Raw genomic sequence first — 72,089 nt, 5'->3', positions numbered from 1 at the left:
TGTGCATTGCATTTGAAACCAAAGTTGCATACTTGGTTCTTTGGGCCATCATGCATGGAAATGCGTGATTGGTGGCCCGAGAACCGAGGCACATGTCCCTTTGAGTCATTACAATGATAAGAGACATGTTTGGTGCATACATGCCTTGAATTGTGCTGTCATGCCTTGTTTTGCCCTCTGTTGCTGTGAGTTGCAGGTTCTGCAGGAATACTCTGCCGACCGGCAGTGTAATGTGCCGACCGGCACAATCTTCTCTGCCGACAGGCCCTATTTTGTGCCGATGGCCATACTACACTGCCGGTGGAAGTTTCATTCAGCCGGTGATGATCCCCTCTGTCCAAGGATGCAGTCCTGAGGCTTTGACAGCCTCCAGAGGAGGAAAGGAAGGAAAACAGAGGCAGCTTGCGCATGGTGGCACGCTTCCCGAGGCGTTTTTCTGCTTTAATTAATTAGTTAATTTGTTAATTAGTTAATTTGTAATATTAATTAGCTTGTGTAGTTAATTAATTTGTAATATTTATTTGGTCCCTCCGAGCGAGGGCAAATCTGTAATAAGTGTGCGTGAGTGTGTGTATGTCTTCCAACCTCACGTCTTTCTTCCCTTTTATTTACCTGCTTATGATGGTAGATTAGGGCACATTTATTTTAGCATACCTTATGCTATGCATGCGTGCATTCATGCATTTGTTGACATGCATTAGGCTCGGAACATCATGCTAATTGCATCAGTACTTCAATTCCAAATTGAATATGTGATAATTGTGCATTTTCACATGACATGTCTAGGATTAGCCGAGCCTATCTTAGCAACATTTTGTATGCGATGCATTAGGCACTTCACATGGACTTGGATCATGCATGTTTGCTAACAAGTTCTTTGTTTTGGCACGGAGTACTAGGTAAGTATTTCCGCTTTAGCATATCGCATGAGTGTGAATGTTACCATAACAGCATGCTTAACATGTGGCTAGATGCTTATGTGTTAAACTGCTTTGAATGCCTGTGGGTGAAGGTTGGGTTGTTTGAGTTGGAAAAACTCGTTGAAATCCGTATTTTAGCCTACTTGCGAGTAGCAAATTCCAAAGCATTTTCAAACCAAACGGATATGCAATGTTTATTTCCAAATTAGGCAATCTAGTCTATACTTGTTTGCTGTGCGCATAACATAGTAATTCTAGGCTAATAAATGGAATAAGAACACGTAAAGTTTTCAAAAACGGATATCACGGTTAGTAGAGGCCGGTCTTCGGACCGGGCGAAAGGGGGTGCTCATAGCTGACCTTCCCCGATCGTACCCAAGCTCCCGAGCCGAGACAACTCCGGTGATGACGGACATGTGGCCTTCGGCACCGAGTCAGGGTTTCCTAAATTCTGCCATTAAAAAATATTTAGGTGGCGACTCTGTATCTGGCAAAGCAGTCCATGTTTGGCACTACTTTTTCAAAAATCTGTTTCTCAAAACGATTTGCCAGATTTGGACTCTTTGGTTCAGATTAAGAACCGTGACACAAATCGAGAGTCCGAACTGTAGCACGAGGTCCCACGCGGGCGCTGTTACAGTGTCTTGAGGACGGTAAAAAATAGGGTGTCTACAGTTGCCCCTTTTTGACAGAACTCGAAAGTCATGAAATGACGTAAGTGAATGTCAAAGTCCGGAGACGACCCATTTTTAACAAGGTTGAAGACTTGGACAAACAAACGAGACCACAAAGAAAATGGTTACGCCCGCAGGCTGCCTACGTATCCCTTTGCAAGAAATCAAACCAGCATAGTTCTGGGGCAGTGCAAACGAGATGCAAATGATACAAAATGCAAAGCAGTTTGAAAATTGGACTTACACGCTACACAAAGCCGACTATTTGCCAAAACTCATGATCATGCCAGAATGATGCAAACAGATATAATAAGCAATAACAACATACGAATGGGCAGCTTCAAGTTAAACAATACCACAGGCAATCACGTGAAAGCGTAAGAAGGTAAAACAACCCGCTCAGGGTCATGCGTCACATGCCCTGAAAAAACAAAAGAAACCACTCAGGATTGCGTTCCACGCGCCCCGAGATGAGCTCTACCCACATCAAAAATGTGAGAAGAGGAAACAAAGCCGCGCAAGGTTGTGTTCACGTATCCTGAGATACTCTAATCACACTGAAATCGTGAGAAGAAGAAGAATAAATTCCAAATACACTGAAATTGTGTGATAAAAGGGAACACTCTAATCACGCTGAAATCGTGAGAAGAGGAAGAACAAATTCCAAACACGCTGAAATCGTGTGAAGAAAGGAACACTTTAACCACGCTGAAATCGTGAGAAGAGGTCCTAAGAAAACCGCTGAGGGGCGTGTTCTGCGCATCTTGAAAATAATTCCAAACACGTTGAAATCATGTAAGGAAAGGTACACTCTAACTGTAATGACCCCAACTTGTGATTAGCTAATTAACCATGATTAAAGATGCCTAATGAGTAATTAAAAATGAAATCTTGCATTAATTGCATGTGTGTTGCATTAATTGTGTTTATATCTGTCTATCATAAGAATATCTGTTAGTGTTTCTATTTCTTTTGCGGATTTGAAGGCCCTATCAACATTCGATCATGAAATTGACTTGATATTTGTGCTAATTGAAAATTTTAAAATATGATGGTATGTTTAATTAGAATTTGATTCAGAACAAAATAAATAGAATAATTAATGCTCAGTTAAACTTAATTAATCAATTCCTTAATCTAAGCCTATATAAGGCATATATGACCACTAAGACACACTTACACTCTATTCCATCACTCTTGAGACTCAAAAGCGAGAGTGACAGGGAAGGAGAAGGAAGTTGAGCTCAAGCTAAGGGAAATTCTAGGGAATTGGAGGATTGAATCTAGAGACTCAAGAATTTGACCTTTAAGCCTAAATTGGGAAACCTAGGTAAGAATCTAACCTTTAAACTATATGATTGTGACATTAAGAACTTGAATTCAAGAGAATTGAATTCAACAATGCATAATTTGAGCCTAGGTGATTGAAAATAAGAATTAACCTTGCATGCATGTACATTTCATGGAGTTGATGTTGTTTTCAAAAGAATTCTTCCATGCATATGTCCATCTTATCCTTATTTTGAGAATTCATCTTGTTAGATACCATTTCATATCAATTCATTATGGTTTTGGAAGCTTTGAAGTTAAGATAGAACATGCATGTTTTGTTTCTAACATTTCAAGCTTGAGTTTACACATTTTTGACCTACTCTTGAGCCTTGATTTTGCGAAATGGTTATAAATTCAAGTTGTTTTCCAAGTTATATAAGTTTCCTTTGAGTTTTGGGTTAAAAAAGATGTGTGTTGAAGGGTTGAATTCAAGTTTTGAGCTTGGGAGGTGAATCTGGAAATTCTAGAATTTGACCTCTACGCTCGAGTGGGGGATTTCACGCTCAAGCGTACGCCTTTGTTTTCGCACTTCCGCTCGAGCGACCAAAAGTTAGCTCAAGCGTACAATGCATGTTCCCAGAAGTTTATATGTTTTGCAGTCCACTCGGGCGTCAATATTTGCGCTCGAGCTGATGTTCGAGCGAGGGCTTGAGTCTCACGCTCGAGCGACCGTCGAGCGTGAAAATCGCATAATCAGTACTTTTTCAAAAGTTTACAAACCGCTCAAGCGGGGAAAGCCATGCTTGAGCGTCTTTTCAAGTTTTGACCCATGCTCGAGCGTAAAAAGTTATGCTCGAGTAGAACTCCTGTTTTCGGCAAGTTTTGTAAAATGTTTTAAAGTGCATTGTAGCATCCTCATTGCATCTTAGGCATTCCTAGGGCAAGGTTAAGACACCATAATGAGGATAAGAAGTAGAAACACACCAAGATAAGAAAGAATTAAGTTAATGTTTCTGGGTGAGTAATTCAGTGGGTGTTTGTTTTGTAACTGTGTAGGTCATGCACCACAAGACCTCTGATTTGCCCATTCTGCTTGTTACTCTGAACCCATCTATTAATTGTGAATAATAACTCGGTAAAGTTATGTTCAATTATAAATATTTCTGACTGACATGATACGATTTGTTTAATGCTATTTTATGAAACATGAATGAATGTCCATTTTTCTAAAATGTAATTGTGGCATCCTTAATTCACGTGGCCCTCACCCGGGGGTAACAATACCGAGGCTTTTGTTCATGTGGCCCTGCTCGGGGGTAATAATACCGTGGTTATGTTCATGTGGCCCTTGCCCGGGAGTAACGATACCGATGCCTATGTTCATGTGACCCTTGCCTATGGGTAATAATACCATGGCTACCTGTGCACAAGATATGGACCTAAGTGATCATCTATACTGATTATGTAAATGTGTTACGATCCGATAAATAAATGAATGTGCCACATACAACTGCCTAAATTTCTAATCAAGTATACGTATCTGAAATTATTTCTGACTTGGAGTCTATTATGGGACATTATTCATTAATTCCTTTACCTTATCATTATTCATTGGGCTTCCGCTCATTATTTACATTATGTATGTAGGTGATCAGGCACGTGACCAGACCCAGAGTTGACGGCCTAGGATTCTATTGTCAGTCATCCACTGTGCCTCCCGAGGAGGTTCCTTTTTGTGCAGATCAAGTCAAGACTTTAGTGGATTTTGCTATGTTTATCTGTACATTGGGCTATGCCTCTTTTTGACTGTTTGTTTAATTTGGTGACAGAGACTTATATATTTTTGACGTCACCCATATATGTATATAAGTTATGTTAAAATTTTCTGTCTTATATACTTCAGCACAGCTCTATGGACTATGTCTATTTGTAAATTTACTTCCTCAGCCCCTAATTATATGTTAATTTGTTCAGAGGCCTTTGGTAATCCAAGGATTATTGGCCAATTACGACGTTAAACCAATAGAGGCAGGTTTGGGTCGTGACACTAACCATGCTGAAATCGTGAGAAAAGGAAGAACAAATTCCAAACACGCTGAAAATCGTGTGAGGAAAGGAACACTCTAACCTACGTTGAAATCATGAGAATAAGTCCTAAGAAAACCGTTCTGGGGCGCATTCCGCGCATCTTGAGAAAAATTCTAAACACGCTGAAATCATATGAGGAAAGAAACACTTTAACCACACTGAAATTATGAGAAGAGGTCCAAAGAAAACCGCTCAAGGTCACATTCCATGGCCCTAAGAAAGATTCCAAATATGCTGAAATCATGTGAGAAAAGGAACACTCTAGCCATGCTGAAATCGTGAGAAGAGGTCCAACGAAAACCGCTCAGGGTGCGTTCCACGGCCCTGAGAAAGATTCCAAACACGCTAAAATCGAGTGAGGAAAAGAACAATCGAACCACGCCGAAATCGTGAGAAGAGGTCCAACGAAAACCACTCAGGGTCGCGTTCCACGAGCCCTAAGAAAAATTCCAAACATGCTGAAATCGTGTGAGGAAAAGAACACTCTAACTACGCTGAAATCATGAGAAGAGGGTCCAGACGAAAATTGCTCAGGGTCGCGTTCCACACCCCTGAGAAAAATTCCAAACACATTGAAATCATGTGAGGAAGAGAACACTCTAACCACGTTAAAATCGTGGGAAGAGGTCCAAATAAAAAGCCCTCGGGGGACAACGATCCTAAATGCTGCTCAGCGTAAAAGGATAAATGATAGAAGATAACACAAGATGCAAATAAATTTAATAAGTGTGATGATATGATACATGTTACAATCAATGTAGTGCATGATGTTTAGAGAATGCAATAAACAAATAAAGCGGCGCTTAGAAAGCACCTCATAGGGCGAGTGGCGATGAAACGCTTTACTTTGATGGAGAATCTCCTTCTGGTGTTCTTCGAACTCTTACTTTTAACTCACAGTTCAAAGGTTCTTGAATATTGGCAAGGGGTAACATCTGCATGTAGAAACCATGGATGTTGCTTTTCTTCCTGATCATATTCATAACTTTTCCTTTTCTCCAACGGGGTAACAGATTAGGTTGATTCAGTATCCAGAATTGAGGCGCACACATGCTATCTTAATCTATGGGGCTACCATACAGATTTCAAGCCGAGGATATACCCCTGGGTATTCAAACCAGACTTTAGTCTTGAAAATTCCAAATCTTTGTGTTCTAGGCCTCGGCCATTCGCACTCTAGTTTCCACTGTCGCAGTTGATCTCCTAATAACTCATTGCAAACACAGCCTCTTTTGGCAGGGAGTGGTGTTTAGGGAGAGCGCTTTTAATCACCATTCTAGCTTGAAACAAGCTTGAGCTTGAAGTCGAGGTACACTCATACTTTAGAGAAATGATAAGGCCTGAGAAAGTGCATCCGGCATGCAAACTCGAAAATTGTTGAAGTTGAAACAAACTCAGATGCTTTAATTTTTCTTTTTCTTTTTTTTGCTTTTGCTTTTGTAGTCTGAAACCTATATAGCTTCAGATAGATCCATGTTCTATTACCCTATTTCTTAATCAGGATTGGACCCTGAAGTTTATGAAAGAAAGAATTCTGTTTTGTACATCCCATTGGGAATGGCACGACACTTTGAGCACAAAATGTTTTATTTTTCAAATTGAAATTGAGAATGAGTTCTTAACTGGGTATTGAGCCTACGACTGACCACAGTCAAAACAAATCAACAAAGAAAAAGCAAAGTAACCTGAGCATATCTATTTACACTCAAAACGACTCCAAACAAGAAACAAGACAGAAAAAAACAATAAACACAACACTTGAATGTTTGCCACCAATGAGACACCATACCATTCACGGGGAGCCTGCTTCTCCAGGTCCTGTTTCCCACCATTTCTCATTATGATTCTCACATCACTTTGGTACTCAATCTCTTTTTTTTTTTTTTTTCTAAAAAACCCTTTTCTCACTTTTTCTCTGAGCGCACATCTCTCTATTCTTTAATCTCTCTTATTTTTTATTACTCCCCAGGTGTGGTTGATGGATAAGTTGGAAGTTGTGAGTTTTTATCACAGATGGGTTGTGATGCAACTGGATGTGCAGCAGATCTACAACTGATATTGCTTAGCCATGCCCTTGGCTTAGCTCGACCGAGATGACTTGCAATATGAGGGGATGGAATACCCTGCTCCATTTCCAGTTCGTGCTTCGCACTTGGCTCGGTACCTCACTGCTTGGAGGATGAGAGAGCACTTTTGGCCTTGGCTACTAGCTTTAGTTGTGCCCTTTTTGGCGAGTGCATTAATAATGGGTGAAAGACAGGAAACTTGACTCAACTGTGCCCCTAGTTCATTATTTTAACCATATTTTGGTTTTTGGCTTTTTGCTAAAATTATTTTGACTGACATAAGAGTTAGATTAACATGTTTGTTTGACTTTCTGAATTAAAATCATGTAAGTCAGGTTTTGAGCACTGAAAGTTTTCCTTCTTTGAGTCCAAGAAACGGTTCAATTTTTGAAAAATAGAATAATTTTCGAGAAAATTAGTCAACCTCATTAAAAATCCTCAAAACTGTTTTTACAAATGGCCACTGCTTGACTAACGTGGAATTAACTCTTGAGATGTACAACCTCAGATCTGAATTTGATTGGTCTTGCGGCTGAATCTTCTAGCAGAATAGGACAACCGAATTTGAATGAAGATGAGCCCATTAGACATGGATAGAATAGCCGAGTTGAATAAGCCAATCAACATGGACAAAACAAGCAGGTAGAACATGGTTGGGGCCAGACTTCAGAATGAAGTTGCCTACGTATTCCAAAGATGGGAATCAGGCCTTACGTAATTCCTAGGTTAAGGTGCACTCGGGTATTAACACTCTCCTTTTGTGCTCTAACTTTTGCCAAGGCCGCCCTTTCAGGTTTTCAACCTTGTGAGCTATTTTTTCTTTTTTCCTTGTTCATTTTCCCATCTCTTTTCCATTTTTTCTTTGCTTCCATTTTTCATTTTTGTTCTTTTCTTTTCTTCTTCTCTTGTTCTTTTTCTTTTTTTCTTCTGCTTTCTCTTTGTTTTCAATTCTTTTTTTCTTTTCTTTTTCATTTTTGCTCTAACTTTTGCTTGGGTCGCCCTTCTGGGTTTTCGGCCCAACAAGCCTCTCAAGGATAGAAAAGTTTAACTTGTCCATGTTGATCGGTTCTAGGATCTCTAAGCCATCTAAATCCACGAGAGTGGCTGCTGTTCCTAACTAAATAGTCATGATAATGTAAGAGTCTATCCAATTGGATCTGAATTGGCCCTTAGTGTTGTTGACAGGAATTCGATTGTCCTTTCAATTCTCCTCATATTCTGGGATTTGGCATTCTTGCCGATCTTCATTGGCTTGAGAAATGACCCAATTTTGGATCTTCTTTTTTTGACTCTTCGATCACATCTGACATTTCTATCTGACATTTCTACCTCTAGTTCCAAGGTTACTTTTCATCTAGCTATGCAAGCTTCCTTTGATCACTTCTGACCTTATTGTCCCTAGTTCAAGGGCTACTTCGAATCCGGCTATGCAAGCCTCATATTTTGGTTGACCGCACAGGCCTCATATTTTGGATGACCTTGCAAGCGTCATATTTTGGTTGACTATTCAACATGCTGAATCAAAGTTCAAGGTTTGAAAGCAAAAGGGTCGAATCTCAAGGCCGAGAGTGATCCTATGCTATACAATCTCAAGATCAATTCCATGCATGTCTTCGTGGGACCACGCAAAAATATTTTTGAAATATTTTAATAAAGCGACCAGTCGCTCGTGCTTTTCTAAAGACAATACAGAACCAATCTGGATCAAGCCAGGATCCTTCTCCATACTCGCATTAACAAGCATAATCTCATTCATTAAGCGCTTAGCACGCCTCTCTTCCTCTCAGTTAATCAAATTTTACAAATCTCAAGGAATTTCTCCTTCTTTGTTTTCACCACAGCCGTGGAAGAAGTTTTGAAAAAATTTGATCAATGCAATGATTTAAAGGCACAGAGAAGTAGGTGAAAATTACTACCATTTCATTCAGATCTTCTGGCACAACTGGCTTAATGAAATCATTCAAATATTTAGATCTTCTAGCACAACTAGCTCTATGATGGAAATCATTCAGATTCTCTAACACAACTGGCTCACTAATAGAAACAGACTCAAAGGAAAGAGTGTAAAGGACAAACACAAAAACAAGAAAGTGATGTCCGAGCTAACACCCCCAAAATCACCTGATTTCGACACAACGGGATTGACTCAATATAACCAGGCTGACTTAAAACAACAAAACTGATTCAATACAACAAGATTGACCTTGATGTGGCTAAGCCCATAAAGGCCATATCCCACTATAAACAACCCAAGCCTATCACTTGGAGCCCAGTACATAACCCAACTGGTGGAGTCCAGAACAGCTGGAATCTAACATGGCACAAAGAGCCAATGACATTCAAACATATGGCAGGCAAAGGACAAGCCACATCAGCAGACAAAGATCTGCAAAGTTATTGCCATTGCACATCACCATTAATGCAATCCATCACAGCATTTATTACGACAACACCTCTCCATCGGAACAACACCACCTTACCCTGAACAAGGTAAGCTACGGCATAGACTTTCGGCGAGGAGGGCAGGTCGGAAGGGACGGCGAAATGATTACCAAAGGATATAAGCAAACGTTGAAGACAAGAAGAAGGTTAAGCTTTCTATCTCTAATCTCTCCCTCTACATTCTACTTCCTCTATTAACTTGCTCGTCAGAGGGTTCATTGGGGGACTACCCCATTCCCCGTTAAACTTGTTTGTAGGTTATCTGGTGGGCTTGATCATTCAGACGTGGGCCTGAGGAGCTGGGATCAGTCCGATCCATTCCTTGGAACAAACCGTATCATCAGTTGGCGCCGTCTGTGGAATAAATTGATTTTTTGTAAACAATTAGGTGAATCGAATGATGCCAAAAGCCCACGGTTTGCCCGTATTCCAAGGATCCCAATTAATTTGCGCCAGTTTGAAAACTTTTTAAATCATCCGCCAAAAATGTCTTTTCAACACCCATAATGACCTACCGTTTCATTTCTGCTCCAACGTCTAATCTCCCCCCACGAGACGTTGCCACATGTACGACCACGATCCACTGTCTCCTCCCCTTACCCTATCTTTTCCACTTCAAATCAGCACGTGATACGCCGCCTCTTGAGCCCCTATCCCCTCCATGTCACCTGTCGCGGTCGGCCCTCCTCGTGGTCGGCCTTCCCACTCAGACAACCCTCGCGGTCGGCCTTCCCACTCAGCCAACCCTCGCGGTCGGCCCTCCTCGTGGTCGCCCCTTCCACTCGGCCATCCTTCGTGGCCGGTCCACCTCGTGCTCGGCCCTCCTCGCGGTCAGCCCTCCTCGTGGTCGGCCCTCCCACTCGGCTAACCCTCACGGTCGGCCCTCCCACTCAGCCAACCCTCGCGGTCGGCCCTCCTCGTGGTCACCTCTCCCACTCGGCCACCCTTCGCGGTCGATCACCTCTGCCAATCGAACCCCATCCTGCCATTCCCTGACATCCTTATTCCCTTCATTAGTATTCCCTTCGTTGGACTAAAGCTGCACTCAGGAATGGGGGACTACTGACGTGGCTAAGCCCATAAAGGCCATAGCCCACTATAAACAACCCAAGCCCATCACTTGGAGCCCAGTACATAACCCAGCTGGTAGAGTCCAGAATAGCTGGAATCCAACATGGCACAAAGAGCCAATGACATTCAGACATATGGCAGGCAAAGGACAAGCCACATCAGCAGACAAAGATCTGTAAAGTTATTGCCACTGCACATCACCATTAATGCAGCCCATCACAGCAATTATTACGACAACACCTCTCCGTCGGAACAGCACCACCTTACCCTGAACAAGGTAAGCTACGGCATAGACTTTCGGTGAGGAGGGCAGGTCGGAAGGGACAGCGAAATGATTACCAAAGGATATAAGCAAACGTTGAAGACAAGAAGAAGGTTAAGTTTTCTATCTCTAATCTCTCTCTCTACATTCTACTTTCTCTATTAACTTGCTCGTCGGAGGGTTCACTGGGGGACTACTACGTTCCCCGTTGAACTTGTTTGTAGGTTATCTGATGGGCTTGATCATTCGAACGTGGGCCTGAGGAGCTGGGATCAGTCCGATCCATCCCTTGGAACAAACTATATCATCAGACCTAATACAACAAGACTGACTCAATATCCAAGTCAAAAAGTGAAAATAACATTTTCAGTTTGCTAAAAAACAGTGCATGCCATCTACCATGCCCGGAGTAAAATGAGTGCCATTAGTAGGTATTTCATCCCCTAATCATAAAACTAGCCACATTATCCCCCAAGTTCTTTGATCCAGGGTCGATAGACTTTGTAGGACCCAGTGGAATGATGACCTTGTTGTCAATCAGATCTTGAACTTCATGGCAAAAGCGAAAACAACTGTCGGTGTCATGGCCAGTTTGTTGATGAAAGGCGCAATACTTGGCAGCATTATACTTGGCTGGAAGGGGATTAAGGAGAGGACGAGGGTCAAGAGGTTTGAGATGGCCTTGTTATACGAGGATTTGGAGAGCTTTGGACAGGGTTATGTAGAGGGGATTGAAAGTGTGGTTACCAGTCTTGACAGGATTGGCAGAGGATTTGGCAGGTGTTGACTGAGTTTAAAGATTTTTGACGTGTCACAACCCAAACCCACCCCTATAGGTTTAGCATCGTAACCGGCTAGTAATCCTTGGATTACCAAAGGCCCCTGAACAGAATAACATATCATATAAAGGGCTGCGGAAGTACATATACAAAAATATGCAGTCCATAAAGCTGTGTTGACGTATATGGAACGGAATTTTTTTTTTTTTTTTAAAACAAAACTTACATATACATATCATAAGACGTCATGCTTACATAATAAAGTCAAATGGGACTTAACCCACTGTTCAGATAAACAAAGGAAACAAAAGTATCTGTAACCAAACCATAACTTTTACTTCACAAAAAAGGAACCTCTCTAAGAGGCGCATTGGCTGGCTGACACAAAATAGGAATGCCAGATTCTCGTCCTTCAGTTTGGTCACGCGCCTGATCACCTAAATACATAATATAAGTAATGAGCGGAAGCCCAGTGAATAATAATAAGGTAAAGAGTTTAATGAATGAGGTCCTTCTATAGATTCCAATTCAGAAATAAATTCAGATATGTATACTTAATTAGAACTTCAGACAGTTGTATGTGGCACATCTATTCATTCATCTGATCATAACATGTTTACGTGAGCAATACAGATGACCACTTAGGTCCATATCTTGTGCATATGTAGCCATGGTATTATTACCCCCCAGGCAGGGCCACGTGACTGTAACCACAGTATTGTTACCCCTGGGCAAGGGCCACATAAATATAATCACGATATTGTTACCCTCGGACAAGGGCCACATGAATATAACCACGATATTGTTATCCCCGAGCAAGGGCCACATGACATAAGCCTCAGTATTATTACCCCCGGGCGAGGGCCACGTGAATTAGGGATGCCACAATTACGTTTTAGAGAGATGGACATTCATTCATGTTTCATAAAATAGCAATTCAGAAACAAATCATATCACATCAGTCAGAAATATTTATAATTAAACATAACTTTACAGAGTTATTACTCACAATTAATAGATGGCTTCCAGGTAAACTGTAACAACCCTCACCACTGTTCACCGATAAACTACCGATTACTGCTAAACTGAGACTGATTATGATAAGTAATTGAACTGATTGAAATACTGAATTGACTGACTGAAATCTGAAACTGATTGATTGAATATACCTGTTTGAATTGCATTTCTATTTGTTTGACTGTTTGATTATCTATTTATGTTTTTATGTTTAAACTGCAAATTGAAGGCCTTATCGGCGGCCGAACCAGAAATTGATTAGTATTTCATGATCAGTAGAATTTATGTGATTTAATGATATATTTATCTGAAATGGGATTTAGTATGATTAAATTAGATTAAAATAAGCTAAACTAAACAAATTGCCTTATTTACGGAAATGCCATTGTGAGTAGGCCCTTTATTATAACATATTTGAGCCTTATTAATCATTCAACAAAACATTTCTTCAGCTCATTTCCTTAAGCCATAACCGACCAAGAGAGAGAGGAAGTGAGAGATTGAGTTTCACTTGTTGATTTGCTTGGAAATTGGAAGAAATTGTAGGAGATTTTGCCTACTTGAGCCTCTAGACTTGTATTTAAGGAACCTAGGTATGAATTTTATCCTCTTAATTGTGTCTTTAAGTTGATTCTTGCATGATTCATGTCAAGTTGAAGAGCTAAGTCATGATTTAGTTCTAGCATGTTGAATTGAAGCTCATTTCATGCATGCATGTTTGTATTGTTGCATTTTAAGTTGTTTTCATGGCAAAATGTTACATGCATGTTCATATTATATTTAAGTCCATGATTTCATCTTGTTTTGAAAAGAATTGGCTCATTAGAGCAAGTGTTTAAAGCTTGAAAATGATTTAAGTTCATGCATGTTGCATGTTCATCTTATTCATGAAAAGTGGTTTGAAATTGAGTTGAATTAAACACCCTTGGGCTTTGATTTTACAATTGAGCTTTGGAATCATGTTGTTGTATGAGTTTACAAATGTTTTCCAAAAAATTGGCCCAAGATGATCGAATTTGGAGCATCAAAACTTGGTTTTTGGCTTGACGGTGCAATCTAAATTTTCCAGATTTTGCACTCCCGCTCGAGCGGGGAATTCGAGCATCCAGTACTTTGCACTGTTTTACAGTCCGCTCGAGCGAAGGAATTCACACTCGAGCGGAGGCCTGTGTCTCACGCTCGAGCTGACGTCGAGCGGGTGTCGAACGGAGATTTCACCTATCCAGTACTTTTGCAGTCCGCTCTAGTGGGGGAGTTGCCGCTCGAGCGGGGCCCTTTGTTTCATGTCCGCTCGAGCGGGGAAACCTGTGCTCGAGCGGGGATCTATTTTTCTGAAATTCTGAAACTGTTTTCTGATTGCATCTTTGCATCCTTATCCCATCCTAGGCATTCTTAGGCCTAGTTTAAGTCATCTTAATGAGGATATAGATGTAGAACACACCGAGGCAAATTAGAGATTAAGTTATTATTTTCCCAACTGTGTAGCTTAGTGTGTGTTCAACCTGTATACTGTGTAGCGTTGGCGACTGGGGACGCGCTCTAGCTTTACTGTAGCCCAGAATTCTGTGAGTAACAACTGTGTAAAGATATGTTCAAAATGATTATCTTCTGAATAATTGAACTGTACTACTTTCTGAACTGATACTGTTAATTGAATGAGTGTATGTCCTATATTCTGAACTGTATTGTGGCATCCTTAGCAACTACTGTTTACTGTTACTGCTACTGTTACAGAGATCTCTGTTTGTTCCCTTGTTGGAACCACTACTGTTTACTGATTGATGGCCATCATTTACTGTTCGGTCTTTTAAGACCTACCGTTTACTGTACTGTTATGCTAATGGATGTATCACATATGATTGAATGACTGATATACTGAATCAATGAACTGCTTTTATTACTGTAAGGACATTCATTCTTAATCTCTTTACGCATTGTGTTATTCACTGGACTTTAGCTCACTGCTCATATATATATGTAGGTGTACAGGCACCAGACCGTGGCTAGAAGCGTCGAGGTAACTCCAGTTTTGTCAAGCCAACCACTATGCCTCACTGCGAGGTTCCGAACCTGTCAAGCTATGGCTTAGGGGTGTTTTAAATTCCCCCATCTGTTTCTACATCTGTTTTGTAATAACTGTGTAGAACTGTATAGACTGTACTGTACTGTTTAATAGGGACTAAGTCCCTGCTCTGAATGATTGTATACAATGTACATACTGTTTTGTCACCGACTGCATATATGTATGAAAAGTCTTTTTGCATACAGACTATCACAGCTCATTGGACATTGTTTATTTACTGTTTTGGCTTTCGCCATGCCTCTGTACTCTATTTTACTGTATTACTGTTAAGCAGGCCTTCGGTAATCTCGGATTACTGGCCAGTTACGGTGCTAAACCCATAGGGGCGGGTTTGGGCTGTGACAGAGTGGTATCAGAGCGATACTTACCACTAGTTATACCGCACACATGTGTCCAAATGAGCTATAGGATGTCCTAGAAAAGCGATTAGGGCATTACATGGGCATGATAAGTGTGTGGCTATGACATGACTGAATATATGCTAATGTGTTAATCTGTTTAAACAAATGACTGCCTATGTTGATAACTGTTATAACTGCCTATAGTGAAATGGATAATGCAAGAACTGCAAAATGAATCTGAATCCTCATCTTCTGAGGCAAGAATGACAAGACTAGAAAGAATGATGGAACTAATAACTGAAAGACTAGATCAACAACAGAATCAACAGCCCCCACCTCCTCCTCCGGTACAGCCGGAACAAAATGTGAATATTAATGATGGGGACATAATTGCTCTCACCCAAAAGTTTAATAAAATGAAACCGCCGTCCATTCAGGGAGGCCTTGAACCGTTAAAAGCTGAAGCATGGGTTCTTGAGACTGAAAAGTTATTTGAGGTGTTTCCGTGCTCTGAAGCACATAAAGTACTGTTAGCTACCTTCACCTTACAAGTAGAGGCTAGAAGGTAGTGGATGCTTATCCGTGGTGACAACACTGTTATGACTTGGGCTTAATTCAAAGGAGCCTTCTTCGAAAAGTATTTCCCTCAGTGTGTTAGGGACAGAAAGGTAACTGAATTTGAACAGCTGAGACAGGGCACAATGTCCGTTGTTGAATATGAGACAAAATTTACTGAACTTGCCCGTTATGCACCGCACATGGTTGACACTGACTACAAGAAGGCCAAAAAGTTTGAAGGCGGCCTTAATGTTGCAATACTCGACAGAATAAATGTTCTAAAATTACCGAATTATGTAAATGTTCTTGACCGAGCTTTGATGGCTGAATCGAACATCGAGGCACTGAAAACTGAAACACCAGCGTCTGAATGGCGTGGTAAAAGGCAGGGTTTCAAATTCAAGAAAGGCAAGCATAACCCATTGAACAAGAAACAGAATACGGGGTCAACAACTAGCCCCAGCCAAGGGAGTGGTTTCATACCACCCTGTTCTGAGTGTGGCAGGAAGCACAAATAGGTCTGTTACAAAATATCTGGAGCCTGTTACAGGTGTGGCAAGGTGGGCCACATGGTTAAAGACTGCCCCTCTACTCCGCAGGCCAGTAGTAAAGCTACACCAAGCGTGGCAGCATCAACTGTTGCACCAAAACTAAACCCCAAAGCTACCGGGAAAGAGCCTATGAGGCAGGGCCGAGTGTTCGCCCTAGTACCGGGAGACGTACAAAATACTGAGACCATTGTGTAAGGTATCCTCTCTATTTGTACTCAAAATGCATATGTACTAATTGATTCAGGGTCTACACATTCATATGTGTCGCATGCTTTTTCGCGAAAATTAAATAGACCCTTAGAACCCATGAATTATCTATTAGCTGTATCATCACCTGTTGGGGGATTCATGACTTGTGCATATATGTACCCTGCTTGTGAAATTATTGTTGGAGATGCACATTTGTTTATTAACTTACTGCCACTGAACATTGATCATTTTGATGTAATATTAGGAATGGACTGGTTAACGAAATACCATGCTACCATAGACTGTGTAACGAAACAAGTAGTTTTCCGTCCACCGGGTTTACCCGAATTTGTGTTTAATGGGGTTGGAGTAGTACCTCCTCCGTATTTGATTTCATTTGTGAAAGCTGTTTAATTGATTAGAAAGGGTGTAAAGGATATCTATGTTCTGTATTGACTGTATCTACTGATGATAATGCTAATGTGAACAGTATTCCTATAGTTAGAGAATTCCCTGATGTTTTTCCAGATAATCTGCCAGGGGATTTGATTGATAGGGAGATTAAATTTACTGTTGATGTGATTCCAGGAACACAACCAATATCTAAAACTCCTTACCGAATGGCTCCAACTGAACTGAAAGCATTGAAAGTGCAACTACAAGAACTGTTAGACAAAAAGTTCATCAGGCCTAGTACTTCACCATGGGACGTACCTGTCTTGTTTGTGAAAAACAAAAATGGCTCACTGAGACTGTGTATTGACTACCATGAATTGAATAAGGTAACTGTGAAAAATAAATACCCATTGCCACGTATTGATGACTTATTTGATCAGTTACAGGGTGCTCAAGTATTTTCTAAGATTGATCTCAGATCTGGATATCATCAGCTGAAAGTTAAACCAGAAGACATAGACAAAACTGCTTTTCGGACGAGGTATGGACATTACGAATTTTTAGTTATGCCTTTCGGAGTTACCAATGCACCTGCTACATTTATGGACCTCATGAACAGAATCTTTAAACCATACCTTGATGACTTTATTGTGGTATTCATTGATGACATCCTGATTTATTCTAAGACTAGATAAGAACATGAACATCATCTGAGACTTCACCTACAGACCCTATGAGAACAGAAACTTTATGCTAAACTGTCTAAATGCGAATTTTGGCCTGATCATGTTATGTTTTTGGGGCATGTTGTTAGCAAAGATGGAATTTCTGTTGATCCGCAGAAAATTGAAGCTGTAGTAAACTGGCCTAGACCAACAAATGTGACAGAAGTCCGAAGCTTTTTGGGACTAGCCGGGTATTACAGAAGATTTGTCAAAGATTTCTCCAAAATTGCCTTACCATTGACTCAACTAACACAAAAGGGGATATCATTTGACTGGACTGACCAAAGGGAATCCGCTTTCCAAGAGTTGAAAACTCGACTTGTGACTGCACTGGTTCTTACCCTACCTTCAGGTACGGATGGTTATATTGTATTTAGTGATGCTTCTTATAAGGGTTTGGGGTGTGTTTTAATGCAGAATGGGAGAGTTATTGCCTATGCTTCCCAACAACTGAGACTGCATGAAAAGAACTACCCGACCCATGATCTGGAACTTGCTGCAGTAGTATTTGCACTGAAAATCTGGCGTCACTACCTATATGGGGCAACATGTGAAGTATATACTGATCAAAAAGGTTGAATATTTCTTCACACAGAAAGAACTGAACATGAGACAGAGGAGATGGCTAGAACTGATTAAAGACTATGACCTACAGATTTTGTACCATCCGGGAAAAGCCAACACCGTTGCTGATGCACTGAGTCAAAAATCGATTAGAAATTTAGCCTGTTTGCTTACCGGGAAGAAGGAATTGCTTTGTGACCTTGAAAAATCTGAAATTGAAATCGTTTTGCGAGAACAATGTGGAACCTTAGCTGCTATTTCTGTTCAACCAGCACTGATTGAAGAGATTAAAGAGAAACAACAACTGGATGACTTCTTGAAGAAGATCATCGAATAAAGGAAATCTAAACCAAGACCGGGTTTCAAATTTGAAAATAATGTACTGAAATTTCAAGAAAGACTGTGTACCGAATGATTCTGAATTGAAAAGAAGAGTTCTACAAGAAGGCCACAACTCAAAATTTTCTATCCATCCGGAGAATACGAAAATGTACCAAGACCTGAAACTGAATTTCTAGTGGCTGGGAATGAAGAAAGAAATTGCTGATTTTATATCAAAATGTCTTCATTGCCAACAAGTTAAAGCCGAACATCAACAACCCGTAGGCTTACTGCAACCGTTACCTATACCGGAGTGGAAATGGGAACATATCACCATGGATTTTATTGTGGGATTGCCTCACTCCAGTAAAGGTATGGACTCAATTTGGGTTATTGTTGATAGACTGACTAAATCTGCTCATTTCTTACCTGTCAAAACAATTTATAATGCGGACAAATTGGCTGTAATTTATATTAATGAAATTGTTAGACTGCATGGAATGCCTGTGTCCATTGTTTCTGACAGAGATTCGAAGTTTACATCAAGATTTTGGCAAAGCCTACAGACTTCATTGGGTACTAAACTGAGACTGAGTAGTGCCTATCATCCTCAGACAGATGGCCAGTCAGAAAGAACCATCCAGACTCTGGAGGATTTACTGAGAATGTGTGTCCTTGATTTTCAGTGAAACTGGGGAAGCCATTTGCCCTTATGTAGACGGGCTCGCGTGGGGCCCTCGCCACAGTTCGGACTCGATTTTGTGTCACGGTTCTTAATCTTGAACCAAAGAGTCCAAATCTGGCAAATCGTTTTGAGAAACAGATTTTTGAAAAGAAGTGCCAAACATGGACTGCTTTGCCAGATACAGAGTCGCCACCTAAATATTTTTTAATTGGGAAATTTAGGAAACCCTGACTCGGTGCCGAAGGCCACATGTCCGTCATTACCGGAGTTGTCTCGGCTCGAGAGCTTGGGTACGATCGGGGAAGGTCAGCTATGAGCACCCCCTTTCGCCCGGTCCGAAGACCGGCCTCTACTAACCATGATATCCGATTTTGAAAACGTTATATGTTCTTATTCCATTTATTAGCCTAGAATTACTATGTTATGCGCGCAGCAAACAAGTATAGACTAGATTGCCTAATTTGGAAATAAGCATTGCATATCCGTTTGTCTTGGAAAAAAAATGTTTTGGAATTTGCTACTCGCAAGTAGGCTAAAACACGGATTTCAGCGAGTTATTCCAACTCAAGCAATCCAACCTTCACCCACAGGCAATCAAACAGTTTATCACATAAGCATTTAGCCTCATGGCGAGCATACTGTCATGGCAACACTCACACGCATGCAGGATGCTAAAGCTAAAATACTTACATTGTACTCCGCGCCAAAACAATAAACTAGTTAGCAAACATGCATGTCCTAGTTCATGTCAATTGTCTAATGCAACACATACAGGATACAATTAGAATAGGCTCGGCTAGTCTAATCGTGGCATGTGAAAATGCGATCAATTTGATGCACGTATTCAATTTGGAATTGAAGTACAAATGCAGTTAGCGTGATGTACCGAGCCTAATGCATGCAATACAAATGCATGAATGCATGCATGCATAGCATAAGGTATGCTAAATTAAACGTGCCCTAATACTAACCATCAAAACAGGTAAATAAAAGGGAAGAAAGAAGTGGGAATTGGAAGACATACACGCCACTCACCCACACTTACTACAGATTTGCCCTCACTCGGAGGGACCGAATAAATATTACAAATTAATTAACTACACAAGCTAAATAATATTACAAATCGCCTAATTAATTAATAAACTAATTAAGCTAGGAAAATAGATAAACCGCCTCGGGAGGAGGGCCAAATGCAGCGCATGCCCGGATCTTGCTCGGAAATGCACCGCCATGCATAGGCTGCCTCTGTTTTCCTTCCTTTACTCCTTTGGAGACTGCCAAAATCTCAGAACTGGTTCCTTGGAGACTGAGGAGTGCCACCGGCTGAATGTAACTGTCACCGGCAGTGTGTTATGGCCATCGGCACAAAATGAAGCTGTCGGCAGAGAAGGGATTGCCGGTCGGCACTTGACACTGCCGGTCGGCAAAGTGTTCCTGCAGAATCTGCAATTGACAGCAACAGAGGGCAAGGCAAAGCATGGCAGCACAATTCAAGGCATATATGCACCAATCATGTCTCTTATCATGGTAATGACTCAAAGGGACATATTTCTTGGTTCTCGGACCACCAATCACGCATTTCCATGCATGATGGCCCAAGTGACCAAGTGGGCAACTTTCATGTCAAATGAAATGCAAACCAAACAAACAAATCAAGGCCCAATTCCTATCATCAAGTCAAGGAACAAGGCATGCATGCAAGATGCAATGCAACCTAGGCATGCAAGCTAAGGATGCAACATGGCATGGCAAGGCACTTATGCAAGCATACAAGCAAACATGAGGTAATACCAACCAATGAAAAGGTGGTCTAAAACATGATTTGGGCAGCTCTAGTTAGGCCTAAAACAAGGGCCAAAGTGCTATAATATGAGGGACCAAATACATACACACATGCACATAATTGAGAGCCAACACTTAAGCACAAATGGGGCAACTCTCAAACACATTTGAAAGAAGGATATCATGGACAATTAGCATGCAAAGTAAGCATTAAAAATCATGTTAAAACATGGTGCCAAACCAAGCAATAAATCAAGCCAAACATGCAACAAATGGCTCAAGTGCTCAAAGTAAAACAATGGAGTATTGAACTACACTTAGCAAGACCAAACATGACATGAACTAAATGATTAAAAACAGAGTTTTAGCACCTTAAGACAAGGCCTAAGGATCACTTAGATGGCATCTAAGTGGCTCGAAATCAAAGGCATATGCAATGGCCAAAACATGGAGCATGCAAGACAAGCTTTCAAAGCATTAAAGAGACAACTAAAGCAAGCATACAAGAATATTATAAGGTCTGAAATGACATGGTGGATGGTCCCAAATCACCAAATCAATGCAAAAATGTCATGCTACGCGCTCACACACTTAAGGCCAACAAGCCAAAATGCAAAGGCGCTATATGATGCATGCCAAATCCGACCCAAACAACCATGGACAGACCTAGAACATGGCAAAATATGCACAAAACCTTCACAAGACTAAGCCTAAAACATGCTCTAACTAAGGCTAACAACCTAAGGCATATCAAGACAACAACATGGCATTACATGGTAGGTATGCTAAGCATGCATGGTGTACCAAAACCAACAAAAAACAGAGGCATAATATGACATATTAAGCACAAAAAACAGCCAAGGCATGGTTAACATGAAGCCTAGCTAGGTGCTCTCTCAAGAGGCCAAAAATGGTCCATTTCAAGGACAACAAGGAGAGGGGGTGGCCCTCTCCTTTTGGAGACTTCAAGGCATCATCTCCACCACTGAAATCCCTCAAGATTTCAGTGGTGAAGAGGCCCAAACACCAAAGTCTCGAAACTAGCTCAAAATGAGGCCTTACAAGGCCTAAGAGGGGTCAAACACCCTCAAACCACAAAACACCCTTAATAAACAATCAAGAGGGTCTAAAAACAGAACTTTTTTGTATTATACACCAAGCTCAAAAACGAATTTAAGATAGGTAAAAATACAATGCAAGATTGGGGTAAAAAGGGGTAAGATTCTCACCCTTGAAGACCTCTTCAACAATGATGCTCCAATGGCCCTCCTTGGCTTGAATCCAACACCAAACACCAAAATCAGCCCCTTAGAACCTCAGGAGCCAAAGGAAGGTGAAACACTATGTGTTTGTGTGCAATAGTAAGACATAAACACACTTTAACACACACAAGAGGGAAAAAGAGAGAGATAATGTGTATCAAACCCTAACCCTAGAACTCAAACCCTAAAAATGGCTTTCTAAGCTCTCTAAAATATCTCAAGTGTCTAACCCTTGCCACAAGAGAGAGCCCCTCTCTTTATAGAACTTCTTGTCTTGTAAAGCTTACAAGACAAGCTTCATAAGAGGGAGATCCCTCCATACACGTGTATGGAGGGGAGCAAAAAGCAAGACAGCTGTCTTAAAATATCTACAAAAGCAGATGCACAGTAGTCGGCCGGCCAAGGTGCCATTTTGGAAAAAAAGAGTGCCGACCGGCACTAAATAGTACTGACCGGCAACAAATAGTGCCAGCCGACAATATACATTGCCGGTGGCAGCAAAAACTAGCTGGTGGCCTCTAGCCACTGCCGGTGATGTATGGGGATGCCTCACAAGGCATTCTCTGCCCTTCCAAGGCAAAACACAAGTGTTTGGTGTGAAACCAGACACTAAACGGTCGAGTTCGGAGATCCTGAGGCAAGGCGCGCGAGCCGAGGCCTCCGGGAACTCCAAACGAACACAAACATGGATAATCACCGAGTGTTCAAATGGTGACGTCCAAGTCTTGAGGACGGTCAAAAATGGGGTGTCTACACCTTAGCTTCGCCTATAACAACAGCTATCATTCAAGTATTGGTATGGCGCCTTTCGAGGCATTGTATGGCAGAAAATGTTGATCTCTGATTTGCTGGACAGAAGTTAGAGATGGGCCTTTGCTTGGGCCCGAGATTGTATATGAAACGACTGAGAAAGTGAAACTGATATAACAGAGACTGAAAACTGCACAGAGCAGACAGAAAAGTTATGCAGATGTCAGAAGACGGGACAAAGAATATGAAGTGGGTGATCACGTTTTTGTGAAAGTGACACCGATGAAAGGCCAAACTCGTTTTGGAGTCAAAGGCAAGTTAGCGCCAAGATGTGTCGGACCGTATGAGATTATTGAGAAAATCAATCCGGTGGCATATCAAGTTGCACTTCCTCCTGAAATGGAGCATATGCACAACGTCTTCCACATTTCTATGTTGAGGGATTACCTCTGGGATCCTTTCCATGTGATAAAGCCTACTCGTGTAGTGCTGAGTAATGACTACACTTACGAGGAACGGCCTATTCAGATTGTAAACAGACAGATTAAGAAGTTGAGAAACAAAGAGATCCCGTTAGTGAAAGTCGACTGGCAAAACCATGGTGGCGTGTATGCCACTTGGGAAAGGGAAGAGGACATGGCCAAAAGATACCCTGAACTGTTTCCACTGAATCCTGTTTTCTTCCAGACTGAAGGTAACTCGAGTTTAGAGGACTAAACTCTTTTTAAGGAGAGGAGACTGTAACAACCCTCACCACTGTTCACCAATAAACTACCGATTACTGCCAAACTGAGACTGATTATGATAAGTAATTGAACTAATTAAAATTCTGAACTGACTAACTGAAATCTGAAACTGATTGATTGAATATATCTGTTTGAATTGTATTTCTATCTGTTTGACTGTTTGATTATCTATTTATGTTTTTATGTTTAAACTGCAAATTGAAGGCCTTATCGGCGGCCGAACCAGAAATTGATTAGTGTTTCATGATCAGTAGAATTTATGTGATTTAATGATGTATTTATCTGAAATGGGATTTAGTATGATTAAATTAGATTAAAATAAGCTAAACTAAACAAGTTGCCTTATTTACGGAAATGCCATTGTGAGTAAGCCCTTTATTATAACATATTTGAGCCTTATTAATCATTCAACAAAACATTTCTTCAGCTCATTTCCTTGAGCCATAACCGACCAAGAGAGAGAGGAAGTGAGAGATTGAGTTCAACTTGTTGATTTGCTTGGAAATTGGAAGAAATTGTAGGAGATTTGCCTACTTGAGCCTCTAGACTTGTATTTAAGGAACCTAGGTATGAATTTTATCCTCTTAATTGTGTCTTTAAGTTGATTCTTGCATGGTTCATGTCAAGTTGAAGAGCTAAGTTATGATTTAGTTCTAGCATGTTGAATTGAAGCTCATTTCATGTATGCATGTTTGTATTGTTGCATTTTAAGTTGTTTTCATGGAAAAATGTTACATGCATGTTCATATTATGTTTAAGTCCATGATTTCATCTTGTTTTGAAAAGAATTAGCTCATTAGAGCAAGTGTTTAAAGCTTGAAAATGATTTAAGTTCATGCATGTTGCATGTTCATCTTATTCATGAAAAGTGGTTTGAAATTGAGTTGAATTAAACACCCTTGGGCTTTGATTTTACAATTGAGTTTTGGAATCATGTTGTTCTATGAGTTTACAAATGTTTTCTAGAAAATTGGCCCAAGAGGATCGAATTTGGAGCATCAAAACTTGGTTTTTGGCTTGAAGGTGCAATCTGGATTTTCCAGATTTTGCACTCCCGCTCGAGCGGGGAAAGTGGCGCTCGAGCGGGGAATTCAAGCATCCAGTACTTTGCACTGTTTTACAGTCCACTCGAGCGAAGGAATTCATGCTTGAGCGGAGGCCTGTGTCTCATGCTCGAGCTGACGTCAAGCGGGCGTCGAGCGGAGATTTCACCTATCCAGTACTTTTACAGTCCGCTCGAGTGGGAGAGTTGCCGCTCGAGCGGGGAAACCTGCGCTCGAGTGGGGATCTGTTATTCTGAAATTCTGAAACTGTTTTCTGATTGCATCTTTGCACCCTTATCCCATCCTAGGCATTCTTAGGCCAAGTTTAAGTCATCTTAATGAGGATATAGATGTAGAACACACCGAGGCAAATTAGGGATTAAGTTATTATTTTCCCAACTGTGTAGCTTAGTGTGTGTTCAACCTGTATACTGTGTAGGGTTGGCGACTGGGGACGCGCCCTAGCTTTATTGTAGCCCAGAACTCTGTGAGTAACAACTGTGTAAAGATATGTTCAAAATGATTATCTTCTGAATAATCGAACTGTACTACTTTCTGAACTGATACTGTTAATTGAATGAATGTATGTCCTATATTCTGAACTGTATTGTGGCATCCTTAGCAACTACGGTTTACTGTTACTGCTACTGTTACATAGATCTCTGTTGGTTCCCTTGTTGGAACCCCTACTGTTTACTGATTGATGGCCATCATTTACTGTTCGGTCTTTTAAGACCTACCGTTTACTGTATAGTTATGCTAATGGATGTACCACATATGACTGAATGACTGATATACTGAATCAATGAACTGCTTTCATTACTGTAAGGACATTCATTCTTAATCTCTTTAAGCATTGTGTTATTCACTGGGATTTAGCTCACTGCTCATATATATATGTAGGTGTACAGGCACCAGACCGTGGCTGGAAGGGTCGGGGTAACTCCAGTTTTGTCAAGCCAACCATTGTGCCTCACTGCGAGGTTCCGAGCCTGTCAAGCAATGGCTTAGGGGTGTTTTAAATTCCCCCATTTGTTTCTACATCTATTTTGTAATAACTGTGTAGAACTGTATAGACTGTACTGTACTGTTTAATAGGGGCTAAGTCCCTGTTCTGAATGATTGTATACAATGTACATACTGTTTTGTCACCGACTGCATATATGTATGAAAAGTCTTTTTGCATACAGACTGTCACAGCTCATTGGACATTGTTTGTTTACTGTTTTGGCTTCCGCCATGCCCCTGTACTCTATTTTACTGTATTACTGTTAAGCAGGCCTTCGGTAATCTTGGATTACTGGCTGGTTACGGTGCTAAACCCATAGGGGCAGGTTCTCTCTCGAACGCAACTCTTGACGCTCGAGCGGACTGCAAAACATGAAACTTCTGAGAGCTTGCATTTCACACTCGAGCGTGATTCAAGCTCACTCAAGCGGAAATGCAAGTTCACAGTGTGGATGCTGGAGCATGGACTTCCCCGATCGAGTGGAAGTGTTAAATTCTGAAATTTTCAGATTGCACTCCCAAGCTTAAAACTTGATTTCAAAGTCATTTTTCATGTTCTTTTTGACCCAAAACTTGAGAAAACACATGTAAACTTAGAAAACATTGTGAATTGAGGGTCATTTCATGAAATTAAGGTCCAAAAGCAAGTGAATTCATCAAGCTTGTGCTCAAATCCTTAGAAACATAACATGCATGTATTTTCTTCAACTCAAATCCTCCAAATCATGATCAAACAAGATGAATACTTGAAAAACATGGTTAATTCTCAAAACTATGATAAACTTGACATATACATGTGAGATATAAGTGAAATTCAAACTCAAAATGTTATGAAATATGCATGCATGCATGGAATTCATTCATTTCCTCAATTCCATCTCAATTTCAACTTAATTCTCTTGTATTCATGACTTAGTCATTTTAAATATACAATTCAAAGATGAAATTCTTATCTCTACTTCTCAATAACTTCTCAATTGAGCTCTAGATGGTGAATTCTCTAAGGTTCCAAGTCAATTCCCTTGAATCCTCTAGCAATCCCCTTAATTTGAGTTCAATTTCTTCCTCATCTCTTTGATCTCAACTCTTTCTTCTCTCCTTCTCTCTTCACGTGTAAGAGTTCAAGAATGAGGAAAATAGAAGTATGTTTGTGTATATATAAAAGTCCACTAGTGCTTGATTAGGCTTGGATTAGGAAGTTTTTCAATTAATCTTAATTGAGCTCTAATTATTCTAATTTAATCGTTCCGAACCAAATTTCAATTGAACCTACCATAATGTTTTAAAAGTTCTCACGAACACATATATCAAGTCAATTTCTGAATCGGATGCCGATAAGGCTTTCAAATTCGTAAAGTAAAACAGAAATAGAAATAGATATTCCCACGATCAACAGATATAAACTCAAATAATGCAATATACATGCAAATAAATTTAGAATTCCATCTTAATTACTTATTAGGCATAATTAATCATGGTTTAACGTTAATTAGAGGTCGGGGTTATTACATGACGGGTGTAGGATTAGAGCGGGAAGGGGTGTTTCTGGTACGACAATCCTTTTCATGGTTAATCCCTTGATTCAAAGTGCTCCCAACCTGAACGACAAAAATGTCATTCACAGTCTTTGCAACAACTGCGAGCACTTGCTGTTTGTTCAGCCCTTTGACCTTGAAAGCCTTTATAGCCCACTAGAGATGTGCATAGGGGTGTGCACGGTCCGGATTGATTCAGTTTTGAGAAAATCCAAGAACCGAACCGATCCTAACGGTTCTATGAATTTGAGAACCAGACCAGAATCAAACCGAAATAACGGTTCGGTTACGGTTTGGTTTATGTTTCCAAAAATTTCTATTTACAAGAATAAATTGTTACTAGTAACAAAATAATTACTCAAACTGATTATATTTAACTCATAATAAAAACTAATAATATTACGACATTACTTAACATTACATATCTATATCATCTTAATATCATTAAAATTACAAAAAACGGATTAATAAAAATAAAACTTGATAATATTAAATAATATATATATATATATATATCTTATTAAATAACACTTATGTATGGTTCAAGAACTGTTACTGTTTATTAAATATTATATATATCTATATATATCTTTTAAAATTCGGTTCGGTTCGGTTCGGTTTGAACCGTGGTTTTTTCATAAAATTCATTAACCGAACCGTTTTTACGGTTCTCAATATTTCTTGAACCGAAACCGAACCGGTTCTTAATAGAACTGAACTAAACCATACGGTTTGGTCTGGTTTGGTCCGGATTACCAGTTTAACTAGATTTTTTAACAGCCCTAAATGTGCATCAGGATCAATACTTGCCCCAGCCCTGTTTTTGCCTCTTGCCTCCACCTTGCCAAGGGATTGGGTCGCTATATCAGAGCAGAACCCAGTTGTTGTTGACATGTCATCATCTAGACTTGATATAGCTTCTAGTTGGCTATTTTCAAGTGTGGCTCACCCTAAGATTAGGGAGCCTCTTGGCGTAAAATTTCTAGCATGTGATGTGGTTGATCATGGAGCCAAAATCCCAAAGGCTAAATCTGCCATAGTTTTCTACAGATCTTCAATCATGCTCATTAGCTCAGAAGTAGTGGGTTTATGGGTTTAAGATGATTGGGGTTCAGGTGCATCCATCATACACAAGCCCATGCTTTCCGAAATGAACACCTCGAGCTTTGGTAAATGGGCCAGGGTGATGTATATGCTGGGGTTATAGGTGGATGGTAGTGTATGGATTTGGTTGAGGTGTGGAGGTACTGGGTTTAGTGGTGGCTTGAGGTCCTTTTGGTGGAGCTATGATCTCTTCATCAATAAGATCCTGAATCTTATGACGGAGGCGGATGCAACGATTTGTATCATGACCGTGTTGTTGATGATAGACACAATGTTTAGCCGGGTCATATCTTGGTAGAAAAGGATCTGGGAGGGGTTAGGGTTCAAGGAGCTCTAGGTACCCTTTTTTTAATAGCATTTTCAAGGCTTGCGAGAGACTCATGTAAAGAGGATGGAATTTTTGGGCTTGGGGCCGATTTGAAGTGGTTGGCTTTTGACCGGGAATGGTAATAGTGTTTACTTCTGAGCATTTCATAGCTGTGCTACCATTGGAACTGTAACTAACATTTTTCTTTAAAGGCTCATTATCTTCCACAATGATCGCTTGCCTGATGACATCCTCGATTTGAATCCCCATTTCATGAAGCTCCGTGAACGTGAACAAAGGCAGGAAAATCATTTTTTGTAGCAATTTCCCATACAGGTTGCAGACAACCATTCTGATTTGGTCCTTTCGAACAACCTTGTAGTCATCATTGAAGCCTTAGCCCTCCACCTTGTTACAAATTCAGAAAAGCCCTCCTTTGGCTCTTGACAAGTTGCCTCGAGATCACGAGTTGTGACCTCAATCTGTGTGTTGTAAGAGTATTAAGCCATGAAGGACTTAGCTAATTCATCCCAATTCTGTTTCATTGAACCTTCCAACTTGGCGTACCAGATGGCCACTATACTTGACATGGTTCGGCTGAATAGTGACAATTTCTGAACTTGAGTCAAACCCATTGGTCGTAGGATATCAAAAAACAGGTGTAGATGCACCATTGGATCTCCAGAGCCATCGAAGCAATCAATATGCGGCATCTTAAACTGATTCGGCAATGTAATTACAGAATCAGTGTACACATCCTCTATGTTTGGGATGGAGTTAACCCCTTGTGTTCTCTTGAACAACTTTCTAATTTGTTGACTTTGTGAGTAGTTGGATTGACTTCGACTTTAAATGGTGCCTCGGTCTGATACACCGATACTCTGGAAGTTTGTGCTAGGATGGGTTCTGTTTGGACTAGGAAATCCAGAACACCCTCGGTTTGTGGATCTTGTGTAGTGGCAGCATTAATTGTGGTACCGGGCACAAGGATAGCCGCAGTAGGTACATATGATGCAAAGGCTGCTGCTGGCTGCAGTTGCTGTTGCTGTGGCCTAGTTATAACCTCGGCCTAACGAGTCATAACCTCAGCTTGACGGGCCGCATCATGCTGTAGTGTGTCAACCGTTTGTTGCAAATGGAGTAGTAATTCTTCCATATTTGACAGAGGTTGAGCCATGATAGACGGTTGTGCTCTGAACAGAAATGATTTACTGGTAAATACTAGAACAGTGTAACTGGTGAACCCGGTCTAGCCCTTCTTCGTCTCGTTACCGGCAAAAATAAAGCAATCACTGGCTACCGCTGAACTAAATTTTTGACCTAACAAAGTCTATCGACACGAGTCCACAGTACCTGGGGGATATCGGAGCCGTCTGAAGCTATAGTTCTAGGACTACCTAGCAAAAGAGAAAACAGACAGCACCTCAGCCCAGCGTCACTAGAAAAAATATGATCACAGCTGAATAAATGTATTCCCTACTAAATTCTGCCCTACCAACTAGTACCAACCGTACGACTAATATGAAACACCCCTATACAGTTTCACTGTAAAGCCCATATCAGGTAAAGAGAGCAAAAACACCCCTACGAAAGGGTAGGATTACCCTGTCTTAGTTTTGTCAGGAGCTAGGGTTCACTATTCATACAATGCGATTTCACGCAATCCTGTATTCGGGTGAGCATCTTGTCCTAGTTTGGAAAAGTCACTATGGCTCATTATATGCAACAAGGCCAAATGGTCAAATGGGTACCTCAGCAAGACTACCTAATATACCTCTCACCCCTAACACCGAGAAATAAAAGGGGGATCAAACGGTACAACGGTAATCCCGATCCAAAGGTTGTGTGTGTTCCTATCTCGGCAGAGCCCACGATCGATCAGCCTTTTGGCAAGTTATTAGGCATGCCTCTGGCAAACTATCCAGGAATAACGGATAGTAAACACGGTAACCTAAGCGCACCAATGCAAATGCAATGCAAAGAAATATAAAAGTATAGATAAAAATTCACATCATGAATTTCGAGTCAAGTTCTCTAAATTCCCCAGCAGAGTTGCCAGAAATTGTAGCCTGACTTTTTCAAAACTTCCTTTTGGAAGAAGAAAAAGCCCTATAGTATCGGACTCCCATGGTGCTGAATCTGATTCCACAAGTGCAATGTGAAATAGAAAACACAAAGAGTCCAAATCCGGTAAAAGTTTCGAAAAATCAATTTTAAATCAAATAATGTCAAAATTAGACTACTTTGCCAGATATGGAGTCGCCACCTAAATATTTTATTTCTGGAAGTTTAGGAAACCCAAGACTCGTGCCAAAGGCTACAAATACGTCATCACCAAAGTGTCTCAGCTCAGGAACTTAGGTATGAGCGAGAAAGGTCATGAATTGAGCAACCCCGCTTGCCCGATCAAAAGATCAGCCTCTACTAATCATGATGTGATTCTTAATCTATATTATATGCCTCTTGTTCCGGTTACTAGTTACATTACTATGTGACGCGCACATAAAGATAGACAAGTTTGCTCAAATTAGAACAATTCAAATTCATGTTTGTTTTTTGAAAATGGTTTAATTTTGCCACATCTAGTGGGCTTAGGAAAAATAATTTGCCACCTTAGTGGGCTTACAAAACGGTTTGATTTGCCACAACAAGTGGGCTTAAAAGCTCACATTCATTAAATTTATTCCAATTCAAGCAACAAGCCCTCATCCACAGGCATTTAAGCAATTATGTCACATAAGCATATAGCCTCATGGCAAGCATGTTAAACATGGCAATCACTCACACTCATGCAAAGATGCTAAGTGTAAAAACTTACCTAGTACTCCAAGCCAAAAAAGAAGCTAGTTAGAAATATACATGATTCATAATTATACAACATACATAATGCAACACATGCAAAATGCAACTAAGTAGGCTCGGCTACTAATGACATGATTTTGCAACAATTCTACAACATGCGGTCCAAGCACGTATTCAAAGAAATATTAAAATTACAATGTAGTTTAAATGATGCACCGAGCCTCGGTGCATGCAAGACAAATGAATAGATGCAAATATGAGAGCATAAGGTATGCTAATTGAAATATGATCCCTAATCTAACCATTGAAAGCGGATAAATAAAAGGGAGAAAGACGTGGGGTTGGAAGACATACACATACACACACACTTATTATAATATTACCCTCACGAAGAAGGGACAAATCAAAGTCTGAAAGTCCCAAAAGAATATTAACTATTACAAGCCTGAATAAATAAATAAATAAACTAACTAATCTAAGCTAATTAATTAATTACAACATTAAAATAATTAACTAGTCTAGGCTAATTAGTACAAACCAACATGAATAATTAGCTAAACTGATTTAACTAATTATTACAACACAAAATAAATAATTAACTAAACTAAGCCAATTAATTATTATAATTAACTAACTAATCTAAGTTAATTAAATACAAATTGAACTAATTAATTAAACTAAACTAATTAATTACAAAACCAAATAAATAATTAAAACAATTACACTGTTCTAACTACTCGACCTTGAGAAGTAGCAAATGCTCGTGAACGCGCTCGGTTTCCACTTGAAATGCCACTGTCTTGCTGCTGAATGCCTCTGTTTGCAGAGTTGAATTCTGTTTTTCTAAAAATGCTTTGTTCTGGAAGTACATCAGAGACTAGCCGACCATTGGTAAAGGCTGCCGGCCTGGTACTTGTTGAAAAAAAAAGGTATTGCCAGCCACTAAGGGGCATTGCCGGCCACTGATGGACAACTTCATTCTGCTGTAACAGAGAACAAGACAGAGCAAAACAAGGGTAGTTCACAGGTTGTCTGTACTCTGTACCACTTTTTATCATCAAAACATCTCCAAAGAGTGCTATTCTTGGATCCAAAACCACCAATCAAGCATTTTCAATACATGATGGCCAAAGGACCAAGGAGTACAATTTCATTGTATGTAAAAAACAAGACTCAAGACTATCACCCTATCATGTGTGATCAAGGAAAATAGAGACCAAGGAAAATAACACATTTCACCACTTTTAAGTGTGAAATGCTCCATTTTCCTTGTGTTCAAGTTAACATCCAACTTAAACACATACAATGCAACACAAAACATGATTATCTTGCTGAAATTTTATTTGCCTCTTTTGTTTACTCATTTTAATTACCAATCCATTCATTTAATCAATTTAGTTCATTAAGAAAGTTCTCTAAAGTAAAAGAGGTGTCAACCAAGGGCTAATGTAAGGCAAGAGAGATTCTATGCCATTGATAATGAACCCTCAAAGAGGATTAAACCATTAAGCATAGGCTCAATCTCAAGCTTAAAAGACCCCAAGTTTGAAACCACTCTTAAAAAGTAAACAAAAAGTGAAGAAATAGGGGAGAGTGCAGAGTTATTAGGTGCTGAAATTGCATGAGAAATGAACTAAAACAAGCCAAAACTCAAGCAAGAGGTGTATTAATACGTTAAAACACTAAGCATGCAAGGATTAATGCACTATAACTATGAAAAACAAAGCACAAATGACCAAATCAACCCAAAATTGAGCTAAATCAGTCCAAAACAGAGGCAAAAACATGCTGGAATTGAGCTCGAAATAGCTAGAATAATATGCTAAATCATGGCACAAACTAGGCTAGTAAGCAAGGCACAAGGAGGGGAGGCTAACCCCTTCAAATTTAGACTTCAAATCATGGTTTCAGCCACTGAAAAAGCTCTGAAATTCAGTCTTTACAAGCTCAAAAAAGATGATGCAATGGTGGAAAACACAAGGGCAAAGGCCTTCAAAGCAAGGAACAAACAAGGGTGGAACACCCCTCAACCTTCAATGGCCTTAAAACCCAAGCTACAGCCCAAAAATAAAGAGTTTTTGTAGCCCAAAAATAGTACAAAAATGTGCTGGAATGAAGACAAAAGTAACCAAAGTACTAGAATATAGAACAATTTAAGCAAGTAAACAAGCCAAAGGAGGGGTGGCTAACCCCTCCATTTTTGGGCCTTCAAAACCACTTTTTTAACCTCTAGAAACCTCTGAAAATCAGTGATAAAAAGCTGAAAAAATTTGCTTTAAAAGCTTTGAAAGATAGCACAAAAGCTTTATAAGCAAAGAGGCCAAGAGGGTGAGTCACCCCTTAACTCAAAAGAGCCTCAAACCACCATTTTTAAACCACAAAAATAGAGATTTTTTGAGTTCAAAAATAGCCTTAAAACAGTTTGTAAAGATGGAAAAACAAGTGTAGACAACAAGCTAAAATGGGTAAATATTATACCTCTTGAAGAGAATAGCAAATTAAGCCAACAATCCAAGCCAAATCCTTCTTTTAGAGCTCAAGAAGGGTCCCAAGTGTTCTCAATCCAAAGGCAAACAACTTTTGTCAAGGGTTGATAAGCAAATTTGAAGTGTATCTAAGCAAGTGTGTACAAAATTGAGAGAGAGAGAGAGAGAAATGTAGAGAGAGAGAGGACTTAGAGAGAGACTCCCCAAAATTTTCTAACCCTTATAAATGAAGGAGAGGCCTTCTTATATATAGACAAATATGTATTCAGTTGAGAAATATCTGTGTATACACGTGTATGAAGCTGAGCTGAAGTGTGATGACAGCTGGCATAGCTATCAACAAAATATCTGCCCAAAAAGCACTGGTGGCCAGCACAGGAACAGAAAGCACCATCCTTGGATGGCACGAACCATACATGGCCGGCACAGGGTCGGCAAAGAACATTGGTGGCCAGCAGGTGGCCACCAGAGCTTGTAGAGTACCAAGTTTTGTTCCAAAATAAGGCACAGAAAGAGCAGGAGTGAAAGCTCAAAGAGACGGCATTCCACCGAACACTTCGGGCACTAAACAAAAACACACTGATGCACAATCATCAGGTGCATAAATGATGACGTCCGAGTTTTGAGGATGGTAAAAAATGGGATGTCTACACCCTTACCTTCAGCAAAAATTATAGGCCCTGAACATCCAAATTTGTTAAATAAGTGAAAATAATATCTCAAACAACCAGATAATTTGCAAAATCATGAAGAATAAAAGAAATAATCATCAACAAAAAACAAAAAACAATAACTTTGTTCTCAGCACAGAGAAATTTCTTTGGAGAATAGGAACAGGAATAGGAATAGTCACAAGCACAAATTCACCCAATGATACAAAAGGGATAAGTTTGGGCATTTACTAAAAAAGAAATAAATAAGAGAAACGAAGAAGACATCAACATAAGGACAACAAAGATCTGCGCATTACAGGAAAATAAAATGTAAAATAAAACAAATCCAGCCATAAACCGGAAATAATCAACAAAAGCACATTGGCATTCTATGGAAATGAAATAAATATGATTTCCATAGCAACTAAAGCAGTGAATAAAATGGGATTCGGATGGCTTCATAATAGAAAATGGAATCATAAGCATAAATATGGTGTAGCATAAAAGGAATTAAACTGCATCTCAATAATCAAGTCATAAATAGAGAAGCATACATGAAATGAAATGATAAAATCTTACTTGAAACCCTATTCAAATTAATCTCAGGCCATTTCATCAGTCATGTGGAATGGACAACACAGTGAATTATTTGCGTGAGACACTAATCCTACAATCCTAAATGTTGAATGAAACTGAATTGATCTATAATCCTAAACGTTGACTGATCTAAAAATGAAAACAAACCAAGAAATAAACGTTTTTGATATTCATAAGAAAATGATATGGCACAATAACCCTGTTGTTATGTCTGACTCATCAACTATATATATTTTGTTATCAACAATTGTTGTGATTGATGAAGCTTAATAATATCATATGTCACAGGACTTTTAACACATATTACTACTATTACTCATCATTCATTTTGTTTATAGCCTAACAAGTATGAAATCATTGAAAAATCTCTGTGTGTGCTTGATCAATCTAGGCCACGTACGCCATATCAATTATTATTAATGAATACATGTTTGACATGTGTCCACTACATTTCCAACAGGATTATATAGCAAATGCTCTCATTCAAAGTAACTACTAAGGAAATCCTAGTAAAGCATACTCGAGCTTTCATCTCCTGACAATCTCATTCAACCTCCATCAAACATCAAAAGGTACTTGCACAGAACACAAAAAGAGAAAAAAAGACACACACACACACACACAGTCACACACACATTTTAGAAAAAAGCCATTCAAACACAAATGTTCAAACCCTTTAAAGAAAATAGGGAAAAGAGGGACACCGTTTGCTCTAATAATAAGAGATATGTTTAGAATCCCAGTATTTAAAACACCATCCAACGGATCAAAACCAATGTAAAATGCAATGCATATCATTACTGCCTCAAACATGATATTGTATCAAAAATTAAATGAAAAAGAAAAAAAATAAGGAAAAAAAATTGTACAAATATATATGTATACACACCCACAATCACAACCACTAAAGCAACCAAAAAAATAGATGAAATGCAAACCCACTAAGGAAAAGGGGATTTCTATCCTCTAAGCCCTGTGGGAGCTCCAATTTGCCAATCTTAATTTTCTAAATTTTTTATTTAAGAAAAAAAACCCTAAGCATTTATTGATTTGGTCAAAATCCCCTGATCAGCATTTATTAACTTTTTCCAATCGACATGTCTTTTCACATGCCTGCATTTATTGATTTGGTCAAAATTCCCTGATCAGCATTCAAAATCCCCTCATACGAATAATTATAGATACAACCCATGCATAGTTACTGCACTTTTTCAACTCCCATACACTATGGTTAGTGATGAGATTATTAAATTATTTTTATAAAAAATCTTTAGAAACATAATTTATACATTAAAAAAAATCTAAAACAAATATAAATATCTATAATTATCCCGTGCATAGCACGGGTGATAGGCTAGTATATTATAATTCAAAAGTTCTTTCCCTTCACTTCAGTTTTTTCAACACTCAAACAATCCAAATTCAAATACCCTCAAGCAAACAAAATGTTAATCAATACACTTTTGTTACATAATGCTCACTTCAATATTCCCCTTTAGGTGAATACAAAGCAAAAATTTTGACATATTGGTTTGGCAAGACACATTGAGCAAACGTAATATGAAGATTATAAAATTACTTTTAGAGAAAGAGAGAGAGAGAGTTGTTTTGATAAAAATGTTAAAACAGATAAATGGATGCACTTTCGAAGACAATTTTGTTGGCACAATTACAATATTATTATTGGCTTTTAGTTTTTGAAACTCAAATCCATAATGTTCAAGGTTATTATTAGAATTAATGAATTTGATTTATTTTATGAGGCTATGAAATTTTGATTAGGATTTAACCTCAGGTGTAGGCATTTGGTTAATATAATCAAAAGTCACTATAATTTATTATATCATATTCTTTATTTTTCTATACATTTTTTCATAAAAAATAAACTAAAATATGGGGAATTACATCCCAATGGGATAGTTGTTTTTTACACAAAAACATTTCACTTGCACCTATCACAGAATTACTTGTTTATACCTCACATATTTTTCTAATTTTTTTTTAATATTTTCACTGTGCTGTAATTTTCCCACTAAAATACTCTTTACATAATGCCAAATAGGTGCTATGCAAAAAAAAAAATGAGGGCTTTCACTTGATTATTCCTCTAATGGGCCTACTAAATCTTCAAAGCCCACAGATCCTCGACAGTTGAAGCCCTATAGAATTTCACAGTACTTTCCTGATAATATACAAAAAGATGAAAGTGTTTTATGTAATTTTACTAAAATAGCTCACCAGCACAAACCCTAGATTTAGCCCTCTCTATAAATTCCACACAAAACCCTGAATTTTCTCTTCACTCCGCAGGCAAAAATCGAAGCGAGGTCAGTTCATCTCTCTCTCTCTCTCTCTCTCTCTCTCTCTCTCTCTCTAGACGTATATGTATGTATGCATAGTTTTCATGGTTTTTGGGAGATTGTAGGGCGTGGAGGATCGGCAGGGGTCGTTAGGTCTGCCAGTGGCGACGACAGTGAACTATGCTGACAATATTGGAGCGAAGAATCTCTTCATCATTTCGGTGAAGTGTATCAAAGAAAGACTCAACCTCTTGCTCTCCCCATGTGTAGGAGATATGGTGATGGCCACTGTGATGAAGGGCAAGCCTGATCTCAGGAAGAAGGTCATGCCCATTGTCATCGTCAGGCAGCGCAAGCCCTGGCGCCGAAAGGATGGTATTTTTATGTACTTCGAAGGTCTCTATCATCAAACTCTATGTTTTTTTTTATTGATTATACTGATTGTGATATCAAATCTGTTTGTTTTGTGCTTTTGTGGTTACTTTTTTAGGGATAATTTATTGTTGATTATACTGATTGTGATATCAAATCTGTTTGTTTGTGCTTTTATGGTTACCCTTTTATGCTTCTTAAAAGGCTTTAATTTAATGTTACTTGTTGATTATACTGATTGTGATTTGAAATGGGTTTGTTTTGTGCTTTTCTGGTTACCTTTTATGCTTTTTAAGGTTGTGTTTGGTTGAGGATTTGATGAGGGAAATGGAAAGAGAAAGTGAAATAGAAAGAAAAGGAGTAAGTTATGTTTAGTTGAGTTGGGAAATAGAGAAAGAAAATAGGATAAGTGACCCAAAAATATAAAAGGTGGGATTGCATTTCCTTCTCACTTTCTTTTACTTTGTGTTCTCCATTATAACCAAACAAAATGTGAGATTGCATTTCCTTTCTTTTTTCCATTTCTCTCATCAAATCCTCTAACCAAACACAGCCTAAAGCGTTTAATATTGAGTTATTTAGATATGAATTGGATGACTATTAGTTGCATTGCTTTATACAAGTTGTTTATAGATTTATGAACTTGGTTGATTATATTGATTGGAATTTATTGTATGTTAGTTGTTTTGCTTCTTAAATATACTTTTTCAATTTTCTGCTGGCCTGTGAAATTTTAGGACGACATGATACGGAAAAGAATGGTATGCTAAGCTGGTAAAGCGGCATCTTGATAAGTGAATTTATCATTCACTAATGATAATCTGGTACTTCCTGAGACCAACTACATTAAATGTCAATCATATTAGATCGAGTGGGTTGTTATCTGTTAATCTGTACCTGCTCTGTCGTGGTCTGATACATTTCATCATTTTCCTTTTTTGTTTCTTAATCTCTTCTTTGTCCTCACTCTGTCATGATTGATTATTTACTGCAAACATCTATTTGGTTTTCATTTTCCCTTTTCTCATTTTGGAATTCAGGTTTAATAATGAGCTTAAGGGGAATATATTTCTTCCTGGTTATTTCTGCTGGTGATGTGGTGTGAGAATTACATTATCTATCTAGGGTTTCTCTACATTTCCCAAACCCAGCTAAATGCGCATTACCAATCTTGCCCTATATTAGATGATAAATCTGTTTATCACCCTTGTCAAGATTGGGATATGTGAGCCTGAGTGTATCATCATCTTCTTTAACCTGTCATAAGCACTAATTTTCTGAACCATTGGATTATTATGGTTTTGGGACTAATTTGATTTAACCTATGTAGTTATCCTTCCAGTAAGGTTTCTCTTCAATAAATTGTCAATGTGTAAATTTTAAACTTGGCCATCCTCATTTCATGTCTTTTGCTTGTTTCTGCTATAAATTTGAGATTGTTACAAGCTTTTGAGGCTTAATTTGCAGAGAAAGAGCACAGAATCTATGTTAGTAAGTGGAAGTTTTTATGTATTTCATATCTCTTTTAACCTCCCTTCTGTAGCTTTATTCCTTGAAAATCCATGTTTATTGTTTTGGATGCATTAATTTTTGTCAAAGAGTCTCAAGTTGGTCCACAAAAGTCTCTTTTTGTTACTTTCAGTTAGTTTATAAAAGCCTTTTTTGCTTGCTATGTGACTGGTGCCCTTTCCCTTCAGTCTTATCTTCTTTAAAAAAACCAAAATTGGATTGTTCAGTCATTCCAACAATGAGCAAATATCACCAGACTAAGTCAGGTATCCTTCTTTATGTGTGGTTGATACAGTTACATGTATGGAAAATCAACTGTGTCTATCGTTACAGATGTGATGATGCTCCTCAAGATCACATTTGCTCCATTTAGGCCTTACATGTCAATTGTTTAATATATGCAATTGGACCATTTTCTGGGAAATAGTTGTGCATATACGCAATTGGAAACCCAATTGTGTTGTATGTATGCCTTTTGTTATCAATATTGTCTTATTATCTCACCTACCCCCTCTACATTGCAGTTGTATTGTTATAATTTTCTACTTCTTATGTAATACTTGGCTTACTTGCTAGTGCGATCAGTTCTAACATAGAAGTTGGCTTAGATCAAGAAAAAATTATTTGGATTTCCATAAGCTTTAATCTCCCTTTACAGTTCTTTATTTGATGCAATTACTAGCTTGGGAAAAAATATCTATTGTTTCAGATGCAATTATGCTTTTCAAAGCATTTAAAGTTGGTCCACAATAGTCTCTCTTTGGTACTTCCAGTAACTTTATATGATGCTTCTTTTGTATTGCTGAGTGGCTGGTTGAGATTGCTAACTAAGTATTTATTTTCCTTTTCCAAGAATCAATTGAATGTTCTTTTCGATGTTGCTAACATATACTTTTTGCATTATTGCAGATAATGCTGGTGTCATTGTTAATCCAAGAGGAGAAATGAAAGGTAAGTTCTCATTTTAACAAATTTAACTCAATAAAATTTTTAAAGCAAATTAAGAGATATCCCCATGAACATATGATTGATTGATACATTATTGGCTACCCTTTTTATGTTTGAACTGTTAAGAAAAAGAAGAGTCTTTTGTGGCATTTGGGCCTATTATTAGTCTTTCTGATTTTTCTATTTGGTAGAAGTTCCCATTCTTTATTTAAATTGTGTATAGCCTTTTCTCCCCCTTCTCCCTTTTTAAAACTAAATTCCCAAACTAAAGCCTTGTTTATCTGTATGTGTTTTTCTTGTTTCTTTGCCTTATTGTAAGGAGAGAATTGGTGGTTGTTACATTTTGCGTCCTTGTAAGGTCCTATCAATCAACATTGGCCTACTATATGCTTCATATGTTGTCTAAACAAATAGAAAATGTCATATTTTATGCTTTGAATTTTTCAAATTATTGGTTCTGGCAAGGAGTATTTTGAGTGCAATTTTTTGAATATTCTTAGAATCATTTCTAGTAAGGAATTATATGTTCAATCAACTTGGTTGTTGATGTAATATTAATTATTTATTGGTGTTTTGGTGAGAGGCCCCTCAATGAAATCAATTCACCAAAGGAAATTTGAGCTTTATGAAATTCAAAATATCTTATTATGGATGGTAAATCAATTCATGGTTAATGAAAAATTCATGGAAGCAATGTGGATACTAACATAATTTTTTTGGGGACCTCCCAAATTAAAGACCTTCCTTGCACTGTCGACTTACTGCTTCTCACACCACCTTTAAATGAGGGGTTTGCTTAACAATTTCCTATTCACTCTTTATTCTAGTGTGAGTTTGTTTTTGTTTTTTTTTTTCTATTGTATATGTATCTAACCATTTGCTTCATGGTAGTTTCCAGATCCGTTATTACGGGTCCAATTGGGAAGGAATGTACTGACCTGTGGCCTAGGATTGCTAGTGAAACCAATGCTATTGTCTAAGTTTTGAACTGAAAGGGAAGTCGAAAGACTAGAAAAAGCGTTGGAAGAACTAAGCAAGTGAAGTTGTGCTATGGATTTATCCAAAAAAAAAATGTCTCATGGGTATTATCCATAGCACTAGTTCACTTGCTTAGTTTTTCTAACGCTTCTTCAAGTCTTTCGACTTCCCTTTCAGTTCAGAACTTAGACAATAGCATTGGCTGCACTAGCAATCCTAGGCCACAAGTCAGCACATTCCTTCCCAATTAGACCCCGTAATAGCAGATCCTGAAACCACCATGAAGCAAGTGGTTAGATACATATTGTAGACACCCCATTTTTGATCGTCCTCAAGACTTGGACGTCACCGCTTGAACACTCGGTGATCATCCATGTTTGTGTTCGTCTTGAGTTCCCGGAGGTCTCGGCTACGCGCATTGCCTCAGGATCTCTCGACTCGACTGTTTTGTGTTTGGTTTTGCACCAAACACTTGTGTTTTGCCTTGGAGGGGTAGGGAATGGCTTGTGAGCCATCCCCACACTCCACCGGCCATGGCTTGAGGCCACCGGCTGTGTTTTGTTGCCACCAGCCAAATGTTTGGCCGGCCGGCACTATAGATGGCCGGCCGGCTATCTTTTTTTGGTCAATTGCATTTTTGGCCGGCCGACTACTATGCATCTGCTTTTGCAGATATTTTTGTGCAGCTGGCATACACTTTCACCCCCTCCATACACGTGTATGGAGGGATTGCCCTCTTGTTAGCTTCCTTTGGAAGCTTTACAAGACCATTTGTCTACAAAAGAGAAGCTCTTCTCTCTTGTTCAGGGGTTAGACAATTTAGACAGCATTTTCAGAGGGTTTTGAGTTTTAGGGTTAGGGTTCATATATCCTCCATCTCTATATCTCTCACTCTCTTGTGTTTTGTGTGTGTTTTGTCTTAGTTTTGCACACAAACACCCACCATCACACCTTTTCTTGGAGCTGAGGCCCTTGAGGGTTGTTTTTGGAGTTGTGGAGCTGGTTTGAGCTTGAAGAACCAGCTGGTTCACCATTGGTGAAGAGAGTTTACAAGGGTAAGAAACTTGTCCCTTTATTCCCCATTTTTGCATTGCATTTTTGCCTACCTTGCATTTGTTTTTGAGCTTTGTGTATAACATATAAAAGTTCTGATTTTTAGTGCTCTAAATAGTTTGTTAAGGGTGTTTTAAGCTTTGGGGTTGTTTGACCCCTCTTAAGGCTTGTTTGGCCCTTGTTTTGTGCCATTTTGGTTGAGCTCCGGGACCATTGTGTTTGGGCCTCCTCACCACTGAAATCTTGAGGGATTTCAGAGGTGAGGATGGTGCCTTGAGGTCCTAGGAAGGAGAGGGCCACCCCCTCTCCTTGTTGTCCTTGAAAAGGGCCATTTTTAGCCTCTTAAGGGAGCATATTGTTTGAGTGTGTATTGACCATGCCTTGACTGATTTTCAGGCTTATTATGTCATAATATAGCATTGTTGTATGTTGGTTTTGGTACACCATGCTTGTCTAGCATACATACCTTGTAATGCCATGATTTGCCTCAATACATGCATAGCATTTAGACTACCATGCTTTTGTGTTTTGGCCAAGCTTTGTGAAGCTTATATGCATATTTTGATGTGCTAAGGGACTGTTTTAAGTCATTTGAGTCATCCATGCCTTGCTTTGTATAGCTACCATGTAATCCCTCTTGTATGCCTTAAGCTTTGGCCCTTCTAGCATGCCATCTTGCTTTGTTTCAGTGGTTTGGAACCACTAGACATGTTATTTCAGACCTCATGATGTGCCCATATGCTTGCATTTAATCCCCCTTCAATGTGCTTAAAGGTTGTTGCCTTATGCCCCTTGTTTAGGCCTTGGAGTATGCTTGCATTTTTAGACCACTTAGATGCCATCTAAGTACATCCTTAGCTTTGTTTAGGTCTGCATTAGACCTATTTTAAGTCCCTTTGGCCTTGTGAGGCTTGGTTGACCTAGCCTTGGTTTACCTCCCCTTTGGCTTGCCTTAAGTCTTGGACCATTGTTGCATGTTTGGCTTGCATGTTTGGCTTGCCTTATTTACTTGGTTTGGCACCTTTATAACATTTTTTTTTTCAGAGCTTCCTTGCATGCCATTCAAATGTCATTACATTATTCCATGGTTGCATGCTTTGGTTGCATGTGTTGCATGCTTAAAATCACTTGCATTGGGTATGCATCCTCTTGGTCAAGTTGTTAGCATATTTGTATGACTTGCATGCTTGCATGGTTGAGTTGCACATTGCATACTTGATTAGCTTGCATGGATTGCATGCCTAGTGAGCATTGTGCATTGCATCTCCATGTTACACACTTAGGCTCACATGCTTAGGCTGCATTGTACTAGCATGCATGCTTGGCCTCTTGAATTGCTTGTGATAGAGGTTGAGTTCAATTTGTTTGTTTATGTGCATTGCATGACATTTGAAATGAAAATGCACAACTTGGTCTCTTGGGCCATCACGCATTGAAATACGCGATTGGTGGTCCGAGAACCAAGGACCATATCCCTTTGAGTCACAAACATGACAAGGGATGTGTCGGTGCACACATTCGCTTGAATTGCATTGCCATGCAAAGCTTTGCCCTCTGCTGCTGTCAAACAGGTCCTGCAGGAATTTTCAGCCGATCGACTATGCAGAGTGCCGACCGGCTATCCATCGGTGGCCGATGGATTCATCTTTAGCCGATGACCACCAAATCACAGCCGGTGACGATCCCCTTTAGCCGGTGGCATTCCCCAGCATCCAGTGAGAATATCCTGAGACTTTGGCAGTTTTCAGAGGAGTATAGTAGAGAAAACAGAGGCAACTTGCGCATGGCAGTGGACTTCCGAGCAAGACCGAGCGTGTATTGCATTGGGCTCTTTTCCCGAGGCCGTTTATCCCTTTCTTAGATTAGTTGATTTGCTTAACTAATTTAATTGGTCTGTAATAATTAATTAGCTAGGATAGTTGGTTTGTTATTCGGACTGTATTATTCTTTCGGACCCTCCGAGCGAGGGCAATTGTGTAATAAGTGTGGGTGCGTGTGTGCCTGTCTTCCAACCCCCACTTCTTTCTCCCTTTTACTTACCAGTTTTGATGGTTAGTATTAGGACACGTTTAATTTAGCATACCTTATGCAATGCATGCGTGCATCATTCATCAGTATTGCATACACCAGGCTCGGCGCATCATGCTAACTGCATAAGTATTTCAAATCTAACTTGAATACATGCTACTTGTGCATTTTCACATATCATTTATAGACTAGCCCAGCCTACTCTAGTGACATTCCGTATGCGTTGCATTAGGCATTTAAACATGAACTAGGATCATGCATATGACTACTAACTAGTTTTTTTTTTGGCTCGGAGTACTCGTTAAGCATTTATGCTTTAGCATACCGCATGCGTGTGAGTGTTGACATAACAGCATGATTACCATGAGGCTAGCTGCTTATTTGATATAACTGCTTGAATGCCTGTGGATGGAGGTTGAATTACCTAAATTGGAATAATGCATTAAAACTGTGAGTTTTAAGCCTACTAGATAGTGGCAAAACCATCTTTTCTAAAAAGCCCACTCGAGGGTGGCAAAACCTGCATTTTAGCCTACTTGCGAGTAGCAAACCATCTTCAAAATGAACATGCAATGTTTTGTTCCAATTTAGGCGATTTGGTCTATACTTGTTTGCTGCGCGCATAACATAGTAATTCTAGGCTAATAAATGGAATAAGAACACATAACGTTTTCAAAACTGGATATCATGGTTAGTAGAGGCCGATCTTCGGATCGAGCAAGAGGGGGTGCTCATAGCTGACCTTCCCCAATCGTACCCAAGCTCCCGAACCGAGGTAACTTTGGTGATGACAGACACGTGGCCTTTGGCACCGAGTCAGGGTTTCCTAAATTTCCCAAAATAAAATATTTAGGTGGCGACTCTGTATCTAGCAAAGCAGTCCATGTTTGGCACTTCTTTTCAAAAATCTGTTTCTCAAAGCGATTTGCCGGATTTGGACTCTTTGGTTCAGATTAAGGACCGTGACACAAATTGAGTCCGAACTGTAGCACGAAGGCCTTACGCGGGTGCGTCTACACATATACAATAGAAAAAAAAACAAACTCACACTGGAATAAAGAGTGAATGGGAAATTGTTAAACAAACCGCTCATTTAAAGGTGATGTAAGAAGCAGTAAGTCGACAGTGCAAGGAAGGTCTTTAATTTGGGAGGTCCCCAAAAAAATTATGCTGGTATCCACATTGCTTCCAGGAATTTTTCATTAACCATGAATTGATTTACCATCCATAATAAGATATTTTGAATTTCATAAAGCTCAAATTTCCTTTGGTGAATTGATTTCATTGAGGGGCCTCTCACCAAAACACCAATAAATAATTAATATCACATCAACAGCCAAGTTGATTGAACGTACAATTCCCTACTAGAAATGATTCTGAGAATATTCAAAAAATTGTACTCAAAATACTCCTTGCCAGAACCAATAATTTGAAAAATTCAAAGCATAAAATATGACATTTTCTATTTGTTCAGACAACATAGGAAGCATATAACAAGCCAATGTTGATCGATAGGACCTTACAAGGACGTAAAATGTAACAACCACCAATTATCTCCTTACAATAAAGCAAAGAAACAAGAAAAACACATATAGAAACAAGGCTTTAGTTTGGGAATTTAGTTTTAAAAAGGGAGAAGGGGGAGAAAAGGCTATACACAATTTAAATAAAGAATGGGAACTTCTACCAAATAGAAAAATCAGAAAGACTAATGATAGGCCCAAATGCCACAAAAGACTCTTCTTTTTCTTAACAGTTCAAACATAAAAAGGGTAGCCAATAATGTATCAATCAATCATATGTTCATGGGAATATCTCTTAATTTGCTTTAAAAATTTTATTGAGTTAAATTTGTTAAAATGAGAACTTACCTTTCGTTTCTCCTTTTGGATGAACAATGATACCAGCATTATCTGCAATAATGCAAAAAGTATATGTTAGCAACATCAAAAAGAACATTCAATTGATTCTTGGAAAAGAAAAATAAATACTTAGTTAACAATCTCAACTAGCCACTCAGCAATACAAAAGAAACCTCATATAAAGTTACTGGAAGTACCAAAAAGAGACTATTGTGGACCAACTTTAGATGCTTTGAAAAGCATAACTCCATCTAAAACAATAGACATTTTTTTCCAAGCTAGTAATTGCATCAAATAAAGAACTGTAAAGGCAAATTAAAGCTTGTGGAAATCCAAATAATTTTTTCTTGATCTAAGCAAACTTTTATGTTAGAACTGCTCACACTAGCAAGTAAGCCAAGTATTACATAAGAAGCAGAAAATTACAACAATACAACCACAATGCAGAGTGGGTAGATGAGATAATAAGACAATATTGATAACAAAAGGCATAAATACAACACAATTGGGTTTCCAATTGCGTATATGCACAACTACTTCCTAGAAAATGGTCCAATTGCATATATTAAACAATTGACATGTAAGGCCTAAATGGAGCAAATGTGATCTTAAGGAGCATCATCACATCTGTAACGATAGACACAGTTGATTTTCCATACATGTAACTGTATCAACCACACATAAAGAAGGATACCTAACTTAGTCTGGTGATATTTGCTCACTGTTGGAATGATTGAACAATCCAATTTTGGTTTTTTAAAGAAGATAAGACTGAAGGGAAAGGGCACCAGTCACACACCAAGCAAAAAAGGCTTTTATAAACTAACTGAAAGTAACAAAAAGAGACTTTTGTGGACCAACTTGAGACTCTTTGACAAAATTTAATGCATCCAAAACAATAAACATGGATTTTCAAGGAATAAAGCTACAGAAAGGAGGTTAAAAGAGATATGAAACACATAAAAACTTCCACTAACTAACATAGATTCTATGCTCTTCCTCTGCAAATTAAGCCTCAAAAGCTTGTAACAGTCTCAAATTTATAGCAGAAACAAGCAAAAGACATGAAATAAGGATGGCCAAGTTTAAAATTTACACATTGACAATTTATTGAAGAGAAACCTTGCTAGAAGGATAACTACACAGGTTAAATCAAATTAGTCCCAAAACCATAATAATCTAATGGTTCAGAAAATTAGTGCTTATGACAGGTTAAAGAAGATGATGATACACTCAGGCTCACATATCCCAATCTTGACAAGGGTGATAAATAGATTTATCATCCAATATAGGGCAAGATTGGTAATACGCATTTAGCTGGGTTTGGGAAGTGTAGAGAAACCCTAGATAGATAATGTAATTCTCACACCACATCACTAGCAGAAATAACCAGGAAGAAATATATTCCCCTTAAGCTCATTATTAAACCTAGATTCCAAAATGAGAAAAGGGAAAATGAAAACCAAATAGATGTTTGTAGTAAATAATCAATCATGACAGAGTGAGGACAAAGAAGAGATTAAGAAACAAAAAAGGAAAATGATGAAATGTATCAGACCACGACAGAGCAGGTACAGATTAAGAGATAACAACCCACTCGATCTAATATGATTGACATTTAATGTAGTTGGTCTCAGGAAGCACCAGATTATCATTAGTGAATGATAAATTTACTTATCAAGATGCCGCTTTACCAGCATAGCATACCACTCTTTACCATATCATGTTGTTCTAAAATTTCATAGCCCAGCAGACAATTGAAAAAGTAGATTTAAGAAGCAAAACAACTAACATACAATAAATTCCAATTAGTATAATCAACCAAGTGCATAAATCTATAAACAACTTGTATAAATCAATGCAACTAATAGTCATCCAATTAATACCTAAATAACTCAATATTAAACCCTTTAGGCTGTGTTTGGATAGAGGATTTGATGAGAGAAATGGAAAGGAGAAAGGAAATGCAATCTCACATTTTGTTTGGTTATAATGGAGAACACATGGTAAAACAAAGTAAGAGGGAAATGCAATCCCACCTTTTATATTTTTGGGTCACTTATCCTATTTTCTTTCTCTATTTCCCAACTCAACCAAACATAACTTACTCCTTTTCTTTTTATTTCACTTTTCCTTTTCATTTCCCTCATCAAATCTTCAACCAAACACAACCTTAAGAAGCATAAAAGGTAACCAGAAAAGCAGAAAACAAACCCATTTCAAATCACAATCAGTATAATCAACAAGAAACATTAAATTAAACCCTTTTAAGAAGCATAAAAGGGTAACCATAAAAGCACAAAACAAACAGATCTGATATCACAATTAGTATAATCAACAATAAATTATCCATAAAAAGTAACCATAAAAGTACAAAACAAACAAATTTGATATCACAATCAGTAAAATCAACAAAAAAACATAGAGTTTGATGATAGAGACCTTCGAAGTACATAAAAACACCGTCCTTTCGGAGCCAGGGCTTGTGCTGCTTGACGATGACAGCTGGCATGACCTTTTTCCTGAGATCAGGCTTGCCCTTCTTCACAGTGGCCATCACCATATCTCCTACACATGCCAAGGGCAAGCGGTTGAGTTTTCCATTTATACACTTCATCGAAATGATGTAGAGATTCTTCGCTCTAGTGTTGTCAGCACAATTCACTGTCACCACCATCGGCAGACCCAGCAATTTGCGAAACTTGTTCCCCACCAATCCTCCACACCCTACAATCACCCAAAAACCATGAAAACTATACATACATACATATACGTCTAGAGAGAGAGAGGGAGTGATGAACTAACCTCGCTTCCACATTTTTGCCTGCAGAGTAAAGAGAAAATTCAGGGTTTTGTGTGGAATTTATAGAGAGGGCTAAATCTAGGGTTTGTGCTGGTGAGCTATTTCAGTAAAATTACATAAAACACCTTCGCCTTTTTGTGTATTATCAGGAAAGTACTATGGAATTCTATAGGGCTTCAACTGTCAAGGATGTGTGGGCTTTGAAGATTTAGTAGGCTCATTAGAGGAATAATCAAGTGAAAGCCCCCATTTGTGTTTTACCTTTTTTGTTTTTTTTGTTTTTTGTTTTTTACATAGCACCTATTTGGCATTATGTAAAGAGTATTTTAGTGGGAAAATTACAGCATAGTGTAAATATTAAAAAAAATTATAAAAATATGTGGGGTATAAACAAGTAATTCTGTGATAGGTGCAAGTGAAATGTTTTTGTGTAAAAAACAACGATCCCATTGGGATGTAATTCCCCATATTTTAGTTGATTTTTTATGAAAAAATGTATAGAAAAATAAAGAATATGATATAATAAATTATAGCGACTTTTGATTATATTAACCAAATGTCTACACCTGAGGTTAAATCCTAATCAAAATTTCATAGCCTCATAAAATAAATTAAATTCATTAATTCTAATAATAACCTTGAACATTATGGATTTGAGTTCCAAAAACTAAAAGCTAATAATAATATTGTAATTGAACCAACAAAATTGTCTTCGAAAGTGCATCCATTTAAAGTGTATTGTAATTGAGCTAACAAAAACTAAAGTGTATTTTGTCATATTATTGGACCTTAAGAGTATTGAATACATCTAAGGTTGTAAAACATGGTATATGCTTTGGTTTAATAGAAGTGTTTTGAAACTTGCCTCAAAATGGAAGTTTAATGTAACATTGCATATGTTGATTATATTGTAGAAATGAAATTATATCATGAAAAATGAATATGATATAGAAATGGGAATCATGTATATTGTAAATTGTTGAAATGGAAAGGAAATGTATGTTGAAATGTATATGTTGTGAAATGCCTCTTAACAAGAGATGGAATGACCGGGATAGGTCGAGTTATTGAATGTTGAATGTAACATTGTTTAAAACGGAGGAAAACTTGTTCTTTTGAAAACTTGCACTTAATTTCAGGGACGAAATTCTTTAAGGGGGGGAGGTTATAGCGATCCCGGGTTTTACCCCTTGTTGTACAGTGATTCGGACTTGGTTCCGTGGATATTAGTAGTTGTTTATATCTTGTTTACATCCTTTCGTACTTTGTATTTGAGTTATAGGATGTGTTGGGCAGGTTTGTTATAGGTTGGTTGTGTTTGGGCCAGAATTTTGGTCCTTTGCTCAAGTAAGAAGTTTGTCGCTCGAGCGAGCTCTTTGCTTTTGGTCCTTCGCTCGAGCCAGGGTTCTTTCGCTCGAGCCAGGGTTGAGTTTTGTGTCTGGTGGCTCGAGCGAGAAGTCTTGTGCTCGAGCGTGTAGCTGCGTCTCGTTTTAACCTGAGAGTTGTGTTTCTTGGCTCGAGCGAGCTTTCCTTCGCTCGAGCGAGCGAGGTGTATGTTTTGGGTTCCTCCGCTTGAGCGAGCATTCTATCACTCGAGCGTGCTTCTGGGTTGCAAGCTTGAAGCTTCGAGTTTTTGGCTCGAGCGAGACGTTCTTCGCTCGAGCAAGGGTTTTCTGTGTCTGGTCGCTCGAGCGACCAAGTCTTCGCTCGATCGAGCCTGTTGTATATCAGCAGACAGCAGCGAGGAGAACATCACTTTTTCATCCCATCTTCTTTTTGAAACCCTAGAACCGACCCTCTCTCTCTCTAAACTTGTCTTCTCTCTAGGGATTCATCTCCCTTTTGTGTGAATCCATCCTAAGTCCTTTGTTAAAAAGATAGAGGGTGTTGAGGGCTTCGTTTTAATATGAAAAACTTGGGATTTGGAGCACGTTGGTTTTTGGTATTCATCTCCGTTTGGGCTCAAACTTCGAGGTAGGGATATCCTACTCCTCCTTATGAGCTTTGTCTTTAAATTTTAGCATTTTGATATGTTGGGGGTTGTTGGGTAAATTTTGAGAAAGTTTGTGCCTTTATGTAATTTTACAAAAGAATGGGGTTTTACTTATATAAACCTATGTGCATGTTTAGCATGGAGAAATGAGGTAAACGTTGGGTTGTTGATAGAAATGGAACCGTAAGGATTGTTTTGTTAATTATGGGAAATGCCCTAATTACATTGATGAATTAATTTGTAAAAATTAATTTTGAGGAATGAGAAATTGAAGTAAGAATGTTGAAATTGGGAATGTATGGGATTAAAGGGGTGTAGTTGGATCATTTATCACTCACCTAGTTGAAATGTTGATATTATATCCATTTGACGCATTTATTTTCTGTTTAGAAATAACTACTTTGGGCTATCGGCGGAGAATAGTCTTGATTGTTATAGACAATGCATGATGATTAGGCAAATTAAAACTAATCGATTGAGTATACTAACAAATATAGCGGTTGGAATAATACATTAACTTTATGTATTGATTGATTATGCATATGATCTACGTCTATATACATTGTGTGTATGGGAGGAGATAGGGGATGTACTCCACGGTTTATGGGAAGATAGGGGATGGACCTCTAAACCGGATTTAGTTTGACATTGATACAGCACTACAATGTGTATCAAGTGTGGATTATGGAAGTGTTTGAATTGATTTGATATAGCACTAAAATGTATATCGTTATCAATTGTGAAGTATGGAAGTGGTTTATGTGTTAGTGATACAGCACCAAAATGTGTATCCAGTATGAATTTCAAAAGTGTTTTAAAGATGAGTCGTAATCTCATTAAGTTATTTGGCCAGGTTTCTGAGCCTTGTTTTCAAACTCAAAGTAGAAAAAGAAGTGGGAAATAAAATGTAACATGGACTTGAATGTCATGAAACTGTAATGTGTTATAAGCGAGAATATAAGTGTGGACCATCTATCGAATGCTGTTATTTTAGTCATTGTTTATAGTTGGTTTAGTATATTTCTACAGGGCTGTGGCTCACCCTATATGGGGCATCATTTTCATGTACAAGTAGCATGCCACCTCCAAGGACATAGCTTGGGAGGCTAGAGGCAGACAGACTTTTTGGTTGTTTTGCTTTCCTTGATGTATTACATGTAAATTCAAGCCAAGAACTTAATATGTATATGAGTTAGTACTCATTTCTTGTAACCAAGTGTGGGCTTGGAAAGTTGTAAGCCCATAGGGCCTTTACTTTTGTTGCCAACATATAATACTTTTGTAAGAACTACTCTGATAAATAGAAAGATGTTTATTTCTCTTTTATTGTTGCATGTCAAGAATGATGGGTTTTGTGTATTTTTTGAGGGCGTTACATACAATAAATTCCAATTAGTATAATCAACCAAGTGCATAAATCTATAAACAACTTGTATAAGGCAATGCAACTAATAGTCATCCAATTAATACCTAAATAACTCAATATTAAATCCTTTAGGCTGTGTTTGGATAGAGGATTTGATGAGAGAAATGGAAAGGAGAAAGGAAATGCAATCTCACATTTTGTTTGGTTATAATGGAGAACACATGGTAAAACAAAGTAAGAGGGAAATGCAATCCCACCTTTTATATTTTTGGGTCACTTATCCTATTTTCTTTCTCTATTTCCCAACTCAACCAAACATAACTTACTCCTTTTCTTTTTATTTCACTTTTCCTTTTCATTTCCCTCGTCAAATCTTCAACCAAACACAACCTTAAGAAGCATAAAAGGTAACCAGAAAAGCAGAAAACAAACCCATTTCAAATCACAATCAGTATAATCAACAAGAAACATTAAATTAAACCCTTTTAAGAAGCATAAAAGGGTAACCATAAAAGCACAAAACAAACAGAGTTGATATCACAATTAGTATAATCAACAATAAATTATCCATAAAAAAGTAACCATAAACGTACAAAACAAACAGATTTGATATCACAATCAGTAAAATTAACAAAAAAACATAGAGTTTGATGATAGAGACCTTCGAAGTACATAAAAACACCGTCCTTTCGGAGTTAGGGCTTGTGCTGCTTGACGATGACAACTGGCATGACCTTTTTCCTGAGATCAGGCTTGCCCTTCTTCACAGTGGCCATCACCATATCTCCTACACATGCCAAGGGCAAGCGGTTGAGTTTTCCTTTGATACACTTCATCGAAATGATGTAGAGATTCTTCGCTCTAGTGTTGTCAGCACAATTCACTGTCGCCACCATCGGCAGACCCAGCAATTTGCGAAACTTGTTCCCCGCCAATCCTCTACGCCCTACAATCACCCAAAAACCATGAAAACTATACATACATACATATATGTCGAGAGAGAGAGAGAGAGATGAACTAACCTCGCTTCCACATTTTTGCCTGCTGAGTAAAGAGAAAATTCAGGGTTTTGTGTGGAATTTATAGAGAGGGCTAAATCTAGGGTTTGTGCTGGTGAGCTATTTCAGTAAAATTACATAAAACACCTTCGCCTTTTTGTGTATTATCAGGAAAGTACTATGGAATTCTATAGGGCTTCAACTGTCAAGGATGTGTGGGCTTTGAAGATTTAGTAGGCTCATTAGAGGAATAATCAAGTGAAAGCCCCCATTTGTGTTTTACCCTTTTTTTTTTTTTTTTTTTTTTTTCATAGCGCCCATTTGGCATTATGTAAAGAGTATTTTAGTGAGAAAATTACAGCATAGTGTAAATATTAAAAAAAATTATAAAAATATGTGGGGTATAAACAAGTAATTCTGTGATAGGTGCAAGTGAAATGTTTTTGTGTAAAAAACAACTATCCCATTGGGATGTAATTCCCCATATTTTAGTTGATTTTTTATGAAAAAATATATAGAAAAATAAAGAATATGATATAATAAATTATAGCGACTTTTGATTATATTAACCAAATGTCTACACCTGAGGTTAAATCCTAATCAAAATTTCATAGCCTCATAAAATAAATTAAATTCATTAATTCTAATAATAACCTTGAACATTATGGATTTGAGTTCCAAAAACTAAAAGCCAATAATAATATTGTAATTGAGCCAACAAAATTGTCTTCCAAAGTGCATCCATTTATCTGTTTGAACATTCCTATCAAAACAACTCTCTCTCTTTTTCTCTAAAAGTAATCTTAGAATCTTTACGGTACGTTTGCTCAATGTGTCTTGCCAAACCAATATGTAGAAATCTTTGCTTTGTATTCACCTAAAGGGGAATATTGAAGTGAGCATTATGTAACAAAAGTGTATTGATTAACATTTTGTTTGCTTGAGGGTTTTTGAATTTGGATTGTTTGAGTGCTAAAAAAATTGAAGTGAAGGGAAAGAGTTTTTGAATTATAATATACTAGCCTATCACCCATGTTATACACGGGATAATTATAGATATTTATATTTGTTTTAGATTTTTTTTAATATATAAATTATGTTTTTAAAGTTTTTTTATAAAAATAATTTAATAATCTCATCACTAACCATAGTGTATGGGAGTTGAAAAAGTGCAGTAACTGCGTAAGGGTTGTATTTATAATTATTTGTATGAGGGGATTTTAAATGTTGATCAGGAAATTTTGACCAAATTAATAAATGCAGGCATGTAGAAAGACATATAGATTGGAAAAAATTAATAAATGCTGATTAGGGAATTTTGACCAAATCAATAAATGCTAAGGATTTTTTTTTTTAAATAAAAAATTTTGAAAATTAAGATTGGCAGATTGGAACTCCCACGGGACTTGGGAGTTAGAAATCTCATTTTTCTTAATATATATATATATATATAGATAGAGATGTTTAGTAACTTAAAAGAGTGAGGATGCTCTAAAGTGACTTATATAGTCAGGGAGAATTTATGTTCTTTTTGGTTTATTGAAGTGAGAGTTAGAATGAATAATTATTCTATCATAATATTTATCTTTAATGGCAAAATAAGTAAAAAAATAGAAAATTTAGAATCATAATTTTAAGTTTTTGATTCTTCATCAAGGTAAAATTATAATTATATTTCGTTTGTATTAATTGCAAACCTTTTTAATTAAACTTTGAACTTTATTTATTTACTGTATTGCCACAATTATACGCTAATGTAAGGGTAAGCATGAGAGAATACATTAAAAATTTGTTAATTAATTAAAAATATTGAAATTTTCATTGAAAACAAAATTTAAAAAAAATGTCTTATAAAATAACAAAACATTTTATAAAAATTATTAGCCTTATAAATTACTTCAGTCTTAGAGGCCTTTTTATCTTAGAGGAATTTATTATTATTAATTTTTTTTTGTAGACAAATCACACCTAATATATGTTATAAATGATTTAGTAATCTAATAATTGGACAACATTGATGACACTTTCTAAAACAGATGGCTTTACTTTAAAATGAAAAGGGGACAAGAATACTTTCCGTTGCAACCAAAAATGAAAAAAAAAAAAAGAAAAAAGGAAAGAGGACAAGAAGAAAAATGAATTGAGACGAACTTAAGTGATTCCATAAAACAATGAATTTTCAACTAATAATCATATACTTAGGTTAATTAGTTTTTGTCTAATTAATTTTTTAAACTGGGGCCGGATAGAATACTGACACACTATAGAACCAAAGTTACAATGCAAGCCAAGCCCACAATGCATGCAACCTGCACATTATCATATAGCTTGTCTTAAGCACTTGAACTAATTGAATTTCCATTGAACCATCAAAGAGAAACAAGTCAATTTTCAGTTTAACATAACCAACCAGGTAGCGTGATAAGTAAACTCCAAATGATAAATTGGTTAAGATGCAAGCAACACCAACACAAATTTGGATTTAAAACCTGCAAAGAAATTAACTAAATCGAAAGTCTTCCTTCATATCTGAAAATGCCCAATACATATATCTAAAATATTATTTGCTATATGCATGTGTATATATTTATAATTCTGTTAGCCTTTGCCATAGTATCATAAAGGGCAAATCAGAATTAATTACAACCATTTGTAATAATATTCTATAAATATATGTATATATATAATTATGTTAGGCTTTGCTACAGTATCATAAAGGCCAAATTAGAATTCATTACAACTATTTGTAATAACATTCTATTAACATTGTCATGTATTTTCATCAATTATAAGACTGCCTTATAAGAGGGAGTGAGTGTGAGAGAGGACAGCTAGCTTCCTCAGTAACTTTTTCCTTGTGAGCACTTGAAAATTCATGAACTGGATCTATTTCCTGTACCGCAAAATGGAAAGTGCAATTAGAATTCAATCCATAGATTATATAAAAAAAAAAAAAAAAAAAAATTAATAAATTTGGTTCAACGCCATTCACATGTTTCTAAAAATAAAAGATATATATTAAACCTAACAATTTTTAGTATTACTTGAATCAACAGGAAACCAAAAGACTAACCTTTTATAACAATCAGATATCAACAGCAGGCATACTCTCTGCTTAAGCAACATATTGCACATACAAATTTAAATCGTAATGCACTAATTCAGTGTTATTAGAAATGTCATGCTCCGACAACAGGAACATTTTTTTCCTATTTTGATTGAGGAGTGCATTGTACTTTGAGATTTATAAAAAATTACAAATAGTATGAAACTAAAAAACTCCAAACCCTACCAAACTTTCACAGTAACAAAAACAAATTTTTCAGCATTTGCCAAACGCATTAACTTTTTTAGTAATAACTTTATCCTATAAAGTAAAAAAGCAAAAAAGAAAAAAGAAAAATGCTACTTAAAAAGCATTTGTCAACCCAACTAAGTATTAAATTTCTAAGAGCAACAAGCATTTCAGTCACACAGACTCCCAACAAAGTGAAATGATCGGTTTCAGAGCCTCAAACAGTCAGTAAATGCTACCAAGAAATGTACTGCTTATTATCATCCATAAATATACACTCATGAAGCACTAGGTTCTGCTGTCCATAAGAAGAACAAAAAGGCAAATATTTAGGCTTTATGGTTGTAGAAATATATACTTTGGAATTGGATGTTTCACATTTCGGCAGAACATGCTTTCACAACAACAATGGAATGCTTTCACTGGATGACTCTGATTTTTGAAGTCGATACCGTAGTCCTGCAATTGATTGTGTACAAATTGTTTACAGCTAATAGTAAAGAAACATGGATAAAGAATTAAGAGAAAATAATAAGGACGGAGGGCTGAAAGTTTAATCCTCAAATTTCATATTTGAATTTTTAATGAAATTACTCAGGTCATGAGCATGGTTTAATATGGACAATGGATTTTACGTTGTTCTTTAAGTCATTGCCAAGATAAATGTTTCCAATCTTTTACTTTCCGCTACGTTTAATATAGCTATATAGATGCACTTGAAGATGAAAATTTATCAAACTTGCTGAATACATTTTAAAAGCCATGTTTTAATCAACATACATATATATATATACACGTGTGTCTATGCGCGCATAAATGTACATGTTCACAAAGCATCTATATCAACATAAGTAATCAAAATAAAAAATCTATTATGTTGATACAGTTTATGTAATGATTTGTTATATATAATTACCAGTAGAATATTAAGTTCATAAGCAAATAATAATTAAATTACAACATAAAAAATAGTAATTACATGGTAGAGAATAGTTGAACGACAACTTAAAAAAAAAATGAGGAACATGAGGATTTAAGTTTTCATCAAGATGTAAACATTAAAAAAACATATATAAAAATATAAAACACAGAAGAAAAGTTTAAGCTAGTAGATTAGAAAATCCAAATATAGAATCTTCAGATTCATGTGCAAATTGTATTGAATTTAACTTGAACCTAGTGCAATTAGGTAGAAACAGTGAATCTATCCTTTATTAAGCAAAAGAATTATTATAATAATAAATAAGGGATAAAAATATATAAAAAAGTAACATCACACCTTAGTAGTATATAAAACAAGTCTTAAATTAGTTGATTCTAAGCCCAAACTCAGATATTTGAGGTGGCAAAATATAAATCGAAGGTTGGAAGGGGTTTTGGAGCATCTATGTCAAATGGATCAAAGCTGCATCTCAATGAGCACAGTACATATATACCACCTACTTACCCATGTTAACTCTTCCAGAGCATCAACTTTTCTTCTTGTGAAAAAAGCAAGCTACAAAGAAATATGACAAGATTTGGATTAATCCCCCAAATTTGCACAGAGAGAGAGATTTAACAGGAATGAAATGCTAAGATTTCATACATGGTAGTAGCGATGGTCCGGTGTCTCAACTTCAACTGGGATCTCAACCAAGTTAGCATCAAAACATCTAATCAACAAAATGCATAATTCAGATACATAAACTTTCAAAAAAAACCTTACTAAAAAAAGATGGGAGATTTTTTTCCCTCTCATGAAGTTAAACAAAGAGTCAACATGACAATGTGACACTACATAAAAGTTTATGACAAAATCACAAAACTAAATAAATGAGAGAGAGAGAGAGAGAGAGAATAGGGAAAACAAAACTACATGACTAAAAACTTATCCCCCCTAAAAAAAGAATAGATACTATAGGACTAAGATTTAATAAGTGCTAGGAGAGATTTTGAGGCCTACAGCAACTGATTGAGTGGAAGAATATTAAAATCATGAATGCATGAGAATTTTTTTTTTTCCCCAAACTCATTCTTTCCTCTTCTTGCTTTCCCTAATCGGAGAAAGTCAAATGAATTTCTTATGGTGAAATGTAAGAGCCCCCTGACATAGATATCAATTTCTCCTATGAAAAGTTGTCATTTACTCCACAATGGTAGAACCTTCATGTGCAGCAGCTAAATGAGCCTCATGCTTCTCAGACAAATGCATCAAAAAAATCAAATTTAGCGTAAAACCAGCATTTTCTTGGAAAAAAAAAAATTTAAAATTATTTTCAGATGGATACTCACAGCAAAGCATTGCAAAGACGCGTGACATTACAAAGTTATTTACTTACTTACAGCATTGAAGTACCTGTGATTGATAAACCTTGCAACATTTCCATAGACTGTTGCATCCAAACAGAGAGCCTCTTCATCCCTTAGGACACCCTTTGAACCCCAGCCTGCATCTAGTAGGACAGGACACTTGTACTTCTCTCTTCCACTCATTTTAGTATTTCTCTCAAATAGCTCTGTGTTGGTCACAATTTCTCCCACATATTCACAGACAAAAGTACCTTTCGGTAAGTCCTCAAGTGTCCTAACACCCCAACCTTTTTCGGGTGTCATAAACACCTAAAACATCAAGAATGCATATATGTAATCTTTAAAATGAAATGTGTCTTTTACTTGCAAATATATATCTTCCAAGGAATTTGTAATTCATTATTGCACCATTTTAAAATTTTTAGTCAAAGAAAGAGATGTTGAAGACCTGACCTGCAAATTCACTGTTATACCATGCTGAACCAAGCGGTTTCCACACTTCATACTGCATCCGCATTTGTACCAGCACTCTTTTATAAATTGTCTCACTAAATGGCCCTTGCATGGGCCAGATACCCTTTTATGCTTAGACCTTTCTAGAGGGCAATCTTTGCAATAAAACAGGCATTGCTGTTCAGGATCACGGTTCAGTGAAATACATTTCTCCAGAAACTTCTCCTCAACTAACCCGCCTTGTGTGTAAGCAAACTCACCCCCTGTCTCACCAGCACAAGCACAAGGTACGATGAGCGACATACAATCCCCAACACAATTTGAACAACAATTTTCATCTGATATACGAGCAAGAAGGAACTTCACACATGCATTTTCATAAGCTATGTTTCTTGGAATGTAGTAGAATTCTGGCAGGCACTCATCAGTAATTTCATTTACCAACGAGATTTTAGCATTCTCTGCACCCCTGGTAATGTCATCAACGTGATGTGAAGCCTTTAAAGGATCAAGACATGAGCTGTGTTTCTGAACAACCACCAGACTGCTTGGATTCAAAGATCCTAAACCTTCCAGTGCCTTAATCTTTATATCCCTTCCGCAATAGCTGTTCCCATTTACATTCAACTCTGTAATGTAGTTAAGAACATTGGAACTAGTTGAAGTAAGAACCCTAGGAATCTGGGGAAGCACCTCAATAAAATTCCTAAATCTAAATGGTTCGTTTGGAAAGCTTGGTGGAATGCAGAAATTGCCTTCATAGCCACTGCCACTCAGAACATCTTGTGCACTTGATTTCTTTGATATAGCAAAAGATGATGTTAAATTTGTGGATCTTACTTGTCCATCACCAGTACAATTGGTGCCTTCTGCCAAGAAGCATTCACAGACATCTTTCATCAGCTTCACCACAGAGAAACCAGGTTCAGTAATTCTATATGTTTTAATATATTTCTCCTCCACCAATTTCAAAACTGCATCTAAACTTGGAATACGAAAACCAGATTGCTGAGAAGAGTTACAGATCAGGGAAATTTTCACATTTCCCTGAGGAGAGGAAGCAATGTCAAATTGTGATGAATCTGATGCACCATCATCGCCTTTGTCCTCTGTATCCAGCTGTTTATATTCCAGGAGCTCCAACCCATTTCCTTTGACATCAGAACAATTCTCATTTGAAGAACCATCTTCACATAATAACAGCAGAGAGGGAGGAACTACACAGAGAAAGTCACCAGTCAAAGGTGCATCAGTTAAAATCCAAACATTTAATATATATAAAAAAATGACGCAAAGCAATGGACATTTATATGACTAAAAAGCACTATCATATTTGCCTGAAGTTTCAGAATTGTTGAAAAAATAAAATAAAATAAAAATGAACCTAATCAGCAGAATAGAAAGAACGAAAGAAAGAAATCACAATCATATTGGGTTTGCTGCATGTGGAAATCAAATTTATTGCGGTATAGTGCCAACCTCACTTTCAGAGCAAGGACTATGCCATATATCAAAAAAAGACAACAACAAATTTTCAGTTTCGGGCAGCACAAGTAGCTGCTAATGCAGAGCATTCCCTCAATCCAATAAGCTTATAATGAAATGCCGTCAACCCAAGAAACTTATAAATAAAAATAGTGGCTATTTAGACTAAAGAAGTAACATCATCAAACTGATAATTCAATATTTTTTTTTTATCTTTCCCTTTTTTTATGCTGTTAAAACTGGTGGTAGTAATATGCAGACACATGCACATGCATGTGAGTGAGCCTTACCTACAACAGAATTTAGTTGCTTTGTTCCCAAGAATTCCCCGTCATTTTCTCTAACATTTGAAGAACTCCCATTTGTAAAACCATCTTCATGTGCCAAACTGGGAGGAGCCGCTGCATGTACAAAGTCATTTGGTGAATACAATGCAAATCAAAAAGCAAGGACATTTAGATGATATGCATGAACTTCTATAAATGCAAAGGAAGAAGAACAAAAATAATTAATTGGCCCAAAAAAACTTGAAACAAAGAGATTGTGATCAAATTGAGACACAGAAATTAAACAACAAACACAATCAAACTCATGTTGCTCCCATGTTAATTTCACTTGCAGTGCAAGGCTTTAAAAGGTGTAAGAGATTCTTTTTTTTTTCTTTTTATTTATTTATTTATTATTATCAATAGATAAAGTAGCTTTATTGGAAGATAAAGTGTCAGATATTCAACAATCCAGAATTTTAATTTTGGGACGTGCAGAACCACCTCGAAAGTTAGCATTCCCTTTTTCCTACTTCAGCTTTAGATGATGCTTTTAGCCAGTCAAATCCCAACTAACTTGTGTGAAAAGAATGAAATCAGCACACTGCTAGCTAACTATGTTCATTAAAATCACTTGCTGCCATGGCTTTAATATGCATGTGCAGTGACAGAGAGCTCTGAGTACCATGACCAATCATTATTGTGGCAAACAACTTTCCAGATCTAATGAGAATCATAACTACAGAATTCAATCTTCCAGAAAGCCTGTTTGATATTTTGCAAATGTTGGATAGCTACTAAGATAGTGACAAACCTGGGGGGACAATAGCAAGAGGAACATCAAACTGTGCCAGCTCATCAGCATCTCTTTCATGTTTGATAATAACAGCATTGTTATGACGTTTATCAAGCACACTCTCCTCATCAGAAAGATCCATGACAGGCATGCCTTTTGGCTCTTCATAGGAAAAGCATTGAGTGTCTCTTTCACATTTCAATTTTTTCCCCCTTTGAACAAACTGAAACTGAGGTACCTCTTCATCATCTTGCACATGTGTTGGAGATGAAAGATGTTCATGCTTCGTTCTTCTGTCAATAGAGAACTCTTCAGATGGACATGATTCAGATTTTTTGTCTACAAGACACAGATGAGGGGACACGTCTATTTTCTCCTTGCAAAGAGTTTGAGACACATAAGCCTCCTTTGGTGTTCTTCCGGAAGTTTTACCAAGACCTGGGCTGTGATTACGAGCAGAGGATGAAGACTGATCTGTTTGGCTTCTCAATCGAGTTCTTTTTAATGGTGGTTCATTTTCTTCAGGTTCAACTTCGGACCAAGATTCATGTTTTCTCATTTCCCCTCTCTACACAGAATGAGAAACAGATGAAGTAAAATTGAGAAGGTTATGAAGTATGACCAATGAGTCCACCTATACTAAGTGGCTCATAATGCAAATTATGGGTTTAACACTATCACAGTTCTCTTCCACAACGGGTAAATGAAAGCAATGAAATATGTAAAATAAAACAATAAGCTCTTAAATAAATGAGCAACCTGCAATGCTAAAAAATAATCATGTAAACTCAAGCGAGAAGGCACACCTTTGGGATCTCGTGGTCAAAAATAGCATCTATAAGAACTCTGTAGTTTTCATCTTCAATAAGCTTCCAGTTTTTGTTATACAAGTCCAAAAGATTCTTTAACACTGGTTTAACGGTTTCTTCAGAAATGCCAATAACCTTCATTGCTTTGCAGGCCTTCGCAATTTTTGAACTTGGTGCCATCACCAATATGCCAGGTAAAATAACTCAATGTCGAAAAATTATAGCCCCTTACCTTCAGCAAAAATTATAGGCCCTGAACATCCAAATTTGTAAAATAAGTGAAAATAATATCTCAAACAACCAGATAATTTGCAGAATCATGAAGAATAAAAGAAATAATCATCAACAAAAACAAAAAACAATAACTCTGTTCTCAGCATAGAGAAATTTCTTTGGAGAACAGGAACACGAATAGTCACAAGCACAAATTCACCCAATGATACAAAAGAGATAAGTTTGGGCATTTACTAAAAAATAAATAAGTTAAACGAAGAAGACATCAACATAAGGACAACAAAGATCTGCGAATTACAGGAAAAGAAAATGTAAAATAAAACAAATCTAGCCAGAAACCGGAAATAATTAACAAAAGCACATTGGCATTCCATGGAAATGAAATAAATAAGATTTCCATAGCAACTGAAGCAGTGAATAAAATGGGATTCGGATGGCTTCATAATAGAAAATGGAATCATAAGCATAAATATGGTGCAGCATAAAAGAAATTAAACTGCATCTCAATAATCAAGTCATAAATAGAGAAGCATACATGAAATGAAATGATAAAATTTTACTTGAAACCCTATTCAAATTAATCTCAGCTCATTTCATCAGTCATGTGGAATGGACAAGACAGTGAATTATTTGCATGAGACACTAATCCTACAATCCTAAATGTTGAATGATCTAAAAATGAAGCATACAACTGAATTGATCGATAATCCTAAACGTTGACTGATCTAAAAATGAAAATAAACCAAGAAATAAACGTTTTTGACATTCATAAGAAAATGATATGGCACAACAACCCTGTTGTTATGTCTGACTCATCAACTATATATATTTTGTTATCAACAATTGTTGTGATTGATGAAGCTTAATAATATCATATATCACAGGACTTTTAACACATATTACTACTATTACTCATCATTCATTTTGTTTACAGCCTAACAAGTATGAAATTGTTGAAAAATCTGTGTGTGCGCTTGATCAATCTAGGCTACGTACGCCATATCAATTATTACTAACGAATACACGTTTGACATGTGTCCACTGCATTTCCAACAGGATTATATAGCAATGCTCTCATTCAAAGTAACTACTAAGGAAATCCTAGTAAAACACACTCGAGCTTTCATCTCCCGACAATCTCATTCAACCTCCATCAAACATCAAAAAGGACTTGCACAGAACACACACACAGACACCCAAAAAAAAAAAAAAAAAACACACACACACACACATTTTAGAAAAAAAGCCATTCAAACACAAATGTGCAAACCATTTAAAGAAAATAGGGAAAAGAGGACACCCATTTGCTCTGATAATAAGAGATATATTTAGAATCCCAGCATTTAAAACACCATCCAATGGATCAAAACCAATGTAAAATGCAATGCATATCATTACTGCCTCGAAGGTGATATTGTATCAAAAATTAAATGAAAAAGACAAAAAATAAGGAAAAAAAATTGTACAAATATATATACACACCCACAATCACAACCACTAAAGCAACCAAAAAAATAGATGAAATGCAAACCCACCTAAACCGGCCATCACCCAAAAATAAGAAAAATTTTAAAAAATAAATAAAATATTTGCCTTCAAAGAAAGAACGTGAAACAAAACCCAAGTTGAACAAAGTAAAAATAAATAATAAATAATAAATAAATCTTACTAGTAGAAAAAGCCTAGGGTCCATCTTCTTACATAATAAACAATATCCTATAATATAATAATCCAGATATATGTATGCAAACATATATATCCATTTACAAAGAAATATAAAATTTTACAAAAAAAAAAGGTTCACCCATGAAGTTGATGCTAAGTTGCAGAGATTTCAACGCAATCATGGTTGTTAATGTTATCAAAAGTTTTTATAAAATAAAAAAACAAAATGTCAGATACATCCAAAGCAAATAATGATAAATAAACTAGCAAACATGAGTAAATCAGTACTAAAATAAATGAAGAGAGAGGTTAGAAACAAACCAACAGTAAAGATAATAAAATGAATAAATTATTAGAGCCCCATATGCAAAACACTCAAAACCCTAAGGATTTTGTGTTGGATCTGATATATTCCTGAAGTCAATGTGATCTTCATGAGGAAATTGACTGAGAAAACTTTTATTTACCTATTCTATTTGGATTTGTTTATGAAAGACTTTTCTTTGAGCACAAGAAAACTCTTTTAAAAACTTGACCAGTTAAAGAGGAGAATATCGAGAAAGTAGAGAGAAGATATAAAAGAGGGAATATAAAAAGTTTGTGACCTAGAAAAAGTAAAAAGTGGTCATGGAAATTGATGAAGACTTAAAATTTGAGATATTTTTGTGATACTTATTCATGTCTTTTTTTCACAAAAAAAATAATTATAATTAACTTTTAATAAAAAAAAATTGATTATAACTATTTTTCCAAAATAACCCTTTGTGTTTTAAGTGTTGTACATAACAAACACCCCCATTGTTCTTCAATATCATACGTATTAGTTTAACTTTTGATATTCTAAATTAAAGGAGTTTTTTACCCATTAAAAAGTGGCCATATGGAAAATGATAAGACTTAAAATTTGAGATATTTTTGTGATACCTTGTGCTTTAAGTGTTGTACATTGTGCTTCACTATCGGAGATATTAGTTTAACTTATGATATTCTAAGTATGTTTATGGGTGTCATTAAGGGAGTTGTTTACCCATTATCTAGTTTGGGTAAACCGTAGTACTTTTCATTTCCACTTTATTTAAATTTTATTTTAATTTCTGTTGTTTTAATTTGTCATTATGTTTTTTTTTTTATGTTAATTTTTTACATAAGTGTCTGTTGTTAAAAATTCATAAATTTAAGTGTCTAATTTGAACGACATAATCAAATTGAAATTAAATTTAAATTTAAAACATTAGATTAATAGGATTAAAGAATCAAATTGCAGGGATGGGGGTGGGTAAGTGTTATTTACCCATTTTAAGCAAATTAAATGATTAAAATAATTTTAAATCTTCTTCTCTCTTCCATAAAATAAAAATAAATAAATAAAAATTTGGCACTTTTTTGGGTTTTTAGGTGCTTTATTCACTTTTTTGCCTCAACTTGTATTTGATGTTAGTTCAACAATGATAGAGAGCCCTAATTTTTGTGGCTCAAATGGCTCGAATTTGCCAAAACGACGTCGTTTTGAGTATAAAACAACATCAAAATTGCCAAAACGACGTCGTTTTGGCAAATTTGAGCCATTTGAACCATAAAAATTAGGGCCCTCAAACATTTTCCTTATTTTTTATTAACACAACTCTTTTACTTGAAATAATTGCAAGTACAAATATTCGTTTAATGTTCTTGAACCTTGGTTGTTGACTTTGGCCACTGCTTGACAACTTTAAGGAATAAAGAATTTACATTGATATTTGTAATGAGTAAGTAAATAATTTTTTTTTAACAACGTTGATAAAATGATTGTGTTCGCAAGTCTAAAATAAATCAGTTGGCACAAAAAATAAATGAATATCGTGTTGTCCATATTAATTTTAAATCTGAATCATACTATACTAGATTTTTAATTTAAATTGCACATTGTTTTTTTGAGTAAAGTTTTGTACATGTATCTTTACTAAAAATTAATTGTGACTGGGTGTGATGAAAATGAATTCAAGAATACAACAAAAAAAGAAAAAAAAATACAAGTCACTTATCACCATTTTTTTTTTAATACTGATTTTAAAATACTTTTAATGGTTTCATCTAATTCCAAATAAGACACTATGCTCAATTGTGCAAGCGTAGTTTTGTACTCAACTATATTATTCCCATGATATTATTATTATTATTATCATTTATAATTCTGAACACAATCCCATAGCATCCAATCTTCCCACAAAATAATCTCATATCAAGCATGCCCTATTCTCTGCAATTATAATTTATGTTTATTTATTTCATCAATCGATAAGAAATCATTTACAATATGAACAACATGTACATAATGACTAAAACTAATAAACTTGAAACTGTGACTCTAGCAAGAGAAATGCTAGAGTATTTGTACATTTGAAGCCAGACTTGACATAAATGCAGGTAATACTATATACACAACTGACAAGTCACAACATATTTAGTGTTCTACATATATTATTTAAAAACCACATAATGACCCAATTATTCAACTCTTTATTAGTCGAGGATTCATATATATAGGCTCCCAAATCCTTTAGTCTCAATGCATTGTCAGTCGTAGAATCATATGATAACTTTGAATTACAAGAATCTCGAAACATGATAATATCACTGGAAGTGTATTGTTTGGGGGCACTTTCTGTGACAATTTTGAATCATGAGAATCTTGAGACATAATCTTGCGACTGAAAGTGTATTGGGATACTCTCTATACTTGACAGAGAAATTCAAGGACAGAGGATCCCGTGCTATATATATCCTAGTTGAAACAGGGTCTTACAAAATTGTACAAGTGCTTCATGAGACAAAACTGAGGATCAAATCCAAGATTGAATTGGATAGTTGCATTTGAAGGAATTGACACCACTGATATGAGCAAAGATATCCAAGGAATCCACCATATCTTCTTCTTCTTTCGCAACTACCTGTAAGGACTGGGCACAAAAAACATTATGTAAAAAGCTCATATATATGCAACTGATCATTGTTCATAATATGACTAATTAAGAACACCTACATCTTCATCTGTGTCCTCTTCTTGGTTGCTACAAGTTGCTTTATGGGTCTCACTGAGTTCATCGTTTTTTGCAAACCTTCCTCGGACTCTAGGTCTACTGTCTGCCAATGTTTTCCGGCAGGCATACTGCGTGTTCAATTTCAATTTTAGCAGTTGATTGAATGTTTCTAGACCATAAAATCTGAACTAATATAGTAACATGTATCATTGTACGCAAATAAGTATATAGGAGAAGTAATGACAATATGGGTATGAAGCATTGCCAAATTATAACAGTTATGTCAAAGAAACCCTCTCAAGAAGATTGTCAAAAGGTCTTTCAAAAAATGTCATTGTCAAACCTTGTGTTGAATTTGGTATAAGGTTTGACAATGTCATTGGTGCCAGCTTAGCTCATCTAAGATAAGGTTTTGATTCAATGGTCTGGATGTTTCAAAATGGCATTTGCACCATTGAAGCGACATTGCTAAAATATAATATTTTGATTATGTAATATGTCAAATTATAAAACAATTGGAGAGAGAGAGACCTTGATTTTCTTGCTAAAATTCCTCTCATTCCTTTTCTTCATGTATCTGTGGATCTTCTCCTTCCTCTGTTCAACAGAGAGTTTGCCAACCTTGAATGTAGAATCTTCCAAACTTGAGATTTCTGATGCCAAAGGAGTTGAACTCCCAGTACCCCCATTCACACCATGTTGACTCTCATTACTAAGTGCCTTTTGAAGGAATTGTAATGAACAAATGCAAACAAGAACTCTAATTAGTATTTCCCTTTACAAGAAAACCAAACACCAAACACACTAACAATCTTGAGCCCAAGAAATTCCTGTCATGGGGAAATTTGAGAAAAGAACGGCTATTCTGTTAAAAATTACCTTCAACAAATCCATATTGAAATCTAAAAAACAGTAAACCAAAATGCTCAATTGCATGGCAGAAATGAAAAGTGAAAACTCCACCAAAAAAATTTACGAATTCCAACAAAAAAAAAAAAAAAAAAAAAAAAGAAGAGAAAAGAAAAGAAAAGGTACCTGCAGCTCACAAGAGTTATAAATCCTGGGCAAATTTTCCTGACAGAAAATCCCACCATTATCACTTTGATATTCAAGTTCTTGATTCTGCATTTCATTACCCATATACATACTCCCACTGAAAATGCCAGAACTATCGGCAGACAGTGTAGTCCTCAAATTTCCTGGCAAGTATGGTCCCATTGTGTCTGTGGCATCAACAAAAATGCAAGGCGGGCCAGAAGAAGAAGAGTTCAAGTGCATGTAAGAAGGTATCAAAGACAAGCATTCCTCTTCAAAAAACGAAGGCAACGGAGGGCCCAGAAGAGGAACAACAGAGTCAGGTGGGTACTGAGAGAGCCCATTGACAACAACAGTAGTGTCTGTCAATGGTGTTTGGGATTGAAGCGAAGAGGGGTCAAACTGGTCTTGTTGGTTGCTGTTGGTGAGGAATGGGGAGAAGTCTATGGAGACTGAGATGTCATTTTCGAGTTCTTCTGGGGAGTCGAAGATTGCAGAGAGGTTTCTATTGTTGTTGGCAGTGGGGGTGGTGGTGGTGGTGGTTGGGGTGTTTGGAGTGGTGGAGGTGGTGGTTTTATCATGTACAGTGGTATAAGGGAGGTTAGTTATGTCTGGGGGAAAGGAAAGGTTTGTTGGGTATGGAGTGTTGTCTTCATAGCAACAATTAGTATTATTAGAAGTGGAAGTGACTTCAGAGTTTTGAAGTGGTTCTGGGAATAATTCAGGATCACATAATTCAAAAATTTGAGCACTCAATGGGCTCGAAATATCATCCTGCAAAAGAAGAAGAACAACAATTAGATCATGAACATTCATGACTTTGAACAACATAATTTTAAAATTGGTAAGGACCAAAGTTAATATTTGTCAATCCAATTAAATTTGGACACGGCATGGTCAAGAGCTCTTACAAGCCAAGCAATCTGGATTTATTTTAAAAGAAAAATGGATGGAAAAAAAGAGAGAATGGATTTCAAAAAAGATGTAGACAAAGAGATATGACCAACAACAACATGCATATATTAAAGGAAAAAATAAAAAAATTATAAAGCATCATAAGCTCAACATGTTGATCCATAAGAACTATCCAAGATGACCAAAAGAAAAAGCATAAAAAATCTTGGGAAATTCTTTGAAAAAAGAGGAACATACAAACAAGTTTACCATGCACATAAACTTGGAAACGGTATGAATTATAAAATGTAATTAATAACATGCTCTTGTTGGGACATGAACATGCGTGAAAACATTGTAGAAGAGCTTTAAGCTGTGTTTGGCTAGAGTGTTTGGTTAGAGGATTTGAGGAGGAATTTGGAAATGGAAAGAGAAAAGTTAGGTGAATCTCATCTAATTTCACACACTTTTTCTTTTTCCTTTTCCAAATTCCTCCCCAAATCTCCCAACCAAACACAATATTAGAGTTGAGAAAATTACAATGGGAAGTTCTGGTGGATTAACCATGTCCCGGTACATCATGCCTTTTGTAGAATAATCCTCAAAACCTTTAATCTCCATCCTAATCAGTCCCTAAATACACACCATGATATGCTTCTCAATACCACCTCTTCTCAGCTCCAAATACATTACTGAAACCAATGGAGGATAGAACTCCATGAGATCAATTAGAGTTTAGAGAGAGAGAGAAAAAAAAAAATTAGAGAGACAATAGATGTGCTTTTTAAGGAGGGGGAGGAGAGAAAAAACTAAAATTGGTCCAAAATGGAAGGAGTTATTAAAGTTATATATAGGGGACTCATGCGACAAGCAAAACCGACGGTGTCGCTGGACCATTCATTGACTATGTGCCAGCGTGGCATCTCTATTGCACCCACTAGGGTGGTGACACGTGGAGGCAGTCCTATGTGGCATCTTGATGACGTGGCAAAGCCTAAGCTAAGTTAAAGACTTAAATTGGATAATTGCTTGTTGTAACTTCCATAGCAGAAATTGGTTTGACCAAGCCCCAACCCTATTCCTAGCCGGTTTTTTAGAGTTCTACTATGTTTTCTGGTGAACTAAAAAAATGGATTTGTAAAGCTTTGCAAACTTAGGTCTCGTCTGGGAATATGTTAATTTAGTAACTTTTTAGTTATTTGATTAAAATATAAACTAAAAAAAATTAGTATGTTTGAAATGACTTTTTGACTTTTTACAAAAAGATGTGCAAAAAATAAAGAAAAAAGAGAATCTTTGACTTTTTGATATGAGTTATTGGCTTTTTGATTTTTTTAGTGACTTTTTAACTAAAAAAATCACTTGCCAAATGAGGCCTTAGTAAAGTTGTCCATATTCATGTGCTTTGGTGGCATCTAGCTCACAAACAATATTACTATTTTGTTTGAAATATAATATAAATAATAAAATTATCCATTTTTCTTTATATTCGATTTTTTCTCCCTGATTGGTTCATAGAGTGAGGGTAACAGTTTCAACAGCATGACAAATACGATTTTGACACAAAAAGTAAAATAAACACAGAATTTTAACCCCAAAACAAAATGCAACTAAACTTTTATTCTTTTTTTTATAATAAAAAAAAAACTCATAAAAACCTAAATTTTAAACCTGTAAATGAACAATGTTCTTAATAGTGACAATAATCCTTATTGGATTTTATACATGTATATACATCTATAACTGAAAAGAAATATAACTAGTAGACTTTTAATGCAGTCGTCAATTTTAGAAAATGGTCCAACATATAAAATTAGAACATGGGATAATAGAAATATTTTGTTGGCAAGCAGAAGATGGGAGGTTTTTACAAAAAATGGGGAAGGGGTGTGCACTTTTGAGCTTGATAGGTTTGGCTCCCATTCAAAATGTTAGACCAAATTCAATCCTGCCTAATTAAACTAGGGCAATTGGAAGTTTTATATCGTGTGTGTGAAGAGACTATTTCTATAATTTGAACTTGTAACGAGGGTTTTAAGTATCATTGATATGTATTGCGATTTTAAACTTTCGATATCAATATTCACCAATATATCAATCAATATTGTCTGATGTCGACTAATATATGAATATTGTTATTTAAAATCACATTCATAAAATGTAAAGCCCAAGTTACTTCATTGTTTACAATAGTCAATCTCCAGTGTGATAGTCTGTTATTCCAAAATTTTCTATTTCTCTATCTTAAAACACTCACAATCACTAAATTATTAAAAATCTCAACCCATTATCTAATGAATGTGGATTTTGGTACAGTGAGACATTAAGATTTGGGAACTGTGGATACCGTGCCATCCCGTAGGGCTAAGACACCTAAGTAGTCAGAGGACGCAAAAAACAGAATAATATAGATCTAGTGAGGAACAAAGCTCAATCCAATAGTGGTTTCACCTTTGGTACTATGAAAGAGCAGACCAACCACATAGGCATCTTTGCATCAAAACCTCATATTCAGATGGGCTATGGGGCATCCCTCTACTCATGGTTTTGTATCCAGCA

At 37.0% G+C, this 72,089-nt stretch overlaps 3 protein-coding genes and 1 pseudogene across 3 annotated transcripts; 1 reads left to right on the top strand and 3 right to left on the bottom strand.

Annotated features, from left to right (window-relative positions):
- Positions 1-37,470: 37,470 nt before the first annotated feature.
- Positions 37,471-41,188, top strand: LOC145793830 (large ribosomal subunit protein uL14-like; annotated as a pseudogene).
- Positions 41,189-41,357: 169 nt separating this feature from the next.
- LOC145793047 (large ribosomal subunit protein uL14x/uL14z/uL14y-like) lies at positions 41,358-48,947 on the bottom strand. Its single transcript, XM_082875435.1, has 4 exons — positions 48,935-48,947; positions 48,572-48,856; positions 46,139-46,180; positions 41,358-41,455 (listed from the first exon to the last, which is right to left on the bottom strand). Exons 1-4 carry the CDS (start codon positions 48,945-48,947, stop codon positions 41,415-41,417), a joined length of 381 nt encoding a protein of 126 aa, XP_082731561.1. The 3' UTR covers positions 41,358-41,414.
- Positions 48,948-55,789: 6,842 nt separating this feature from the next.
- LOC145793042 (putative inactive histone-lysine N-methyltransferase SUVR2) lies at positions 55,790-65,109 on the bottom strand. Its single transcript, XM_082875431.1, has 9 exons — positions 62,683-65,109; positions 61,895-62,444; positions 61,105-61,215; positions 59,330-60,546; positions 58,923-59,185; positions 58,173-58,239; positions 58,032-58,082; positions 56,943-57,043; positions 55,790-56,182 (listed from the first exon to the last, which is right to left on the bottom strand). The coding sequence occupies exons 1-9, from the start codon at positions 62,863-62,865 to the stop codon at positions 56,176-56,178; spliced, it is 2,550 nt and encodes an 849-aa protein (XP_082731557.1). The 5' UTR covers positions 62,866-65,109; the 3' UTR covers positions 55,790-56,175.
- Positions 65,110-66,816: 1,707 nt separating this feature from the next.
- Positions 66,817-70,347, bottom strand: LOC145793041 (uncharacterized). The gene is made up of 5 exons (XM_082875430.1): positions 70,071-70,347; positions 68,637-69,410; positions 68,133-68,321; positions 67,604-67,729; positions 66,817-67,520 (listed from the first exon to the last, which is right to left on the bottom strand). Exons 1-5 carry the CDS (start codon positions 70,149-70,151, stop codon positions 67,404-67,406), a joined length of 1,287 nt encoding a protein of 428 aa, XP_082731556.1. The 5' UTR covers positions 70,152-70,347; the 3' UTR covers positions 66,817-67,403.
- Positions 70,348-72,089: the final 1,742 nt, after the last annotated feature.

This window comes from Camellia sinensis, chromosome 6 (assembly GCF_055761805.1).
Source record: "Camellia sinensis isolate YWXY chromosome 6, ASM5576180v1, whole genome shotgun sequence".
Lineage (NCBI taxonomy): Eukaryota > Viridiplantae > Streptophyta > Magnoliopsida > Ericales > Theaceae > Camellia > Camellia sinensis.
This window is presented reverse-complemented; position numbering and strand designations above follow the sequence as displayed.

Coding starts and splice junctions, on each gene's coding strand:
- LOC145793041 (XM_082875430.1), bottom strand. CDS start 70,151: ATGGAGATTAAAGGTTTTGAGGATTATTCTACAAAAGGCATGATGTAC. Junction 69,411..70,070: donor ATCCACCAGAACTTCCCATT/GTAATTTTCTCA, acceptor CTTCTTTTGCAG/GATGATATTTCGAGCCCATT. Junction 67,730..68,132: donor ATTTTAGCAAGAAAATCAAG/GTCTCTCTCTCT, acceptor TTGAACACGCAG/TATGCCTGCCGGAAAACATT.
- LOC145793042 (XM_082875431.1), bottom strand. CDS start 62,865: ATGGCACCAAGTTCAAAAATTGCGAAGGCCTGCAAAGCAATGAAGGTT. Junction 59,186..59,329: donor GTATAACAGTGAATTTGCAG/GTCAGGTCTTCA, acceptor TTGATGTTTTAG/GTGTTTATGACACCCGAAAA. Junction 58,240..58,922: donor GCAAGGTTTATCAATCACAG/GTACTTCAATGC, acceptor TTTGTTGATTAG/ATGTTTTGATGCTAACTTGG.
- LOC145793047 (XM_082875435.1), bottom strand. Junction 46,181..48,571: donor TGTTTTTATGTACTTCGAAG/GTCTCTATCATC, acceptor GCATTATTGCAG/ATAATGCTGGTATCATTGTT. Junction 41,456..46,138: donor TCCAAAAGGAGAAACGAAAG/GTAAGTTCTCAT, acceptor TGGTGGTTTCAG/GATCTGCTATTACGGGGTCT.